At 43.9% G+C, this 58334-nt stretch overlaps 2 protein-coding genes and 1 non-coding gene across 3 annotated transcripts; 2 read left to right on the plus strand and 1 right to left on the minus strand.

The window, feature by feature from the left end:
• The first annotated feature begins 17852 nt into the window (after window positions 1-17852).
• On the plus strand, window positions 17853-20530 carry GPR27 (G protein-coupled receptor 27). Its single transcript, XM_005309098.5, has one exon. It carries the CDS (start codon window positions 18534-18536, stop codon window positions 19665-19667), a length of 1134 nt encoding a protein of 377 aa, XP_005309155.1. The 5' UTR covers window positions 17853-18533; the 3' UTR covers window positions 19668-20530.
• Window positions 20531-43020: 22490 nt separating this feature from the next.
• On the plus strand, window positions 43021-43210 carry LOC112058768 (U2 spliceosomal RNA). Its single transcript, XR_002887934.1, has one exon. It is a non-coding gene; the product is annotated as a U2 spliceosomal RNA (small nuclear RNA).
• Window positions 43211-44021: 811 nt separating this feature from the next.
• Window positions 44022-58074, minus strand: PROK2 (prokineticin 2). The gene is made up of 3 exons (XM_008179500.4): window positions 57871-58074; window positions 52004-52129; window positions 44022-46203 (listed from the first exon to the last, which is right to left on the minus strand). Exons 1-3 carry the CDS (start codon window positions 57931-57933, stop codon window positions 46078-46080), a joined length of 315 nt encoding a protein of 104 aa, XP_008177722.1. The 5' UTR covers window positions 57934-58074; the 3' UTR covers window positions 44022-46077.
• Between the last annotated feature and the right edge of the window lie 260 nt (window positions 58075-58334).

Genomic DNA, 58334 nt, shown 5'->3' on the forward strand with positions numbered 1-58334 from the left:
AACAGGATGTACATTACCAGGGAAACAAAAAGTTAATGATTATACTGTGCAGATGGAAACTGCTAACTGCTTTGTCAAATCAAATAAGATCTGGAAAACTAGTTGCATCATCTCTTTTATTTAATTTACTCTTCAAATAGAAGGCAGAAGATAATGACCATTTGGAATAGTTTGGATTCCTGTATCCATTGATATGCCTGCTATGGACCCTATTTTTATTTTGGCGGTGAACATCAAAAATTGTAATCTTGAAAAAAGAACACAATATGGGGCTTTATCCAGCCAATATAACCCATGTGGTTTTTTTTACTCAGAAGGAGTAGGGGATGAGGAAGGGGCCAATGTCTCTTGACCTAGAAGGACCATGCCTAGGCCCTATGACTGCAGTAGTTCAGTCTCCATGCCTATTAAGTTATTGGTATGCCTTTGCCGAGATTCCCAACGAACGTGTCCATCAGTGCCAATAGATGTGGTGATTTTCTCATATGCACAGCTGTTGCCCTAGGAACGAGGCTGAGCCCACCAACTCATTTCACAAAATCCAGCAGATTACTAGCTGTTAGTAGCTTTTGTTCACCATCAGCCTAGACCAGACTGAAATCAGTGGCCTCATCAAGGTGAAATGTTCCATATTCCATTAGCACTGAGCTATCCAGCCTGCAAGCCCTCTTTCTCAATTTTAAAAGAAATTGCTGGGATCATGAACTCTGTAAGTAACAGTACACAAAAAGACTCCAGAAATAGAGAGAACCAAATCACACAGATTCAGGGCTTGTCTACACGGGGAAGCCAATTACAAAATAAGCTAGTATTGAATTTAAAGCACAATAGCTATTCTGCTACAACTTTCCTTCTGGACACTCTTATTTTGCACTAATGCTGTTTTGTGGTTTAGCTTAATCCCCTTCCAAAATGGATTAAGCCAGGGGTTCTCAAACTGTGGGTCTCCAGGGCTGGTGTTAGACTTGCTGGGGTCTGGGGCCGAAGCCCGAGGGCTAAAGCCCTGGGTGGCAGGGCTCAGGCTTTGGCTTTAGTCCTGGGCAGCGGGGCTCAGTTTACAGGCCCCCTGCCTGGGGGTGAAGCCTTGGGCTTGGGCCCCCCACCTGGGGTGGCGGGGCTCGAGTGGGCTCATGCCTCAGTCCCCCACCCTCCTGGGGTCAGGTAGTAATTTTAGTTGTCAGAAGGGGGTCGCGGTGCAATGAAGTTTGAGAACCGCTGGATTAAGCTAAATCAGAAAAAGACCCTCTTAGTGTCCAGAATAAGAGCATTTACCTGGGGAGTTCATGCAGATTGGCTATTTCCCCATGCAGACAAGCCTTCAGCCATTTTTCCAAGTGAGACGTGTACAATCTAAATTCACCCCTAGTTTATACAGTGCAAACAAGGGCTGCCAGTGACAGAAAGTCTACCGTGGGGAACAGAGGATACAACGAATGCTGGAAATCCATAGAAGAGGGTAAATCTGGCTGGGGAGGGGGAGTGCAGCCGGATGATGCACTGGATTAGTGCATTCTTTATCTACGGGGCTTGTATGGAGCCTCTGATAGAAGCTAAAGCTACCTTCCCAGGTGGATCAAACAAACAGCTATGAAAACACTACCTGTCCCCTACAACCCTAGGATGAATCCTCTGTGCATCACAAGCACCTCCTTGCACTAGCAGGTTTGAAGTCCGACCAATGAGGAAAAATCTAGGGAAATAATCATTGAAACGTAAAGATTTTTACAGGATTTTCATTTAAAATACTGTTTTAATGTTTGTCATGTAGTTAAAAGATTTCTTTTTAAAGAGATGCACACTGATAAAAGCCACCCTTTGCCATCTCCTCTTACAAAGTAAATACTGGTATGTACTGGAAACTTCTGCTTTCTATATCTATAAAGTCAGTAAAGAATTTGATAACCCTTAAGCCATGATCAAATTGAGGAGATATACGAGTATGCCATAACCTCAGTTCTCGTAACTGACAAAAACAGTTGGGAGTGGGACACATACTATCACATTTTGTGGGTGATGGATTTGGACCTGCTCTGTAATTATTTATGAATATTGTATGTTGCCCTGGTTCTTGGGGTATTTTTTGTCTGACTATATTATGTTAACAACAAAAGTCTGTCTGAAAAAAACAGGAAGGAAAGAAAATGGCTCAACAAACACTTAGGAGTCATGAAGGGACAACGCCAGAGTTACTACCTTTGCTTAATTTTGCTTCATCTCCAACCTACAAAACTGATTTGGACCGGGGCAGGAAAAGTCCTCTGAACACAGAAGGACAAAAGAATTCTGCCAGTTTAAAAGGAGTAAACTTCTCCCGAGAGAGGTGTAAATTGTTTGGGGGACCCGGACTGAGGCACTGGGGACCTGCTGGGGCATCTGAAAAAGTTAGAACTGCCTAGGTCACCATCAGGTGATAGTAAAGCACAGACATGTGTAGACTGTTTTAAAAACCTTGTTTCTTTAATGCTTTGTTCTCCCTGCTAAAATAACTAATACTTTGGTTTTAAGAAAGCTGCTTTGATCACTGTACATCACTGGTCACAGACTCCCAAAGGGGGAAAAAGATCACAGATGTTGAACAAGTTAGACCTGCTGGATAAGCACAGCTGATACACAGGCTACTGTAGCCAAGGGTGAGACTAAGAGTGAGAGAACTGCAAAATTCCATCCTGAATAGGTAAAGGCCAAGGCCTGGCACCACTCAAAGAGACCCGGGAGGCAACAGGCGCAGCTACCTCTGTAACTGTAGCAGTGTGCTTCTAGCAACACGTTCCTGCATCTAATTTGAGTTCTTGCACCTCTCTGCCATAGCAGAGCCTCAACCAATTTCATGTTGGGGGCAGGTTATTACAGATGCACAATGCTGGAGTAGGCTCTTTGGAAGCATCAGGAAGAAGAATACTGCCTAGAAAATTGGAGTGGAGGTGATTTACATTTAGGGTCAACACTTACAATCTCCAAAAGTGTTACTGACTTCAGTGGGAGTTTCACAAATGCAAGGTTCTTATTTGCAAAAAGAGACACCCATCGCAGGAAGCATTAAATATAAACCCCTACTTTAATCTTAACGTAGGGTTGTTTAGAATGGGGGCACTCTGTCTTTAAACATGAGATTGTTTGGTGGAATCCTTTTCCCTCCCATTTGGGACTGCTCATATCCCCTCCAGTCCCATTTGTTGTTGTATAAGATCGATGTGGCAATGACCACAATTGCATATGTGAAAAGGTGATAATGAGACCAAATTTGATGAATTTTTAGCTTTTTTTTTTTTAAAAGTGCAATTTAGCAACTGGAAGCAAGGAAGAGAACTAGCACAACATGATAGTCCGCTCTCTTCACTGGAAAGTGCATCGCTGACCACCAGTAAGGTCCACTGACCACAGGTTTGATACTACAGTAAGACTTCTGAGACAAAAAAATCCAGCAATCAGAATGGCAAAGCAAGCAGCCTGGAATGACTGATGTACAGTCAATTGGGAAAGACCTGTTGTGATAGACAAATGTACCCAAATTGTGAGCTCACCTGTAAGAAGTATATGAATGTTCATAAGATTTTACAATAACCTACAAGAAAAAAGTTGATGGAAAGCAGGTCAAGTTGTTTTCAGTAATGAATGTTATAAACAGGCGTAAGAGAACCAGACAGAGACTAAATTAATTCAACCAAAAAAGGCCACATTCTTGTAATTCAAGACTATCTTGAAATCATGCTTGGTAAAAACAAGATGTGGAACCAGAAATTAATGAATCAATACTGGTGTGTCAGATTTCACTCTAGCTAATTGCTAGAACGATTACTGTAATACTACCCTATGTATTACTGTGCATTCATTTATTTTCCCCAGCACATATCTAGTAATATTAGCATTTAATTTAACTAAAGACATATTAATTTTACATAACGTATTTAAGGACATGAATATTATCAATGATCTAAGGACATTTATTCTACACCATGACTATAGACACGGTACCAAGTTATTTCTTATACTATCCAGTGGATAACTAGGCATCAGTTGGTTTTACTTGCAATATACTAGTTCTCTTTTTCTCTGTTTATTCTCAGGCCTGCATAACGGATACCTGCCAACTAATGGAGACTGAACCCTTGTTAATTTTTTTTTTAAAGTCACCTCCATTCTAAACCAACTGGGGGTCTCCTATCATCAGTGACCTGAGCCAAAGCCCACCGAAAATATCCACTGACTCCAATGAGACTTGGATCAGGCTCCAAGTTCAATGGATCCACTTGCTGGCACTGCTTACAATTCAGTTGCTGATTGTGGTATTCTTGAGGCTCACAGAATGGGCCAGCAGCCATGAAAACTAATGTCTACTGGATATAAACCTTATGTTACAGTCACTACTGAATCATTGACTGCGACAGTGCTGTGGGTTGAGGCATTGTGAGAAATAAAAGACTTGCTGATGGTAGGTGGAAAGAGTGACAAGCAAACCGTTCAAAAGCCAAAGCAGAGTTTAGAATAAACTAAAAGCATCCTTTATAACCCATTATATTTACTTCTAAAAGGTTAAAGGAAATGTTTTTAAATGCCTAAAAATATGTATAATGTTGAACTGCACTGTTTTTGGCAAGAGATCCCCCATCTAGGAAAGATTTCATATCAGCCAAGCTGTTAAGCAGAGGTTGTCATGGAAACAGAATGTATTCAAGTGATATGGGCAGTGATATACTCTATTTAATGTGTTCTTCATTTGCTGCAAATTGGGAACATGTCAGAGCTAAAATCCATTATGTAACTTTATTTTGTTAAAAACAAATGGGCTTCCCTTTAATTTTGTTACAAAGTATGGACCCAGTCCTGCACAGTTTTCCACTGGCATATCCAACCAGAGGTGCTCCGAGCTACAGTTGTGGTGCAACCGTAGCTATGGCATTTCCTGACTTTTGAGTACCTAGCCAGGCATCCTAAATATAGTATTTAGTTTGGAATTTACTACTTTTTTCCTTAGGAGAAACTAAGGATGCTCAGAGCTGGGCTCCCTCTTGCAAAATGTGTGAGGTGCCTAGTACTCATCTCTAACCTTTACATCCGCTAGAGCCCTTGGTATATTACAAAGCAAACAGCAACCTTCTCAGAACCCACTGCCTCTTCAGTACATTTTTTTATAGTGAGAAAGGAATTATACATATTTAGAACACAGAAAAGGGACTGAATTGGTTTTGTTCAAATTAAAAAAAAAAATAACCACCTTTGGGAAGGACAGCAAGCTTGGAAAATTTCCATCTGGAAAAAAATGTGACCCAAACTGATCTTGCAATGGAAACCATTATGGAGTTTTTACTACAGCAGTTGCTGCTGCTTCTATTATAATTGCAAAGAAAATTGCATGTACAGTTACACTATGAAAGCCATTAGCATGCAACACATGGATTATAGAAGATAATGCATTGGAAAGTGTTCGGGGGAAATGTCTTAAGTGATGACACAAGGGAGCAGGAAATTCTGGTTGCCTGGTACAAGTTGATCTTCAGGTAAAAGATCAAAAAATTGAAACTTTGCTCAGCACTTCAGTATTGAAGGTGTTATATAAATGAATACAATGTAAAATGGACAGTAGAATGGTTATGGTATTTCACAATCTCCTGCTCTTGTGGTTATGAAAACTGGCTGAAAGTTTCTTTTCTTCTGGGGCAGAGGAGCCGGTCTTTCTTTTTGGACTTTCCCTGTAGTTTAGCTCATGAGGCAAGGCCTAAGGTGAAAGATGTGGAAGCTTACATTGGCTGAAACAGGCACTGCAGCCAAAGAAGAGGTTAGAAGAGTAGCTATAGGGCAAACATCTTGGGTTCTAAACAGACTAGCTCTTCCAAGCCAGCATCCTAATTTGAGTTTCTGATACCTTCTTTCTATCTACCATAGTATATTATCTATTGCATGACTCACAACTGGTAGAAGAATATGCATTGATATAAATCTATCCTGTATCCTTTTGAAGACAAATATCTTAATGATAAATAATGACCATTCTTTCCTGTTCTATTTCACCTTTGATTCAAGGATCTCAAAGTAATTTACAATTCATTAAGCCTCAGTTCCTATGGACCAGAGTGGAGGTTAGTACTAAGGGCATAGATAGCAAGAGGCTTCAGAACTATCTTGGGAATCTGCAACTGGGCAAAGGGAAGGTTGAGGATATAACAGGGGGGAAATACCTTCCCCTCCATACTCCAATGGAAAAGGTTATGGAAAAAATGTGGGCCTGATCCAAAGCCCACCGAAGTTAACGTAAAGACTCCCATTGACTTCAGTGGGCATTAGATCAGCTCCTTAATCCTCCCATGACCAGTTCTACTGGCTTTGGCGCAACACAGCTTCAACACAGCACAGAATCTTTGCCTCAGAGTTAGAGCTTGGTATAGAACCCAGATGTTCAGACTCTACTGTCACTGCTAGACCATCAATGCTCACTTATAGAACATTTCTGCTCCCACGGTCATAAGGCATTGGATCAGGCCCTGAGACACTGAAAGGAACAAATACTAAGCAGGGTAGGAATTTCACATGCAGAAATGTAAAGAAAAAATTTGATCAGAATAGTGCCTTAAAACCAGGATTGGATGTATAAAGAAAAAGACCCTCTAAGCATCTTTCCTTTGCCTCATGTCACCAAGAAATATCTGTAATATCCTTCACTTATCATATGCATTTTCCCAAATAGGTGTTCTTTATTTCGTTACTAGTGTCCTCCATTGGAGCAAAGATTTGACTTTTTTTTGATAAATGCTATTGGCACTGCAACTAACAGCTGCTTTATGCTGACACCAGTTCAGATGGAAATCTTTTCATGTTGTATATATTATGGCTCATAGCTGGAGGGAACAATATGCAGGAGAGAGATCCTACACAACGGGCAAAACATTTCAACTTGTGTGCTAGAATGGATTTGATCTGGGAACTGCAAAGTTTGGGAGCAGCATACGTTATTTAAATAGTGAGGAATTAAACAAGATTCCACAATAAAGGGAAGAATATGAAAAAGGAAAAGAAAAGATATGGTGGAGTAGAATCTATGCTCATCTTTTGCAGATTATGAGTTAGAATCGGTTTTATGATTCAGCCAACAATCTTCTATACCAAAGTCAGAAACTTCCATCCCCTAGGCTACACCAGTACTTTAAGAAAGCAAAGCCATGGACCTCTATGTAAGTTAGCCCCCAGAGGCAGACTAGCTTCATGGATGTAACTGAAACATGCAGATTAAAAAAAAAATTATAAATTTAAAAAATAAAAGCTACAGAGTTCAAACAAAGTGTGTTCCTTAGTTCAGATCAAGATTCTACCTTATGAAACATAGACTTTGGTGCAAACATTTCTTCTTCACATAAAAAAGTAAGGATAAATCAAATGGGTCAAATTTTGCTCAGTTATGTCAATATAAATTGGGGTTAACTTCATTGAAATCATACTGTAAATGAGATAAAAATCAGGCCCATAGCCTCCTATTAAATATTAAAGCTCCTATTAACATATTGTTTGTATATTATGTTAGAATGAATCTATTAAAACAAAAAAGAATACGAATGTTTGTTAGTATCCTGGCAACGCACCAGATTCCATGAAAATTTGGATTTTAATAGCAATCCTGTTTCACCAATATAGTAATGCTTTATTTCCAGCTTGTTTGAAATAATTTTTTGATTCTCAATACCATCAACAGCCAGATAACACTTACTGTATTTATTTAAGTGTCCTCTATTGTATTATAGATATGGATTTGGCACATCAACCAAGATAAAATGGAGCATTGCATGCTAGGACTCAGTCTTGATGGAGTTCAATCCTGCTCCCACTGAAGTCAATATCAAACGCCCATTTTCTTCGAAGGGAGCAGTATCAGACCTTGGGTGCCTTATTGAACTTGGTGAGCCAAATTTTGCTCACAGCACTCAATTCACCCCAGTCTCGATGTCTCTTTCCACCATGTAAGCCCTTAATGTGAAGCTTAAATGGGTGTTGAATGGCCTGGAAGGTTTTAACGGGCATGCACCATCACTTGAGGGATGGATTTTACTTACTGTGCATAACTGATCCTCCCCTTTTTAAATCTAACTACAACATTTAAAAGGGCAAACAAAAAATCATAAATCTATTAAAGTCCTTTCCCACAGCACTCACAAGAGAAGTCCCATTTTCTCACATGAGTGAGGACTGCAGGATTAATACATAAGACAACTATTAAAAGTAATATTCTGGAAGATTAAAGTACCCTGTTTTTTACAGCACTGAACAAGCTGCCTCTCCTTATTTCCCAGGTGTTTGCAAATTTTATGCTGGCTGTTTTAAAGAGCTCCCTCCCACCCCTTATTCTGACACAGTTCTGGCCTCTGGGTCATCCTGAAGTGGAGCTTTTGTTCCAAACACTCCTGTCAAACTGAACCTAGTTAGATAGAATGTGAGAATCAAGAATAAAAATAAAAAGCCCCAATACACAAGGGGTTAAAACATGGGTAAAATAACAAAGAAAACAGTCCATTATGTCTGACAACCCGAATGGGCATCTGGGAGTTCTGGGGCATTTTGACGTTTAAACTCCACTCAAATTTTGGTTACAGAATTCACTTGTCTCCATTACATGTCACAGCCTTCCTGTCAGTTTCTAGCTGACATTTCAAGTTCTACTTACTTCAGTAAGTGAGTAAGACCTTTTACCAGAGAGCTAGAGAGCGAGCTATTAAAATAATAGATTCCCTTTCATTAGACTGTCTTAAAAGCTAAAATAATAATATAGCATGATAAAAATGTTTTAAAAGCCTTAGTTAGTAGCCCACAAAAGCTCAGTACAGACCTATGAATACTCATAAAAATTAGATACCCTTTTTCTGCACTATTTCAATAGCATACATTTCTTTTTTCAAATGAGATAATGTTGGAGAAGTACTTTAAATATAAAAAATGCTGGATAGCTTACTTAACCCCCCCCCCCCCCCCACCACACACACACATGAAAGCAATGAGGGCGAGATTCTAACCCTAGGCACAGTCCTGAGCAAACTGCACCATCCCAGACGTAGTCTCTGGAGACACTGTAGCAAAAAAAGACATACACCTCTTGAGTCCCAGTTCTTTCCTTAATTCCTCTTTTCTCCAGGGGGTCATAGCCTATAGCAGCACATCCTAGCACACTGGCTTAGGTCTTGTCTAAACACAGAAGTTGCACCAATTTAACTTTGGTCAGTTTAATTAAACTGGTGTGACTGTTATATATGCACTCTCTAGTATTGGTATAAATCTTATATGAGTTTAGCTTGTGCCTGAAAATGTACCCATTTCTCACCCTCCCGTTCCATTTGCTCCAGGCACCTTGACTCAAGATCTGGGTAGCCTGTCCAATGATGTAAAGGATGTACTGGAGGGGCAGGGCAGTGTCTTGCTTTCTTTTACTCAGGCACATAGGCCACATGAGACTTTCTAAACCCAGCTTGTTCACAGCTATCATTCATAAATCATCTGAAGCCTAATATACAAAGTATGGTATAACAGTCATATCAGATTTCAGGTATTATTATTTGTTCAAGTTAAATGATCTTATAACTTGAGAGCAAATGAGAGAAGTGTAACAATTTTGAATAAGTACAAATAAATCATCTCTCTCAACCCTTTGATGGTTTAAAATAAAAATATTAAAAAGTTTTAATGTGAAGAGATTCCCAAAATGCTTTCTGAATTCTGGAATTAATAGGAATATGGAAATTAATGCCTGCAAGAAGACTGATGTCTGAGAGCATTTCTTCTTTATGACAACAGGCTTTTCAGTAGAAAGTGTTAAGCTTTTATCTAAACAATTATGTTGGGAAACTCTGACCTGAGCACTTTCTGTATTACTGGAAAAATAAAATTTATCAGTACAACAAAAGCACCGTATAAATATATTTAAGTAATTATTATAAGGTGGAATAATACCCAAGCAACGGGAGTGGTTAAAGATTTTTATTTGTGATATGTCCCATCATAACCTAGTGACAACGTAGGACTCCATTATTATTGCTGTCATGCCAAATAATTCAATTAGGAGATCAAATCTACAGGTATTCCCATGGAGAGCAAGTGACTTAAAAACTTAAAAGGCACATGGGGTGTGTTCCAAATTCTCTTCTCAGTTATACTGGTGCAGCTCCATTGAAGTCAGAACTGGGCTCACTTATTTTTAGCTAAAATAAGGCAAAATGCAGAACAAAAATAAAGGAGCGTTGACTAGCCAATTAGAAATGTTTTTATTTCTAAAATCCTGCACCCACAAAGAGTAGCAATTACTTCGAGGAGTAACCCCATTGATTTCAATAAGACTATTCGTAGTAGTAGGTATTAAGCTTAGCAAGAAGTGGGTGGAGGATTGGGTCCTTAATATATTGCTGAAGACTCATTCCCTCTGAAAAAAAGACTTTGTTGAGATTTCCCTTTTTTAAGCTAAATCTCCCGTGAGTGGAAGTTTGTGGTTGATTCTATCTGGTGGCAGATGAAGGAAACGTTGGAGTAATTAGTGTTTCCTATTTTGGTAAAACATGATTCTATGTTTTAATTATGGAAATTTAGGTCAGGAATACCTAGCGATCCCAATCAGGATCATATTCTATGCTGTACAAATAGAATAAGAAGCAGCACCTCTTACATTTTTAACAAATAATTATTACTACAGTATCCAGTGTAGAAGTCAAGCTATATATTCAGTATGGCAAAAACAACTTCCATTCTAACCTGGTTTCATACCACATGCTCATAACGTTCCAAAAGATTCCCTTTTCTCTGGAACCTTCCATGCTTTGTCCCTGCTGAGAAGTGAATTTGTTTTTGTGGAAAGCTTGAACAAAACCATGTAAACCATAAAAAAAAAAAAAAAAAAAAAAAAAAAAACATTAAAAAGCCCTTTCCACATGATAAAATTATTGTGACAACTTGCTTTTAACAGCAATATCTCAAAGAATATGGTAACACATTTGCTTTCTGTTTCTATTTCAAGAAATGGGTGTTTTACCATTTACTTCAATGTTAACAGGTTCAGCCCATTGTCGCTAAATGGACCTTTCTGCAGAGAGAACATGTTGTGCTAAGTCTGAATACTGAAAAGGTTTGACAATAAAGTTATGAATGTGGAAGAGGATGTGACGCACAAAACTATATGCTAAAAGATAAATTCCCCCTCAGACTTCCAACAGGAGGGTCCTGAACTCAATGGTCCAAAAGCGTCCTGCTACACCCAGGGCAGAATTTGTGGAGCTCACAAAGGAGGTCTACTCCTCCTTCATACCATGCAACCCAGCTCCACAGAAGCTTATGGCACCCCACCTCAAGGGCCTGGTTTGGGGAGGGACAGGAGTAGAACTAGAAGTAGATCACCAATTCCCTATATGCATTGTTGTCACAGGGGGACAAGAATTCCTTCCATTCTTCTCAGCCCCCTATTTCACAGCCTGTATATTCATCTCTGTGCTCAGATGATATCCAGTCCTTAAAGAAGGACGCAGCATATGCAGATAATTAATAGCACATTATTTAGTCACAAGAATTTATAACCTTACCCGCTGAAGCACGGGATTTTGAAGTTGAGAGGCATAATAGCTTCAGAGCAAGAGACCGGTGGAGCTTTTAAGTGCAGCAAGCTACTTATCTCTGGACTAAGGAGTTTAAGCACCTTTGTAGCCTCATTAGCTCCAGAATAAGGAGCTGAGACTTGAGGTGCACAGGCAGAATAGCCCTGCTTCAAAGTAGTTACATTGCTATTGACAAAGCCTATGCAGTTGGCATGTTGAGGGAGCCAAAGAGTTGTAGTTCAAGAAACTGAAGAGATTCAGCTATTTCCTTTTGTTGGACATTATAAGCAGAAAGTATCTTTACACTGCTCCAATACAGGCACCACCTGCTGGGAGGTTCAGGTAGGCCTTAGTAACCCACTCTACTAGTATAAAAACACCTTGCTAAACCCCAGGCTCAGAGCCTTCTCCTCTGACTAGAAGGGATGTTGCCTATCTCCCTTATACTCAGGGTGAGTTAATGAGCTGCACCTGCCATAATGATCAGGGCTCAATAGCTTTTCCTTGCAGGCTTCCAACACCTGTTTAATGGGGCAGGTGCCAGATCAGCATCAAAATCTAGACACTCTTTCAGTCAGATACAGGGCCTGAGTCCCCACTGCCTTCCATAGTGATTCGTCAGGGACACATGTGCAAGGAGGGTGTAAAATGCTACCAAATCAAACAAGTTGTGGCCCAAAGAGAGGGTAACTTGGCAAAGTGGACTGAGGCAGGAAGAAAACTTACATGCACATAGAGATTTTCATACGATTACTTTTTGCAACTTTCTCAAAATGCCTCTGGCAGAGTCTGGAAGTGCCGCTGAAAGCTTATATAGAAAGATTTGATGGTGTTGGTCTTTCCTGCCTTGCTACTGTTGTGTCCTCTGTCACAGAGGAACTGATCTACAAAAGCTCGGTTTCTAAAGAACAGCGTGTTATCAACAGCACAGAATGTCAACCTTAGAAAAGACAGCAATAGAACTGAATTCCAAATGCCTATTCTTCCCTCCTCCTTTTCTTCCCTCGCCATTAAGCGAGCTCTTAAAAGCTAACATCTGTTGTAGGGAACGTGAGTGCTAAAGAACTTTTAGCAAGTGGCATGCATGGAGGCAATCACAGTCATGGTACCTGGGTCTGTCGGGTTATTTCCAGTCAAAATAATCTTCTGTTCAATTATGGGGAAGAATAGAGAAGCCAAGCCTGACTCACAATCACATGGGGGAAAATGCGAGTAGCTTCTTCTAGTTCAAAACATCCAGCTTGCTGTGGAGGAGGATTACTGTCAGGGCAGAGCTCTGCTCTCTTTTTCTATTCAACAGCTACAGGAACTTGGTAGTTAGAGATGGAATAGACCCATTAAGTCAGAGACCATTTTCCTGACAGGATAGAATCCACTCCCCCCAGTATGGAAATGTCAGGTATTAAGCTATCAGGGATAACCCCTTCAAAAATTGGATCGCTCATCTCGAATACCTCTGGGCCAGACCTGCATAGTGGCTTGGTGGAAGGGTATTGTGCTGGATTCATTAATACTCAGCCATTCTCCATGATCTCAGAGACACTGGGGGAGAACATTCTGGTCGGGTCTAACTTGCATGTTTTGCACTAGGGTGGCAATACTTCTATGAACAGCGACAAGCCAAAAATGCTTAAATCTAGTTTTACGGGCTGCAAAGCTTTCCTACGCTAAACTATTCCACTGTCATAGCAGTCCTGAATATGCCACCTCTGTGATGTGGCAGCTGGAACTCCTGAAAGTGGAGTTAGGGACCGATGTTGGGAGAGGCTTGTTTGGCTTTAAATCGCCATTTTATTCTATACTCGTTAGCTTATTTGGGAGCCAATGCACTGTGTGATATAGGCTACAGCAGGGAAGCATGGTTGCTGTGCAACCCACTTAAGTCAGGTAATACTATCAAGGTTTACAATTCCTTACACCATTGTCGTGGTAATGTCCCACTATTCATTTAATGGTGTGTCACTTTCTCTTTTACAGTTGTCACACAGTATTATTCCTTGGGAGATCTCCCCAAAAACATCCACAAAGCTACCTCATTATCCTCCTTCAAAATCCCTCCTTAAAACTCTCCTTTGCCATCATACCACCAAAAAAAATGGACACCGGTTAGGCTGCCTTTGCGCTGATACCACCGCCTATCATGCTGACCAACACTGTCTCGTTGTTTCCTTATACTCCCCCATCTATCTATATTCATCTATTGTCTATTCTCATATTTGGATTGTAAATTCCTTGGGGGCAGCGACTATCTTTTTGTTTTGTGTTTGTACAGCACCTAGCACTAGGGGCCCTGGTCCATGAACATGACTCCTATAATCTGAATCCTGCCCACCGCGTCAGATGGGTTTAGATTATGGAAAAAGCTCCACCATCCCCGTCTAGCCTGGGCTGCTCTTTGCACGTAGTAAGTCCCAGACATTTTCCTCTCAGAGTAGTATTTGATGGAGTTTATTCTTTCAGTGAGCCCCATGTGTGTGTTACTCCAGTTGCCCAATTATTTGCATTTCGGTAGTGTCAGAGAGCACTGGAATAACTTCCCCAGTAAAGTTATCCAGGATTTCTAGGTGCTACTGTAATACAAACTATTATTCTCTCTGAACTAATCCAGACAAAAAGATGGAAATATTTGGGACATGCATTAAGGATCAAGCCAGATCATCTGCTGTCCTGGGAGGACACAGCTGTGGGCTGCCCGTTGCTCAGGATGAGACAAAAATTCACAGGGCCAGATTCTGTGCCAGCTGAGGCACAGCACAGAAAGCAAAACCCAGAAGCGGAGACACAGGTAGCTTTTAAGCCCTGATGGCTTCTGTAATTCACATCAGCCCCCAACAGATGGCTACAGGTGGTGCTACAGCCCAGAATCCCCATACTGCTCTATGCTACAGGCATGCTCTCTCCAATCCACAATCCACTCCCAACACCAGGGTAATATATGGATTTTTATGCCATGGAATTCTCCCCCAGCCCTCTGTGGCCCCTTTGCAGCCCCTATACACTGCTGGAGTGGGGTGTAGCAGTGAGGGCCAGAATCTCCCCCTCCATTTTGCCCAAATCGAAATTCCCACCCAATTCCTTCCCTGCCCACCACCTGCTTCATTCCAGTAAGACTGAGCACTATGAGGATTCTGGACTGCAGCGCCACCCACAGGCATGGTTTGGAAGCTGGGTAAATGACTGCAGGCATTAGGGCCGCTCTAACTCCACTTCAGCCCCTGCAGCCACCAGGCAGTGCTAAAGATGGCTTAAAAGCCACCTTTGTCTCCTCCTTCCCTGGAGGTGCGGTACAGAATCTGGGCTTGAGAATTTACCTCTCACCCTGTGTAGGGGCAGCATCATTCCTCTGAGAACCATAATTCCTTTCCTGCCTCCCCCTTGCTCTGGGGGGGAGAGAGGCTAGCAGGTGTGCGGTACCCGCATACTCTTTGACCCTGAACCCAAGATTCAAGTAGCCTGCACAGACATCACAGGTTCTAACTCCCTCTTACTCCCCTGCCTAGACCTGTAGTTGCACCTGGCAAAATGTTTTGTTTATCTCCTGGCAGCCTACATTTTGTTGTGCTAGAGTCCATTAGCTTAGTCCTTTGTTGTACTGTGGGCAATTAGGATATCAAGTGCCTTAGCTCCCTCCTGGAAGGCACTGCTGCTGCTAACCTTGGAGCCAAGGAATGCAGGACCATTCAGGCTGTGTAGGGGGGACTGCCTTGAAAACTGCGCAGAACACTAAACGACCCATAGGCATAGTAAAACTTCTGTGCAAATGAGAAACTTAACAGCTGAAATCAGCTTGGCTATATCGGTAGTAAGCAAAAAGCAGACTTAAGTATCTGCATTTTGCTATCAGGGTCTCTCTGCTTGCCTAATGATAGCAATATATAAAAATACAAACCAGAACAAAAATCTATGTGACGAATTAGCGTAAATTGCCCTGGCCAGTTCTTTGGGTGAGTCTGATCTCAGTTACACCAATGGTGGGATTTCAATGGAGTTAATCCAAACGCACAGTGGTGTAACAGAGATCAGAATCTGATCCTTTGGCACTAAACCCAACAGTAAAATTTTGAAATTAGGCACAAAGTTCTATTCAAATAGATTCTGTCTAGCCTAGTATTTTAATTTTCTTGGGCTGGTATGAATGACTAAACTATTTTCTATGGAATCCACTTTGACAGCCTGAAGAAGAAATAATACTGAATGGATTCCTATAATTTGTTTACACTTTCAGGAAGTCTTTGACAAAGGCCCTCACAAGAGGCTATTGAGAAAACTACATCATGTTGTAATTATTTATATTACAGTTGCACCTACAGGCCCCAACCGCGAACAGGGCTTCACTGTGATAGATGCTGTCCAAACACAAAATGAGAGAGAGTCCTGAAGTTTATACTAAGTAGGCAAGACAAAGGGTGGAAGAGGAAACAGAAGCACAGCACCTTGCCCTACACCACACTGGCTCCCCAAGACAACACTAGCCAAACTAGTACCCATATTAAAATAATTGTCACCAACAGTTCAGTTGCACCACTGTACCCAGATCTAAGGTGTGTTCACCACCTTGTCACAAAAATCTTTCTGTGGCTATTCTGAGCTGGTGGATGGTGCCAAGGTTGCTGTAACTTAACTCTGGAGCTGACAATCCCCTAGACATGAAAACAGCAAGCAACTAGGTGTTTCAAAGCCACTTTTGCCCACCATCCCTGTCCCTCAGTTCCTGTGCAGGAACAAAACATTAGCGCCAAATCTTTCAAAGAGCACTTGAGCCATATTTCTGATTTCATTCCCATTACTAGGGAACAGCCTTTATTTTGTTCCTGCATTTACTTGTTTGCCACACAAACCTGCTGTTTTTTTTTCTTTAAACTAGCCAATAAATAATGATGGGCCCCATTCTGCCAGCCTTACTCTTGTAGAGTTGCAGTTACTGTGAATGGTTCCATTGAAGCCAAGGGGCTACCCGTGGAGTAAAGTACTAATCTCTGTAACGCTGGCAAAAGCTAATTCAAGAATATTTTGTATGGATATACTTTCATCTGAAATGGGCACTTTATAAACTATATGTACATTAGGAATCACTTCACCCCTCTCTGACAGCTACCTGTGGGGTGGAACCTGGAGGCTATTAACAGCCCACAGCTGTTAGACCAAGAGGGGAAGCATTTTCTACTCTATTGTATTATTGGGAATGAGGACAGGCAGTGCCTCAGTTGGAATTTGGCCAGGGCAGTGAGATTAGTGTCCCTACACTGATGTTTCATTTCAAACATTATTTATTTTGGGCCAGATTTTGACATTCCTATCCATACTGAATAGTACCGTATTCTTTGCGTGGCCCCAGAGAAATCAATGGTGCTACCTGAGGAGTCAGATACTAATTAACACATGTGGAATCCAGACCTGCTGCGGTTTTGATTTGTATTTGTATACTTTATTTACTGTTGCAAATTATTTCTGTCAGGAAGCCATGAAATCAAAGTTCCTGAAAGTATTAGCCATCATATTAAACAAATGGACCCCACGCTACTTTACATTTCAGGAACTATTCTTTTCCATTGTGTCCCTCATTTAGGGTGACCAGACATCCCAATATTATCGGGACCATCCCGCCATTAGGGGGTTTTGTCTTATATAAGCAACTATTTCCACCACTACCCCGACAAAAAAAGTGTCCCGATTTTTCACACTTGGTCTCCCAACCCTCATTTTGTGTCTTTCTGTCCGCATGTTTGGATTATGGTAGGCAGGCGCTCGTTGGTAACTGATAAGGATCGCTTCCCTTGGGAGGAGAGGTAAAATCCACGCTGATGGGGACAGCCTCTGAATTTAAGAGTGAGTGAGTGGGTGGGGGGGAAAATGTCTCCCCCCTTTTCTCCCCAGAGATGTTACATGACAGCTGGTCCCCGCTGAAGGCAAAGGAGCTCCAGGGAGGGATAAAAAACAAAACAAAACAACCAACTTATCCTCTGGCAGGGAGAGGCACAGAAATGTCCACGCAGCCACAAGTACTCCTGTTCTTCTTTTTGCGGATACAGACTAACACGGCTGCTACTCTGAAACACGCAGCAGGGTGAAGCCCACCAACCCTTCACTCCCCACGCACACTCAGGGCACGACTCAGCTGCCCCAGTGGATGAGCGCCACTAAAGAGACTTGGCCCATTTCATCCCCTCGCCGGTTAACACCTTGCCCCACGCGTGGGTTCCCCCCGCTGTCCTGAGGGCGGGGGCCGGGGGGTGGCAGACAAGGACAGGGCGAAGCCGCGGACAGCTCCGCCCCCCGGCTTGCCTGGCTCCGGCACCTCTGCGCAGGCTCAGCCTGCCCCTAAACTTGGCTCCGGAGAAGCATCTCGCCGGAAGTTGAGCCCGAGCCAGCCCCCAAAGGTAGCGGCTGCTCTCCTCCTCCTCCAGCCTCGGTGCCTCCGGCGCTCCCCGCGCAGCGGCTGCAGCCTGCCCGGCCTGGCTGCCCCGGGAAAGGCGGTGGGAGGCGGGCGCGGCAGGTAAAGCCCCGTGGGAAGGAAGGAAGGAAGGAGGGAGACAAAAGGCTTGGGAGCGGGGCCATGCTGCACGATGCCGGCGCCGAGGCGCCCCCTCCCCCGGCAGCCTCCCTCCCCCGGCGGCGCTAGGAGACCTTTCAAGTTGCATGTCCCCCGATGAGGATCCCGCCCCGCTGCAGGAGGGACGGCGGGCGGAGGAGGAGAGGAAGGGGGGCAGCATGCCGGCATGGGGGCGCAGCCCCCGCGCTCCGCATCCGCCCAGCCCAGCCCTGAGCCTGGCCTGTGCGTGAAGCAGCGGAGCGGCACCGATCGCGGAGAGGGAGCCGGCGGGGAGCGGGGATGGGGCCGGAGCGCGCCGCGGCGGCTGGCAGGGATGGATGCCGCGGCCGCCGCCTGTGTCCTGGGGGGCGCCGTGGGAGGTGAGCGCTGAGACCGGAGCCGCCCGCCGCGTGTGAGTGGAGCCAGGCGGAGGAGAGGCGCCCCCCGTTACCCGCTCCATGGCGAACGCCAGCGAGCTCAGCCCGCACCTGCCCAGCCCCGGCGGCCTGCTCAGCGCCTCCGGCCTCAAGCTCGCCACGCTGGGCTTGATCCTGTGCGTCAGCCTGGCCGGCAACGTGCTCTTCGCCTGGCTGATCCTGAAGGACCGGCACTTGCACCGCGCGCCCTACTACCTGCTGCTGGACCTGTGCCTGGCCGACGCGCTGCGCTCGCTGGCCTGCTTCCCCTTCGTCATGCTGTCGGTGCGCAGCGGGGCGGCCGCCTGGCCCCACGGGCCGCTCAGCTGCAAGGTGCTGGCCTTCCTGGCCGTCCTCTTCTGCTTCCACGCCGCCTTCCTGCTCTTCTGCGTGGGGGTGACCCGCTACATGGCCATCGCCCACCACCGCTTCTACGCCAAGCGCATGACGGGCTGGACCTGCCTGGCCATGGTGTGCATGGTCTGGACCCTGGCCATGGCCATGGCCTTCCCGCCCGTCTTCGACGTGGGCACCTACAAGTTCATCCGGGAGGAGGAGCAGTGCATCTTCGAGCACCGCTACGTCAAGGCCAACGACACGCTGGGCTTCATGCTCATGCTGGCCGCTGTCATCGCCGCCACCCACCTGGTGTACGTCAAGCTCCTCTTCTTCATCCACGGCCACCGCAAGATGAAGCCGGCCCAGCTCGTCCCGGCCATCAGCCAGAACTGGACCTTCCACGGGCCGGGAGCCACCGGCCAAGCTGCTGCCAACTGGACGGCTGGCTTTGGCAGGGGCCCCACTCCTCCCACGCTGGTGGGCATCAGGCAGGCCACCCACAGCCAGATCAAGAGGCTGCTGGTGCTGGAGGAGTTCAAGATGGAGAAGAGGATCTGCAAGATGTTCTACATGATCACCCTGCTCTTCCTGCTGCTCTGGTCCCCCTACATTGTGGCCTGTTACCTGCGGGTCTTCATCAAGGCCAGCACCATCCCGCAGGTCTACCTGACTGCTTCGGTCTGGATGACATTTGCCCAGGCAGGAGTCAACCCCATCCTGTGCTTCATCTTCAACAAGGAGCTCAGGGTCTGCTTCAGAGCCCACTTCCCCTGCTGCCAAAGCATACAGAGCACCCAGGGCACCATCCTTTGTGATCTCAAGAGCTTTGGCATGTAGGGTCGCTTATCTTTTAATGAAAAAAAATGGATCCTTTTCCATATTTCTGCATATGCACTCAAGGGAGTGCTGGTTCTGAGGAAATTCAAATCACCACCCTGCCCCCAAACTTTCAGCTCTAAGAAGCTATTTTGTTTATTTTTCTATACTCTGCATACACTAATCTTCAAAACATAAGAGATTGCTGCCTATGGGCCACTTACATGAACAAAATACCCCCAACTTTAGGCTGTAAGAAGCAGTTTTATTTATTTGTCTTTGTGTGGTTTTTAAAAAACAAAACAGGGCTCCGAGTTTCTGGTCTTGCTTCTAACCTTTGTAGGTGTGATTGCACCTGATCTGGATAAAAGGCCATGGTAGTTTTATCCCCTATTCCTGTCGGTTTTGATAAAGGCTTAACAATTTTATTCAAGATTTGATAAAGGCCAAGACAAAATTTTATACAAAAGTTATTTTTGATGACCTCAAAAGGTGTTGTTTTATTATTTGTTTTGAAGTCAAGAAGAGGAAGTTCCTAAAGTGTTCAGAAGCAGTGTTCAGTTTCTATGGGGAGCTGTTGGGTTGACAGTCTCAAGTGATTTTAAGTATTGAAAGCAGTGATGTAATTTTTGCCTGAAATGCAAACACAGTGTAGAACTAATTTTAATTTTCTTGTTGCACTACTCATTTGGTAATACTTCAGAATTCTTTGTGAAATGTGATTTTAAAATGAATCTCAACTTTAAAAATGATCAATTATACCAGTTTTTAAACTAGATTGAATTAATATTTTACTGACTTTGTAGGAAGTTATCTACAAAACTGGGTCACATACTTGTACGTTTTGACTGTTTTCTTTAATAAAATACTGAAACTTTATGAAATTGTTTTAGAATGGCAGAATAGTGCTTTCTGACAATTTGTGTGCATTCAAAATTGCATGTCTCTTATGTCTGAGTATAATTCACACTTTAGGATATCATGGAGAAGCAGAGAGTTCTCATTTGCTGTTCAAACTCATTTTAGGTACTTATACCAATAAAAGTGACTAAAGTATTTTTAAAGAGACTTAAGTTCATGATGGGTGACCGGTTTAAATAGCACAATTATTTTTCTGTCTGCTAAAACTAATTGTCATGTAAAAAAATTGCTTTTCTATTAATGATGGGAAAATTCTGGATAATTATGTATCACTAATTTTAGTAGGCAAAGGAGTTTAACCCAGTTGCGTGGTTTAACATTGTGCTCATCTGTAGGCTCCACTTATCAGGAAGGTTATTTTGAATTATTAATAGGCGAGCCATTTTTATATTTTATTATTGTGGCTTATGCTGTAAAAAGACTTACCTAAAGGTATTAACTGAGTTGCTGGGAGTGGGATCCTGAACCAATCTATCCTATCCATGCCAGGAATTAGCTTCTTCAGAGGTATGTAGTAAAAAAACCCATTTGTTTGGCAAGGAAGCTCTCTCTCTGACATAAAATTTAGCAAACAGTAATATTTTCACTGTTTTATAACAAGTCACATACATGACAGAAATAAGGGACTTAATTTCTATGAAGAAATTTCAGTGATTGCTACAAGAGTATTTCCATAAACCCTAGCCCAAAATTATTATACATCTACTAGATGAGATATCTGTCCTGAGTGTAAAATTACTGCACAGATGTATTTGCTACATCTTAACCTTAATGGAAGAGACTACAAGTTGTTGTTGTTAGGTGAGACAGTTAAATTAGAGGGCTGAGAAGATTTGGATAATGAATGGTGAAACCAAATTTTTGCTGTAACTGAGTCTAGAAAACTTGAGACAAAATTTCCTGAAGTATGTAGTGCAGGCTTTGCGATTTGAGCTTTTGCTTCAGTAGTAACATACAGAAAGCAGATGAAAAGGTTCAAAAACAGGAACATGAATTTAAATCATCAGTGGCTGGATTTTGCCAAAGTTTGAAAAAGGAGCCTGATAGTGACTTAAATAGTTCAAAGCTTTGAACTACAAAGTGAAACTTAATCGACAGTTACAGAATTGCAAGTGCAAATATGGTTTTTTTAAGGGGAGGGGGAGAACATAAAAATTGTATGTTACAATTCCTACTCAGTTAAGGCTAATCCACAGACATCATTGGTAATTGCCTTTTGGGTATAACTAGTTCTTTTCAGTTTTATTCAAGTTTTACAGAGAAACACTGCCTTTGAAAATTAAAAAAGGTCTTGTAGAGATACAAGAATGTGACAACCGGGGATACCTTTTAAGGACACATTAACAGTCTGAAAATGCGCATCCACGTCCTCTTCCCTTTCCTTACCAACAGAAATAAGAAACCCAGTATTTTTTCTTCTCTAAGCTTGATTTAAAAAGCTTTCTTGGTGAGTGCAGGGCGGCGGGGAGAGGATGAAGAAACCACTAAACATAGCTTCTAAACTCTTGGGGGGAAGATAACTGCATCTTAAACACTATATTTTTTATAAAGCAGCGATGTAAAAGTGTTCTTGCCACCGCGAGAGCCAGATTTCACATCTTGTAAGACTAGAGGCATGAACAGAAATCTATAGTCAACACTGGTGGAAATGAAAAACCACCTCCAGGAGAATGGTGGTTCTATTAATATTTAGGAACTCAGACAGCAGCATCAGATCATTCTGCTGTAAAGGACAATGTCGCTGTGTGACATTCTCACTAAAACCAGAGAAGTTTCCACCTCAATACCTGAAATCCCATGTAGGGATGGTGAGCCTGATCCTGCATCCTTTGAAGATGGTGGTGGTTTTGCTGCTCACTTCAATGACAGTGAAATCTGGCTCTGATATACTAAAAGGCTTAGATAAAACAAAAGAATGTCAACAAATAGGTAAGGCTGTATATTACTCCCTATTCTTGTAGGCAATTCCCAGTGCTATCTAAGGGAATTCTGAAATGGACAGAGGGCAGAGTATGGAAATGCTTAATATATTTCATTCTTCACCCACCTACACAAAGAAAAAAGACCGGAGTGACTCCTCTGACTTTAATGGAGCTATTTTGGACTTACATCAGTGTTCCATAACAGAATATAAATTAGGCCCAGAAAATACAAAATTAAGCACCAAAGACTGATGCAAATGAAGAAAGCTGTATTGCTTACAGTACATGTATACCAACCAAACCCACTTCACAAGTTATATACAATTGGCAGAATCAATCCCTGCCCCAAGAATACGCAAAGCAATTTATCAGGAAGTAGAACAGCAAAAGAAACGTAGAAACAGTAAGATGAAGTCTGTTTTTCCATAGATGGTTATGAGGGTGAGAAAGTTACTAAAAACAAATGCACAAACCATCATATTCAGTAATAATTGTAATGAACCCCTTCAAAGTACTTTACAATGTTAGCTAATTAGTTTTCACATCGGCCGTAGGAAGTTTTATCCCCATCCTACATATGGGGTAACTGAGGGAGAGGTTAAGTGGTTTGACCAAGGTCACAGAAGGAGTAAGTGGCAGCGAAAGGACAATAATCTCAGATAGTATGCAAGAGTGGTAATCGGGCTAACAATTGGACACCGTCCCTCTGAACAACTGGATGAGAGAAACATACATAAGGCAGCGTGGGTTAGTTGATATGGCACTGGACTGGGACTCAGGACCCTGGGTTTTATTTCTGATTCTGTCACTGGCCTGCTGGGTGACTTTGGGCAAAAACCTCTGTACCTCAGTTTCCCCATCTATAAAATGGGGATAATTATGTTTACCCCCTTAAAGGTGCTTTGAGGTCTGTGTGTGAAAGACAGTAAATAAGAACTAGATATTTGTATTACCTAGACTCTTCCACCAAAAGAGGTGTTCAGTTTCTTGGTGCTAGTACACCTCTACCTCGATACAACGCTGTCCTCGGGAGCCAAAAAAATCTTACCGATTTATAGGTGAAACCGCGTTATATTGAACTTGCTTTGATCCACCAGAGTGCGCCCCCCCCCGCCCCCCGGAGCACTGCTTTGCCACGTTATATCCGAATTCGTGTTATATCGGGTCACGTTATATCGAGGTAGCGGTGTACTGTTTTCACAACAGACATTTCAGAAGGGCCTGCAAGGTAATTGATGGGGCTGTGTTGACATACTCTGGCTTTCAAACTTAATGTCCTTAAGTAGGATTTGTATTTAGCGTTCCTTACTTGATTCATATATACTGTACACAGTATATTAAAATAGCATTCCTTTTCCAGGGAGCATTATTGTTCAGTGTCACAGACAATACCAGCATCAGCTCATGGTAGCATCTTATTAGCCCAGCTCATATACTGTAGTACACCTCATTTTGCATAAATTATGGCAGGTTCGTTAAAGTTAGCTCCTGCATTACACTGAAAATATTTGTTTATATTGGCAACAAATCCCTAACTTTGAAGTATTTCATGCATTCTTTTCAGATACTCCCGGTGACATCCTCTCTGATGAAATCAATAAAAGTTTTGCCAATGACTTCAAGAGGGCCAGGATTTCACCCTCTACATGCAAGCAAATAATTGAAATCTAAACAAAAACTGGGTATAAGCATCTCAGCTCTGCAAGACAAAGTGCTGTCATGCCCTCAAAGGCCTGCAGTATTACTGTGCTGAGGGGGTCTGATGCTGTCAGAAAATGGCTATACCAATGAGAAAAATGTTCTCTAGTAAAAAAAGGGGGGGAAGTTTTGCCCCAGCCATCATGCAGGAGAATAGAGGTCCCCATCCTTGCATGGCCATGTAAGGGCTGCCAGGTTTGCAAAGCTGGAGGACGAGCAGGGGCTGTACAATCAGCACTCCCCTCAGGGCAGGGACTAGGAGGAGCAGAGGCTCTGTTTCCCCCCACCCAGCAAGCAGAGCTGGCCATGCACAAAGGGAGAGAAAGCTGCATCCCAGAAAGAGGGGAATAACTAAAAGAGGGCAGGAATTAGGACTGAGTCAGTGCTTTCCTCAGGCTTTGCCTGGGTGCAATGCAGCTACATGAGACAAAGGGTTGAACCTACAGGCTGCTCTGACTTATGCTGGAAGATTGGCCCAGCATACTCCTCTAAAATCAGAGGCGTGCAAAGATGAGCTTTACACCACGCCCGTACAAGTCCCTCTCACACATCCTAACACTATGCATGCAGCTCATGGTCTGGCCCCCTGTACTTACATTTAAAATCCTTCCACGCCTGGGGCCCCATCCCACAGCCAAAGAATTCCCACTGGAGCTTCTCACTACAGAAGTAGCCTCACAGCTTTGACAGTGGACTATTTTTGCCTCAGAGAGCATAAATCTAAAATATCTCAGGATACTATATTTGTTTAGATTTCAGCTCAGCTGGTAACAGTTATAATCCCACCTTAAAAACCCCTTAAAGTTGACAGCTCTGTTGCAAAACAAAAATATATTATCAATGTGACTGGGGCTCTAATTTCTAATCCCGCCCCGCAACCAAGCATAGACAAAAATAGACTATTGTGATGCATAATCTGAGCCAGAAAGCTGTGATGCTGGCACTGTTCAGAATGTCAAAGAATATAATGAGGCCCAGGAAAAATGAAACCTGTCTTAGCCACCACTCAAGGGAGTGACAAAAATTGGTTGCTCAACAAAAGTGGTCTCTTAATAAAGATGGAATAGAATTGTACCCAGTGGGGGAAAGAGGTAATTTTGGGTGGTCTCTTAAGACAGGCGGTTGCCTAATAAAGGTGATTACTGTACATTTAATAAAGATTACTAGATATGCAGCCAATCAAGCTAATTAAGTTTGAAAACAGCAGCCTCTAAGTTGCCACAGTGCAACACAGATCACAAAAGCTTGGTTTCCTTATGTCATAGTGCACTTTTGTACCTTTACAAAGATTTTCCTTCATGAAGACTGGAGTCAGTGTATTTCTTTTATGAAGTCCCTCAGGCTAACTTTTTCAGAAGTAATTACTGATTTTTGGGGACCCACCTTGGGCCTGTTTTTTTTTTTTAAAGAGATAAGTATCTAAGACTCCAATTAAAGTCAGGCTCAGAAAAAAATCAGTCCCAAGGTGTCTAAGGTTGGTCACCCCCAAAATTGGAGCATCCATAATTAAAGAATGGTTTTAAATATCTGTCTTGACTTGCTTGGTTCAAAGCCATAGGGGGAATTATTATTTGAGACCATGTATTAAAACTCAGGAGTTCCTGGCTCCCACTCATGCTCAAACCACTCTTCTCTCACTACTACTGCACTAAAGGGCTGAAATTTTCAAAAGTACCTAAGTCCCATTTTCAAAAGTGACCTAAGTAACTTCTGAAAATGGGACTTGGCTAAAAATTTCAAAAGCACCGAAGACCTGCTCCTGTAGTCTTTGCTAACCTAGAATTGCCACAGACTTGGGGCCCAATTCCATAGCCCTCATATATTGAGTGATTCAGTAATCCTTACTCATACAACAGTCCAAGCTAAGGATTGCAGAATTGGACTCTAAAAGTCTGATTTTCAAAGGGTCTGAGCAGATTTCTGGGTGCTAAGCACTTCTGAACATCAGGCCCTATGTGACCTTGTACAAGTCAATTAACCGTCCCATGCCTCAGTTTCCCTATCTGTAATGATCTTTACCCATCTTTCTAAAACACAGAGAGCTACTGATGACAAGTACTAATTATTATGGGTGAACAGTCAGTCACTAGGCAGGGTTTCGTCAACTAACTATGAAAGTAAAGCTAAACAGTTTTTAATGTGCATTTCTCTGCATCTTTATTTGTATGTAATGACCTTAGTACTTGTAGCTCCTTTGATTTTGTGGGTCAGGCACATTTATACTGTGAAATTTTACTGGAGAGCTCTTGCAGGCATCACTGCTCCCTTTGGTTCACACTTTTCACCTGTGTTGTGTCCAGGTTGATAACACACAGCAGTTAGCGTGGGAAACTTTTAAAATCATCTTGTAAGGATATGAGGAAGTTATGAAGTCCCAGCTGATCTTAGGCAGTCAGTATAGTACACTGCAAGGAAGTGGAAATCTGGAGCCAGAAACCTGCACAAGGAATGACGAATAAAAGAAAATCCTTTTCTGAAACTTCTGGCTTGCGTTATTGGTTTTGTAATTAAAATAAACATGTTATAGGTTAAAAAAGTGAGGATTAACCACTGGAACAAGCTACCAAGGGAAGAGGTGGAGTCTCCATCTCTTGAAGTCTTCATAATCAAGACTGGATGCCTTTCTGGAAGATAACTTGTGTTTGACTAGAGCCTGTTAGACTCAGGACAGGAGTAACCTGATGCAGTTGTGTGGCCTCAGTTAGACAAGAGGTCAGACCAGATGATCGAGTGTTCCCTTCTGGCCTTAAAATCTATGTAAATAGTCACACGGCCAGATCCTCAGCATAGTCATTGGCGCTACACTGATCTGACCTAGATGAGGATGAGGCCCATTGTTTTCATTTCCCATAGTCATACAGTGAGGAAGGACCGATGATGAGGGCCTCTCCCATCAAGTTTGACAGATGAGCTACAGTCACTTATTGTGAGTCCTGAGATGGGGCCAAAGACCAATTTTGGAGCTGCAGCCCTGTCTGCAAGTGCCAGAGGCGAAGACAATTGTAGATGAATGTGAGCTGCTTCCAGTTTTATGCCTCACTCGTTTCTCCTTGATTGTGGCAATCTACAAGCTCTCAAAGGCCATCGGTCTCAGGTGGTGGACCTGCTGCCATTGGGTCTTGTCAGGGGCTCAAATCTCCCAGGTGTTAAGATCAGCATTGCAAAATTGGAGCTTAGTCTCGGGAGTGTCTGTGGAGCGTTTTCTTGGTCTGCCCCTAAAACAAGTTCCAGTCTCTAATTCTCCGTCTGCAATAAATACAGGCAAAAAGAGAGCAAAACCCCTTTTTCCTCTTGAACCCGCTGTCCTTGGCTTCCAGGCATTTCTTTAAAGCCAACCAACCTGAGGAGAGGGAACAGGTTCTTACTATGTTACTGTAATTAGCCTGTTTAAGGTTAACAATGTCATCTGCCCTGACTAGCTGAATCATTAACAAGGCTCTGCTGCTTTGCCTCTGTTCAGCCCAGCTAGGTCCACCACCTGCTGTTTTGGTATTCTGCTTCCAAGGCTGCACAAGACAACTCTCCTCTCTCCCCAAAAGCATAAACAGACCTCCTATCGCAGGTGACAGAGGCCTATGAACATTCCCGTCTATATCTAATAACATAGCCTAAAAGGGTAGACCAGGTGTAGAAGGCAAGGCTGGATACTGCTGGCCCACGAGAGCTCCCCATGGAGATTTAGATGGAAATTCAACAGGGGCCTTGTAATTTTCTGTAGTGATCTGACAAATGCTGGGAAGCCTTTCAGGAGTTGCTCAGTCCCCATTTTTTACAGTGGCCCATAGAGGCTGGAACTCGGGGTGCTGCTGCACCCCCTGGCTTGAAGTGGTTTCCCACATATACAAGGTTCAATGGCTTTCAGCACCCCCACTATACAAATGGTTCCAGCACCCTTGCAGTGGTCAGTGCCATCCACTCAGAGACACAGCAGAAGAGAATGCGCAGTGGCTTACTTTAAAAGAAGTGTGTTTTGGTGTTCTGATCTCTCACCCCAACAGGGAGAGAGTAAATTCCCCAACATGTAAGACAACCATGGGGGGGGAAAAAAAACCAAAACCTTGTTTTTTTGTTTATAATTTATTGCCATATTTCAGAATTAGGAAACAACACTCTAGGGACTGATCCTCGGCTGGTGTACATTGGTTAAAGTCAGTGGAGTTAGGCCACTTTACAGCCACTGATGATCTGGCCCATTGTCTTTGGTTAGGTCAATAGTGAGATGGGCTCCCCAGCCTGAAACCGTGAGAAAAACAGAGAAAAATAATAAAAGGGACATCACCAAACATTAGTTCTCAAGGCTCTGATAGCAAAAAGGAGAGGGTGCCTTGAGAGCTAAGCTTTTAGAACACTTTCTCATATAGTAGAAGTATGACTGCTTGCTTCTTAGTCATTTTAACAAAAAATATTGTAAAAGAAAGGGGAAAAATACGAAGGCAAAGATTTGAGGATTGAAGGCACGGTGCTTTTTGACAGTGAGAGAAAGTGGAACGATTTAGTGGCGTATTACCTCACTCCATCGGACTATTCAATCTGTTCCCATCTGTCACCCTCGCGCTCGGAGGAGGAGGGTGGAAGGGAAGCTGTTGAGCAGTTTGATAGAGTGAAGTAGATCAAGTGGGTTTCCCCCTCCCTGCATTAGGCCTGACATACTAGTGCTGAGCAATATTGCTGTACGCCTCCAGTGTATTACATCAGACTGGAAAGGACAGAAGTAACAGCCATCCCTCTCTATACAGTGCTAGTGAACCTGCCCCTGGAGCACGGTGTTCGGTTCTTTGCACCCTATTACCAAAATGACATCGCCCAAATGGAATGAGTTCAGAGAAGAGTAGTCAAAAGGATCAGGGTCTGGACGCACTGATTGATGAGAGCTTGATATGTACAGCTGAGCTAAACCATGACTAAGGGGAGAGACTGTGGGCGTAAGTGCCAAGAGCTATATCTAGGAGCAGTGGTATGAAATTAAGAAAGAAAAAATGTAGGCTGAATAGCATGAAAAAAAAAAATCTTCCTGACAGCAATATCTATTAAGCTGCAAAACAGTCGTTTCTCAAGGGAAGCTCCGGATGCTCAATCACTTGTTACATGGAGGGGGGGAGGGATAGCTCAGTGGTTTGAGCATTGGCCTGCTAAACCCAGGGTTGTGAGTTCAATCCTTGAGGGGGCCACTTAGGGATCTGGGGCAAAATCAGTACTTGGTCCTGCTAGTGAAGGCAGGGGGCTGGACTCGATGACCTTTCAAGGTCCCTTCCAGTTCTAGGAGATGGGATATCTCCATTAAAAAAAAAAAAAAAAAAATTTAAAAGTCAGCATGGACATAACTCTGAAGGAAATGGTCCCATTGTGACCAAGAGCGGGACTGGATGATCTAACAAGTTGTTTCCCTCTCCAATCTCGACAGCACACATTGGAACATTCTCTCCCGCCCTTGGGCTGCTTTCTCTGGTCAGCCTGTAAGCTCTTCAAGGCAAGGACTGTCTCTTTACATAACACAAAGGAGCCCTGGGCTGGGCTGGAATCCCGAGGGGCTAACGTAATACACACAGTGAAAATGAGCTTGATCCACCGCCCCCTGAAGTTACAGCAGTTTTGTCATTGACTTCAGTGGGCTTCGGATCAAGCTCTGTGGGTGAAATCCAGGCTCCACTGAAGCCCAGGAGAGTTTGGCCATTGACTTTAATAAGCCCAGGATTTCACCCTAAAAGCTTCATCCATGGGACAGAAGTAGTAAGAAAAAAAAAATTACTGATGGAGAAATTACTAGGAAAAATAAGAGAGAGAGAATGCATGTAAGCAGTCACCAAAGGTTCCACCCCTGAGTTTGCCTTCCTGGTAGACTGTGCTAAAGACCCCAGACACTCTGTCTCATGCCTTTGTTCGAAGATCTCTCAACCCAGGAGTAAATGGAATGTGGGTCTGATTCTACAACCATTAAAGTCAATGGCAGTTTTGTTTGGTTGTAAGCTCTTGGCAGCAGGAACCATGTCTTTGTTCTGTAAAGGGTCCCGACATACTTTTGCATGCTCTGTGTAAAAGCAACACAGTTAGTGCTCTGGAATGTTTCAAAAAGCATTCCAGAGCATTAACTGTGGTGCGGAGGGATAGCTCAGTGGTTTGAGTATTGGCCTGCTAAACCCAGGGTTGTGAGTTCAATCCTTGAGGGGGCCACTTAGGGATCTGGGGCAAAATCAGTACTTGGTCCTGCTATGAAGGCAGGGGGCTGGACTCAATGACCTTTCAAGGTCCATTCCAGCTCTAGGAGATAGGATATCTCCATTGTAAAAGTAAAAAAAAAAGCTCAGTCTTGCGCTTGTTTAGTTGGAACCAAGGCATTTTCACTGTGTTTCTGAACTGTGCTACGTCCTTGGGATCTGCAAAGCTGCATTACAATTAAAACAGGGTTTAATCCCATCCACGTGGGCTGGTCTTGTGGTCGAGGCACTGGCCTAGAACTCAGGAGGCCTGGGTGCAATTCCAGTTCTTCGCAAACTTCCTGTATGACCATGGGCAAGTTGTCTCTGTGCCTCAGTTCCCCATCTGTGAAATGGGAATAAGACTGCCTTTCTCCCACTTTGTCTTGTTTGGTGGAACTGTAATCTTTTTGGGGCAGAGACTTCTTTTACTGTGTATTTGTCCAGTGCCTAGCTACAACGAGCCCCAATCTTGCTTGGGTACTCTAGGCATTACTGAAATACAAATAGTAATAACTGGATTCCCAAGCATGTTCGTTTTTGTCATGTTGATGGTACCTTGCCTCCCTTTTCCACAGCCTCTGCCAAGTTTTCCTGATACCTATTAGGGAATTTTTCCCCTACCCCATGTCTCCTTCAGCTATTTGAAGGCAATATTGTGAAGCACTTAGAAGACTTAAAACAGGCCTGGCTTTTCTTCCCTGTAGTTATAGGAATAGATAATAACCCTTTAATTTGTGAGTCTTGTAGTGGTGCTCTCCACAATCTTGGTGTCAGAAGCCATCAGACCCCAACCAGAGCAGCAGTGCGTATATATAGCTAGGGCTGGCACGTTGTGTATTTTCAGTAGATGTGGTTATTTGGATCATAGAGTATCAGGGTTGAAAGGGACCTCAGGAGGTCATCTAGTCCAACCCCCTGCTCAAAGCAGGGCCAATCCCCAGACAGATTTGTACTCTAGTTCCCTAAATGGCCCCCTCAAGGATTGAACTCACAACCCTGGGTTTAACAGGCCTATGCTCAAACCCATCCAACAGTGCCCCTCTATTTCCTTCATATTTGTTGCATAAAGATCACGAGACACAACATTTCCTATGTGTATTCATTCTGCAGCTTCCAAGACAACGCACCATTGCCTTTCTACCACCAGGGCCATAGCTTGAATATTGCAAACTGCAGAACAATCAATAGAGATGTGCAGCAGTTTGCAGGACCTACTCCACCAGGGCTGCTATCTTGGATCCCCTTCTCTGAGGAAAGGATCACTCATGTCTGTGTTTGGGAGAGTTAAGCGCTTCTTTTTGCATTTAAAATTCCTCCTCTTCAGCCAACTCCCCAATAGTCCTGCAGCTCCCTCCCTGCTAGAGTAAGAACTGCAGTCTATTCTCATTACATTGTGACAGAATTTATCCACAGATAGATCTCTGATTGAGGAGTCTGGAGTCCAGAACCCCCCCCCCCTCCAAAAATAAACTCAGCCCTCCCGCCCCATTAGAGCGGTATGCTCCCAGAACAAAACAAGGAGTTGCTATGTAAGCCAATGTTGTGCAGGGTTGTATCCCTTTTACAAGGCTATATCTAGGTCTGCACCCTGCACAACATTTAATAGATACATTTGTGCACTTTACAATTCAAACCACATGCAAGCCTGGGGCCAGTTTCTCTAGGATGTTATGGCTCCATTCTGGTGATGCAAAGCAGCTGATGCATACCAGTGAATTGGGCATATATACGACCGCTTGCACATTATTGGCCTAATTCTGCATTCTGCAAGCACCCACAACTACCATTGAGAAAGAACAGAGGAGTCACGCTGCCCTAGATGTGCATTAAAATCTTCCAGATTCCTGGGTCCACGTTACTGGTGGATGATGATGACAGTGCTACTCACTGAATTTGGTAACTGGTTACAAAAAACCCTTTTTTTGTCTTTAAAGAGTCCTGCCACTCCTTGTGATTCTTCTAACGCCTGCTGGAAAACACATTACGCGTTGTCAAGATCAAACTCCTGAGACATCTTGTTTAAATCAAGGGATTCTGAACACCTTCTGTTTCTTTTGAACAGCCATCTGTGCAGCAATAATAAGATGTGACGCTAAAGAGGCTTTAGTTTGAGGTCAGACTTGCAGGTATTGTACTTTAGTTTGAGGTCAGACTTGCAGGTATTGTACATCATTAAGGTGCATTATGTTGACATGGCAAATTAGTAAAGAGCCTCTTATAAGGTATTATAATGGGGTCGCACCCACCTCACACGAGCGCCTCCTGGCTGAGTGTGTGTCTGCACCTCTCTCAGTCTGTAGCGACCCCTGTCGGTGGTTTCTCAGGTGGCTTCGGTGACTCAGGCCAAGTCACACACAAGTCTGTATGTGAAACACAACTCACGCAGACCCCTTCAGGGGTATGAGTCCAACAGGGCCTTTCAGGTGTCCTCAACACGGACTTCAACTGTAGCCTTCCCCAGACTTGGTCCATAATTACTCCTGCTGTCTTTACACAGTCCCAGCCCAGCTATGGGGCCGTGCCCCGAGGGCTTCCTCCCTGAAGCTGATATTTTCACCCTCTCTGTGCCTTTCACTGACCCCAGCTTTCCAGCTGAGTTATTAATTTCAAGTCCGCTTTCAAGGGTGTATCAGAGTCCAATAAAGTCCAGTACCATTAACCCTCTTCAGGGGTTTTCAGTCTCCTTTCTGAGTGCTAGGCCACTGCCCTGTGCCCTCCTTTCTGAGTCCCAGCCCAGGTCTGACCTGGTGGTGCCTAGGGCAGCTCTCACTAGAAATGCCAAGGTCAGGGCAGACTGCAAAAAGGAGAGCAGATACTCCCAAGACTGGTGGGTAACACTGAAGTTAAACTCCCCAGCCAGTCAAAAACTGTGCTCCTGATCCCCACACCAGTTATCAAGAAGCAAAATAATAATAATAATAATAATAATAAAAAAAAATCACACAATCCCCTTTATTGCATTCCAGTTTTCTGTCTCCCAATCAGCACCTAGATCCAGTACAGTGAGAAGGTATTTGAAACTCTGCTCACTATACAAACTGTTCTTCTGATCCCAAAGGGTCAGCCACGTTACCAGGTTAATATGAGTTTGGATCTTACCCAAAATACCACACTGCCAGCCAATCCTTTAGTGTCTAAAACTAAATGTTTATTATAAAGAAGAAAGAACAAGAAGAGAGTTGTTAAATGGTAAAGCAGTCACATACATACAGAGACTTCGAAGTCCATATATCAGGTTCTTAGAAGTATTGGTGAGTTTGATGGCTTGAAAGTCCCTCTGGAGCACATCATGGGTCATTCAGTCCTTTGTTCAGAGCTTCCTTTGTAGGAAGGATACTCCAGAGGTAAGAAGCAGGATTGAAGACAAAAAATGGAGAACATGCAGCTGTCTTTTATAGTCTTTTGCCATGTGTCTGGTACGTCCTTTGTTCCAAACACAAACTCATAGTACATGGCATTGAAAGGCCTTAAAGTTCTCTCCATAGGCATGCCCCTGCATGCCTTGCTGAGTCATAAGTAAGGCTTAGATTCAGTCATGGGTATGTTTGGTAAAAGTCATGGACAGGTCACGGGCAATAAATAAAAATTCACAGCCCATGACCTGTCCATGACTTTTACCAAAAATACCCCCACCAAATCTCTACTTCTGGGGCCCCACTGCTCTGGGGGGGGGGGGGGGAGGCCTGCTGAGGGGCCCTGCTCCAGTGCTGGGAGTTGACTGTTCCCCAGCTGCTTGTCCCGTGGACTGCTCTCTGGGACGGCCTCCAGGTGCCCCATGACCACTGCTGCTCAGGCGGTCCTCAGGGCACCCCAGGACTGCTGCTCGGGTGCTCCCCAGAGCCAGCCATACTGGCCGCTGTTCCTACAGGCCCTGGAACCAGCTGCCTGGGGCAACCCGAGCAGCAGCAGGTGTGGCTGGCCCCAGGGACCACTGCTCAGATGCTCCCCGGGGCTACCTCCAGGACCGTTGCTTGGGTGGTCTATGGGATCAGCCGCACCGGCCGCTGCTCAGGTGGTCCCTGGAGCCAGCTGGTCCCTGGCTTCCCGAGCAGTGGCTGGTGCGGCTGGCGCTGGGGACCACTGGAACAGCTGGCCCTGGGTCGCTCCAGCAGCAGCCGGCTGAGGGGCACTCAAGCAGCTGGCCCCGGGGTCAGCTGCTCGGGTGGCCCTAACATCAGTTGCACCAGCCGCTGCTGAAGTCACGGAGGGCACAGAAAGTCACAGAATCCGTGACTTCTGCAACCTCTGTGAAAGAATCGCAGCCTTAGTCATAAGGTGTCGTCCCTGGTCTTTCAATGGGTTTATTGTACAGCCGATGTCCCTTGATGGGCCATCAAGCAGGCCTAGTGCTGGTGCCAATCTGTCTAGGGGTGTCACTCAAACACAGCACAAGTACAGATATACCCTACATATCTATAAGTCATAATACAAAGGGGATACAACCATATAAACAAAATTATTAGACCTGGCAAATTATAACATTTTTGCAGACACCTCACATGGCATATCTGGCAGAACTTATGGCAATTTTACAATATTGGTATTCATAATATCCTAACGTGTCCCCCAGATTCCAGACGGCCTCACACCAGGGACCCTATGAATAGCAGTCACGTGCTGCTCTGTCCCATTTAACTCTTCACTACTGCTGCTACAGTTCCCCTGGGCCACTTCCCCACAGCCTCTGCACCCTCACCAATACTTCACCCTTACCTCAGGGCATTCCATTTAAGTCCCAGCAGCCAGCCAGAGGCTCCTTCTTGCTCCCCCTGTCCCTGCCAGCAACTCGTCTGTGGTTCTATAGTTTGTTAGCCAGCCAGGAACACCATTTCATACAGCTCCAGGCAGCAATTGATTCCTCCTGTGTCCTGCAGCCCCTTTTATATGGCCCTGCGTAGCCCTGATTGGCTGCTCCCTCTCTGATTGGCTGCTTCCCTCACAGCCTCTCTAAGCTGCTTGGGGGCAATGCCTCTATTCCTTTCTGGAACAGGGTGTGGAAGAACCCTGAGGCCTCTAGCAGGGGGCCTCTGGGCCTGATACACCCTGTCACAGGTATATTCTGAGATCATCCAATATGTTTGAAACATAGCTGATCATGGGAAATCCTATACTTCTGGCCAGGCATTTGTAGTACCATGAAGTTAGTTAATTTAATGGTAACATGTCTCTTGCTGATCCATGGTGGTAGCAGCAATAAAGACCAGGTTCACAATATTTAGGGATCCTTCTTAGAAAAGAACACAAGCAATTTGGCTTGAGCCTCACCCTCAGTCCTACATTTATTTCCGCTCTGGGAAAAAGAAATAAAAGAAACCCCTCCCTAGTCACCCTTAACAGGCAGTGCTTCCCTACTTGCAAGTACTCAAGACTATTTTGGAACAGAGAACTTTTAGTGAAAGGGAGCCCAAACAATAGACTATGGGAAGCTCAATATATCGATGTCTTCAAATAACGATTAAGAAACCCACAGTAACTTGCAAGGAGTTTATTCAGCTCTTCCCCCTGCTCTCACCATGTACTCCACTCATGGTGTAAGTCAGTCTTAGGACAGCCAAGGTCATTCAGAGGTGACTCTCCTCTGCTGGTCCTGTTTTATCCTATAACAGTTGCCTTGCTCAGCTCTGGGGTTCAGTTCTCCCCATGTCTGAGTGCTTGAGGGCCCCATGAAGATAGCTGAACTCAGCTGGCCTGCCTGTGGGGTCTGTTTCTCTGTCAGTCCAGTGACTCTCCTGTCTTTGCAGCTGGTGCTGGTCTGACTAGTCCTCAGGAAGTGGCTTCTCCATTGTCATGCATCCAGAGTCCACGCTATCACCACTGCTGCCAATCTATATAACCTCTTTGAAGAATTAGCTCTGCTTTTCAGGCCTGCTCTGCTGCTACTGTAAAAGTGGTCACACACATCCTTTCTTCAAGCAGCTAATTCTTCATTAAGACCATCACCAGACCTCTAGATCGATTCCACACCACAACGAATGAAAGCCTCGCTTTATTTTTCCTTGTGGCCAAGCTCCACTACCCAACTGTGCAAGATTGGGATTTTAGGTAGGGTGATGCCTCACCTATGGACTATTTAGCACAATTCTTATGTCCTTTTGTTCTACAATAAGGATAGTTGTTTAGCATTACCATAGCACGCAAAACTTAATAAAGTTTTAGCCAAAATGACAAAAAGTTTAATGGAAAAGTGGTGGGTAACAAAATGCGAACGAAGTTGGTCTAAATTGGTTTCTTCCCATCTTGTCAACAGAGGGCTCCATACCTTAAGTCCTCTCTCTATGGGGCCTACATTTATATAGCTCTTAGTCCAGTAAATGCGAAGGATTGCTAAACAGAAAATGTGTTGTTGGGCCTCTTTCCCCAGTAAGTATAAGGTACAAAGGAATTAAGAGTAATGTCCCCTACTGCAGTATTATGCTTCCAAAACAAGATCCTGTAATAAATATGGTAAATTCCATAATTTTGAGGAAGGTTACTAATATTCTATAATATAATCTTAATGTCAAAATAATCTAAACATTAGCAGACTGATTCAGTGAAATGAATAAATAAAAACATTTCAACGCTATTGCAATAATAACTGGAAAACGTATTTTCAGGGAACATGAAACCCTCTAGGGAGTGGCAGCTACAACTGGAATGTTTTCCTGATCTGGCCCTCCAAACATTCACTCTTTCCTCCAGCAGATGCCTCCTTTAAGCTCACTTCTCCCAGGAGACCCATCACCTTTGTCTCCCCAGTGAGAAGGAGAGTAAATAAAACTAAGCAAAAATGGAACTGCATGAGGACATCACACTCACTTCCTTGATTGCATTGCATCCCTTGTCTGACGGGCATTTCCAAAGTGCTCAGCAATGGCCTAACTGTGATCCCACTGCCGTCAACGGGAACAATCTCACCCTAAAGTCAGAATTTTCAGAGGGATCCAGCAGCCACAAGTGGGCTCCGATTTCCCAAACTGCTCAGCACAGTGGGTGCATGTTGGGTGCTGGACGCTTTGGGCTCCAACAGTGGCTGCTGAGTGTAACACTGACAGGACAGAACACCACACCCAGGAGGTGTGTGGGCCACGTGAGCACTTCCAAATCTGCCCGCCCCCCCACGGCAGGGAGCCTGTCTCCCTGTGTGTTTGCAAAGCACCTAGCCCACTTTGGATGCTGTATAAATTAATAAGCTTTGACACTTCAGAGTCATTTTGTATTGATCAGACAGTTGCATAGCCACAGCGAAGGAGAATTTACATTTGAGGGTGGAGAAGCTGAATAGCATGACCGGCGTTTTCTTAGGTACCTCTGAATGTGCTATAATAGGGTTTAAAATTAATGAATTATGGTGAGAAGCGGACACCAAGACTCACAACTCCCTGGAAAGTTAACAGATGGAGTGACAAAGGCCCAGAGCCCCAAAAATATTTAGGGGCCTAACTCCCACTGAAATCAATGGGAGTTAGGCCCCTACATATCTTTAACGACCTGGGCAAACCTCCATAGGCCAAACTCATCTCACAGCTCCGTGGCTGTGAAGGACACATAGCCATGGAAATGGTCATTTCCACGATACAGGGAGGTAGATGGATGGGCAGGAGCAAACCTGCAGCATGGAGACCAGCTACACAGGGCTCTTTGCATGACCGTTCGCAGGAGGTCAGTGGGAGGCTGGCAAAGAATCAGCTACTGCCCCAATTCCCTGGTTCTGCCCCCCATGGCAGGTGCATACTGGGGCTTCAAATGGCTCCCACGCTCATTAGACTCAACTGCAATTGCTTCAGAGCCAGAGACGGATAATTCCTTTCCCCTGGCCATCGTGCAGAGCTAGCCAGTGCACAGCCCACAACTCAGGATGGTCCCTGGCTCTGTCGCCCCATACCCACAGTGGCTCCCAGGTGCACATATTCACCACAGAAGCAGCACTACAATGCACCTGCATTCTAGTTGGCAACAGCCCTCTGTGTAGTTCACCCCCCCCCCCCACTTATTCCTAGCTCTGTAGCTATCATGATCCTAACAAATTCCTGCAGCTAGGAAGATGCCATGCATGGGCTTGTGAACAGATGCCATTGCAGAAACGGGGTGGACGAAATAAATATGGGTTCATACCTTTCTGATGCTGCTCTGGGAAATCTCTCTGCGCTCCTGTTGCTGAAGCCTGTGGAGTGGGTTCCTCGTGGTCCTAATGCTCCCCTGTCTTACACCTGTGCAGATTGAGGTGCAAAGTGGATGTAAAACTCTACCCAATCAGAATTCTCTAGTCATGTACCCAGTGGGAGTGTTTCACACCCACTTTCCCTAGATGTAGATGGCTAAAGCAGGTGCAAGAGAGTAGAGATGCAAACTCACTGGGCCAGATCCTTGTTCTCTAGCCCCTCAACATGCTTTCCTCTGCGCCAGCAGCACACTGCCTGGGGAATTACACTGGCTATATGCAAAAAGAACAGGAGTACTTGTGGCACCGTAGAGACTAACAAATTTATTAGAGCATAAGCTTTCGTGGGCTACAGCCCACTTCTTTGGATGCATATGCTATATGCTAATCTCTCCTGGTTAGCATAGGATGTGTATGTCAGGGGCATAACTGATGGAAAGGGGGAATAGCTGGAGAGCTGCTGTGGTCTGCTGATCCGCTTGTGCCACAATGACTCTTGGGGGGTGGGGTGGGGTGAGCGTTGCACCTGGGTTCAACTTAGAGAAGCCACAAGGTTGCTCTGAATTGTTCCAGGGGTCACACTGGCTGCAGGATCAGGAGAGCTGCACCCAGATAGCACTTGACTGGGACATTCAAAGGGACCAAAAAGGAGTTAGGTGCCCAACTCCTCCTGACTTTCAATGGGCACCTAAACTCATTTAGGCCCCTTTGAAGATCCCAGCCTTTCCCCTGCGGGGCCAGATGCAGCACCAGTGCATCTGAGAACCTGGAACACGTAGAGGTGGGGGAAGGCAGCATAGGGCTGAGACAGCTTCCCCTTTGCTTTCCTTGGGCTGGGCTCAGATTTGCTGGCAAGTCCCTGTGTGCAGCATGTGCCAGAATTTGGCTGAGGAGATGAGGTGGACGTGACAGGACTAGGATAATACAGGTGGGAAAAGTTGAAGGTTGTTGCTTGAATAAGGTCCATATGGCAGCTGTAATGGCAACTGAGAGGGGAAGTGGAAGCTGCAGCAGTTATAAGTTACATATATAAATAGATGCTGTAGAGAACTGGGATGTCAGTAACAAGAATATATAAAGCTCAGAACAAAGTGCAAGCTAAGAGGTGAGGGTTGTGACCCACTACATGTGCCTGGTCAGAGAAGTAAGGGAGTGAAAGGTGCCTCCTTATATCCTACTCCCTAATATGGGCTATATCCCAGCACATGGGGGAGAGGAGGGAGGTTCCATATTCCACTCCCCTTCCCCTGATGTACCAGCTCAGTGGCAGGGGAACTAATCTGCTCAAGGCATGGGGCTGTGTGGGGGGGAAGCAGGGAACAGACTGTGACTCTCTAAGCCATGATCTGGTTTACTCCTGGAGCTGTGCAAGATGCCATAGATTTGCCAGTAGGTTTTGCCCAAAGAGAGAGGAATTGGCATTCTAGCCCCACTGTTTTTTATCAGAGAGAGAGACATGGAATAGGAACACTATTCACAGCTGGAACCTGACAAAGTAGGAAGTAAATTTTCCTAAAGGTAAATTCAGCAGAAGTCCTTCAAATCCTACCTAGCCGTTATAGAGCATGTTCCAGCAGTAGGTCTCATAATGCCACAACGGAGGGTAGTAGCATCACCCCCATTTTACAGATGGGTAAACTGAGGTACAGAGATTAAACAATTTGCATACACTCACCTAGCAGGTCAGTGACAGAACTGGGAGTAGAACCTAGGTCTCCAGAAGCCCAGTCTAGTGGGCTGTCCACCACAGACCATCTCCTCCTGCTTAGATAAAGGCAATCAAATCCAGGTCTTGTATACGCTATGATTCCACTGCCTTGGCATTCACCTCTTAACTTGCCCAAGAAGGCCCTTCTAAGCCCATCACTGATATTACAATGAAATTCAAACCATAAGACAGTAAGATCTGGTCGTTTTCAAGCTTTCAGTTAAGCTACAAAAGCCAACCACTAGAGTCCAAAATAAATAGACCACATGTTTTTTTCCAAAAGTCAAGATTAGTTACCACTGACAAAGCAGGTTTGGGGTTTTTCCTCCTTCCCCTGTTAATGAACAAATCCAAATCATAAACAAAGGCACAGTAACACACAAAGACATACTGTCAGAAGAACTAATTATCTATCACAGGGGAAGATAGGGGCCTTGCTTGCAGACACAGCCCTGAGAAGCAGATAGTCCTGGCCTAGAATTTTTACCCAATGTTATGTCAAGACAAATAGTGTAGCATAAAAGTCTGAAGCAACGCCTTAATGGCAGGGCTAGCTACCCACTATCCCATTGCCCCTGCTGACTAAATTTTGATATGGCCCTCAGGTAAAAAAACCAGCTAGGGAATGCATGACTGTGAACATTCTGAAATACTTCTTTTGGACCTAGCTAACCTGTTATTGCTGGTGTCAAAGGAAGCAAAATTGAAGTGTGTCATGGTTTTCGGGCGAGGGGGTGTTCCACTGCAGACAGAACTTTTCAGCTGTAGTTGCTGCATGAAATATTCACTGGGACAGGTAAAGGATGTTGACTAAGGCAGAGTTTAGGAAAGAATTTGAGTGGAATAAGCCATATCTTTATCTACAACAGTCATGTTAAGTGCTTATTCCTGCCAAACCAACCTTCATTTAACATGTGTGAATTAACAAGGCTCAAGTGGCTAAAATCAGGGTTATGGTAATAACACAAAGTGAATATTCCATGGCATGGGAACGTAGGAATTACTATACCCCACTGGTGATTCATTTAGTCTAGTTTCCTGTGGCTGACAATGAGCAGAACAAGATGCATCACAGAAAGGTGCAAGAAACTCTGTTATGGATAATTATGGAATTAGACACATCTTCCCAACCCCCCCATAATTAGTAAGTGATTGGGTCTGAAACGTGAGAGTTTAGAGCTCCTATACATTGCTACAACTTTATCTAATATAATTATGGATGGTCTCATTACCCGGCTAAATCTCTAATCCCATTAAAAGTTAATTGGCATGAGTTAACTACAGGGGTTGTTCTGCTTCTGTGTGATAAAATCTACTAGGATTTCTATCTGATGGACAGATCTCTAGTAGTCTTTGCGCAGAATTGTCCACTTGCTCACACTGATACATAATGGGAGTATTGGCTTCAGGTGAGTTACTCCTTATTTATGTGAGTGTGCGATGAGATGCAGGCCCTGTGTCCTCTTGTATGTTGTCACAGCTCTGCGCACTGTATAACTGCTCAGTAAGAAATAATAGTCCAAGACTGCTTGGATATGTGCATAGACGACAGTATATTTTTGGGGTGCCATGGACCTATTCTCTTCTCATGAGCATAAACTAGGGGTAATCCACTGAGGTGACAGCATGCTATGGAAGTCAATGGAATTACACCTGTGTAAAACTAGCATAAGGGAATGGAGACGCACGCCCCAGATTTCTAAAGCCTACTGTCATCTGCAGCCTTGGGCTCAGTTCCTTGACCGTATGTGTATTGCCAATAGCTTTACTGAGTTCAGTGGAGCTACTCTGACATCAGCAGGACTTGGCCCCTGGTTTCAAAGGCTGACTGGCCTAGAGTTAGCCTTTCCACTGGCAGAATCAGGCCCACGAAGAGAAAAACAAAAACTAATCCGTCTATTGGATTTAAACGCTTGTGCCTTTAAGGCTGTTGGACTCTCACCAAATTATTCAAACCTGAAAGATTTACAACGATCCCTCCTGCAACGGCAGAGCAAATTAAGACCCTCGGAGACTTCAGGTTTGATTCTCCTCTGTGTTGTATAGTTATTTACACCTGCGCCACGTGGATGCAAAATGGTTATAGAACAGTCCTGTTCCGATTGGGCAGCATCTTAACAAATGCAAAGTAGGTGCAAGGTGGCTATACAAAATGCAAGACAATGAAGGATAAGGTCCTTCATTGTTTTATATGCCAGTGAGGTCTGACTTGGGAATAATAGTTGATGCCATCAACTATGACATCCTTAACCAAGGCCATGAGTGCGCCCCTTCTGAATTCTCCCTTCTGCTGTCACGCTTTTGGGGGATACAACTGTGGGAAGACAGACTTTTACTTGAGCTACGCTTGGGACATTGCACTTCCTAGAGTGGAGCTTTGATTTTCTGAATGAGCATGTTATGACAATTATTTAATTAGGAGAGTCCTTGCTCTTGGATCATCCCTTTACAACTGGGAGTAGCTGATTCTTTTGGAAGTATGAGTAAGGGATTTTATCGTGGTGGAACATGGTAAGGGACTCTTCCACCTTCTGGCTGCACCCAGTAATCCACAGATCTGTTTCTTGGCTTTGTGGTAAAGGAAGTGTAAGCACTTGCTGATGTATCAAATGTTGCCATCATTCCATGCTTTGCTGGCTCTACACCTAGTTCCTCTCAACTGGCATAGATTTGAATATGCTGATTATGCACTATATGTAGCTTATGACTTTAAAAACAAACTGTGTATTTGTGGATCATCTAAGCACTCTACCCAGATGTACAGACACTCTTTTCTCAACCTATGTATTATATAATTTTAACATTAGCTTAATAATAAAAATTTTAAATCTGTTCTTATCAGTTTAATATCGGCTATGTCCTTTATTTGAGGACTGTATATTAAATTGATTTTTGAAACAGGGGGCTGGAATAAGAGCTTGCTCTGTCCACAGCATGCATTGACCTGGTATTGCAGTGCCTCTGGGAATGGTGCATCTCCTTTTGGGGAGAATATTCTGGTTAGAAAAGCAGAAAGAGTTTCACTGTGAAGATGCTGATTTTGTATGGTTTCTTTAAAACGGGAAAGTAACTCAAATACTTTCCTGGTGGACTGTTTTTTCTCTAAATAGACAACCTATTCTAAATTCTCAATTACTGAGGGACTATCTTCACGCATTGATATATTTTGCTTTCCGCCACCAACTCTCTGTATAACTTTTTTCATGAGTAATGTACCTGAATGCATGGATGCTAAACATCTAAACTGTATTCTTAAATTCATTCACCTAAATTTGGGTTATTGCTGATTATGCACTATATGTATCTTATGACTTTAAAAACAAACTTTGTATTTGTGGATAATCTAAGCACTATTCCCAGATGTACAGACACACTTTTCTCAATCTATGTATTATATAATTTTTTAACATTAGCTTTAATAAAAATTTTAAATCTGTTTGTTTTTATATATAAAAAAAAGTATAAATGTCTCCTTAACCCTTTGTACCAGGGTCAGTAAGAAGTGATTGCCAGTCAGCAAAGGGTATACTAAGTACCATTAACCCATTTTTAAAGGTAGTTTTACCTCTTACACTCATGGTTTATGTGAAATGCTGCCTATGTCTACGTTCTGTCATTTGATTAGCTCCATAGCTACCAAATCAATTATTTGTTTCCCATGTTTATTGTAGGCTGATGCTTCTGGATCTCCTCCTTAAATCTGGAAAATCACTCACCTCCAAAGTTGTAGCGTAGCATCATTTAGGTGCATCACATTAAATCAGGTATCAACTGTACATTAAAATATGAAAGCTGAGTCAAAAATCATTTATCGAAGAACAACAAAACAGTGGTGTGTTTTCAATGCACAGATCCTCGAGCACATGCCCTTGCTAAATAACATACACATTACAGCAGGACTGAATTGAAGGCAGAAGCCCTGTCTTGACTTGCATTAGGAGATAGAATTGTCTCTGAAGTGCTACAGCAAGACTGATGAGGAAATAAATAGGATGGCTGTACTTCCGGGGCGACTAAAAAGTTGCAGACACCTTGATGGTCTGAAGTGATGCGTGGTGATCACACAACCAGAACCACCATAATCTACTCCAACGCAGACAGGGACTGTTTCTCTGGTCTACTAAGGCCATTTTACGCAAATGAGGCAGGTGGAGCGTTCTGTTTTGCAGGGGTGGAAATCCTGTACCAGCTGCCCCAACCCCACTGCAAGGGGAACAGGAAGGCGGCATGAAGTAGAGCTCTCAGCTACACCCAATATTTCACTGGGAGCTTCCAAAGGGGGATGACAACTAACTTGTACTGGTGTCAGACAGCTTTGAATCGGGGAAATGCAACCTGCTATCAGGGCTCCCCCTTCTCCATTCCATCCAAGCTCCACCCAGAAGAAATGGTGGAGCATCAAGACCACAATGTTCCTCTCCTGGGGGTCTATGACAGTGCATGGAAAGGTATTTGTTGAAGAGGCCAAGGTATTTCCCATCCCCTCTAACTTTAACACACTTTGCTTTAATACAGCAGAACACAACTTGTCTCAGAACAGCAGAGCAGCAGAAAAGGAATTGATTGTTGGAAGATGAATGGCTCCCTTTTTCTCCTTCTGGGTCTGTATACACAACTGGTGGCAGACAAGTGTGAGAAACTCACACAAACTATAGGAATTCTTACCATAGTCATTGACAAGTTGCATGGTGTTTCATAAAAATCACACTCTACATATATCTGACAAGTTTAAGAAGACCCTTGGGGGCACGTACCTAGCAAATGCCTTGATGTTAGCGTCAAGAAAATTCCCCGTTATTCAGGTCACATCAGCTAAGAATCTGCTGGAAACTTGCGTTAGGGAGCTCTTAGTGTATGAACCATGGAGTTTCCTTAGAAATATATAAAAGTGTGTACTCTTTTATGGACCTACTTTTAGGGAACTTTGCTAATTTTGTCTGTGATATACGTAATAGCAGTTTACATGGAATAAAAATTGAAGACCAAAGTGACAAAAATAATGCTATAATATTAAAATAAATCAAATGATATACTGCCATTATTCTGATACAGAATTTTTACACAGCAATATTAATACATGTACATGATAAGAAGTCAGGCAGCCCATTAGAATAGATTTTAGGGTTTCTTTTTAAATATAAACTACATTTTAATACATCATTTCAGATGAGCAGCACGTTTTACGCCAGATTAAGTAACAAGTCGTTCTTCTCTTTGAACACTAAAACAACATAGAATTCTTTGAACACTTTTTACACTTAGATGCTTTGGTTTAATGTGACAGTTTTAAAAAATGTAAAAGCTACACCTATTGGTTAAACTGTTAATGTAGTGATGCACCTAACCTACAAATACTATAATAATTACAATAAAGGTACCAAATTTAATCTAAATACACTTATTTTGGCAGTCATCTTATGCTTTGCGCTATACTTCTGTACAACCCCCCCCCCCACACACACACATCACATTTTTAATCAACTTATTCAAGTATAAAAATATTGGCCAAGAGTTACCAAGCGACGAGTGATTTTGGAAGCTTCCATTTCTGGGCCCTGTCGTTGGGACATTTTAAAGGGGCATGATTTCCAGAAAGTGCTATGAAATTGCCAATCACTCCCCTTTAAGATATCTCAGTTTGGGCATCCAAAAATGGAGGCATCTGATATCAGTAGTCCCTTTTGAAAGTCTTGGCCATAACACCACAGTATCGCAATGTTTGTTTTCAACGTTTACGAGGCAAGAACGTATGTTAAAGAATTTCCTCTGGCAAATAACTTGTTCATCACAATAACAAGGAAAAATGTAAATACATGAAGTGCCTGTTTATGGTTAAGAACTGTTCCTGCTAAAAAAAGACATCTTCGTTTCTGAACTCTGGTAAACATTTGAATCTGCTAGGAGATATCCGTAGGCAAGCCAAGTTAGGCAGACATGGGCAGGTGTGATGCATTCTTCTCCCAAGAAACGGGACCTGGAAGCAAGTATTGAAAAGGTCAGAAGTGACGAGAGGCAGCAGCGTCAGCAGCAGGTAGCAATAGTACCCATTGGTATGCTGAGATGGAGGCAGTGACACGATGTCATCTTTTCCTCCAATTTTATAAATAGGTCTATTGTAAAAATGCATTAACCGTAGTCATCAGGTCCCTGTTTTTCCATCTGTACTTCACACTGGTGTCTGCATGCAGTGATCTAGATGGACTCCTGCCTTCATGACTCTTTGCTCTGTACTGCCATTACAAAGCAGCCACAAAGCAGCATAACTGGCCATAAGAAGATCACCCAACTGGAGAAGAATTACCTGATGGCATACAGCTCACATAATGGCTTCTATGTGTCACCCCTGCTTCTGCCCCCACTATTCCCTGTGCCCAGCAATTCCTGGCTTCTGTAATGGCTTGCTGGCCTTAACAGTGCTCTAAATTATGTCCAGAGAACAGATAGATCAGGATTGGAGGAGCTCAATGGAAAACTTAAAAGCCACCTTTGTGCACAATTTCAAGTTGTGCTGTGCTTTTCTTGGTGTGTATATCTATATTAAACTGACAAAAACCCAGCATTAAAAAAAAAATGTTGCTTGTGCCATCTTAACTCACTTCCCTTGTGCATATGCATTATGATACAGTGTTTGGTTACATGATAACATACTCTTTTTCCACAGGATCCCTGCCTTATTCAGATCTAGCAAGTATCTACTCAGCATGTATGAAATACGATTTTGCTAAGGCTCGCAATTTGGCCAAATTTGGGCATATTTTCATGGGGACAGCAAAAGGTACATCCCTGAGACAAAGGCCCTGCTCATAAGCCTGGGGCAGTGGCGGCTCCAGGCACCAGCGCTCCAAGCGCGTGCCTGGGGCGGCAAGCCGTGGGGGACGCCCTGCCGGTCCCTGCAAGGGCGACAGTCAGGCAGCATGCCTGCGGGAGGTCCGCCGGTCCCGTGGATTCGGCGGCGGGTACGCCCCTGGTCTGGGGACACTCAGCTTTCCAAGAAAAGATCACTAGATTTTTATTATTTTTTTTTTTTTAAACAAAACACATTTCCCCCCAGACTTATTCTTGGAAACAGCTGAAACATTTTGGCTGAAGCCTTCCAAAAAGCTCAGCTCGAGGCAGACACCTGGCCTGGGAAATTTCAGCCCAAGTACTTGAAGTTTGACAAAGCTACAAGCAATTGAAAACAGGGTCTTACAAAGGGAAGTGTCAGGCAATGTTAATCATAGGCAGTGCTACTAGCCAGGCCTAGAATACAGATCTGTAGATTTAGAACGTAGGAACATCTTTTCCTTCCAGTTCTATTATTTCACAAAATTAAATGAAAGTAATTGGACTCTTTTCTGCCATAAAGCTCAAATATGTCCGTTGCATAAATTACAATCTAATATTCCTATTCTAGAAGTGCTCAGAGGGCTGGCCAGATACATATGAAGACATTGGGGGAGGATTCTCCTCTTACTTACACCAGTTTTATCTTAGTGTAACTCCTAACTTATTTATATCAGCGGGAAAGGAGATTCAGACCCAGCGCCTGTGACCCAAAGAACCTGCAGCCTAAGAAATCCTGTTATGTGTCTCTTATGTGTTACAGAAAAAGCCTTGTCTTGGAATTGTTCTCTGCTATGACCTAGAGGTGTGTGTGAAAAAGAATGGGATTAATTTAAATGTAGAGTGAGTGAAACTCTCCAAAACGATGATACAAACGTATTCCTCGGTCTAAAAACTGAGCAACTCTCAAAACAGGTACTTACCACGTGATACTCTCATACTATCCAGAACCTAACCGTGGGCCCAATTCCACAAGTGCAATCTCCAGTGAAGTCAAAGGGAGTTTCATTTCCACATAGGACAGATTCAAACCCAAGGAAACCACCACTTGTATCCTCGCATGCTTGTCACTAAAACGGCACATTGCACTTGGCAGTGGCCAATAAGGACAGAGGCAAGGGGAATGTGGCCAAGTAGCTAAAAAATTTATTAAAAAGTTGAAAAAATACATACAAAGCAGCTTAAAGGCACCTGTCTTGGCAGCAGTCAGTGACTGCGGGGAGGGCAATGTTCACCCTGAACTCTAGTGGTCTCCCCCAGTTTGACACTCAAACCCAAGCAATTTAAATGTCCTGAGGGGACCACACAATTTCAAGGCCTAACCAAGCAATGTCTGTCAAGGAACCCCCAGTGTGGGGAAATCCCCAGCTGGCAAAGGACCAGCATACATGGCTCCCATGCTTTCCCCGATGCCGACTGAGGAGAGGGGGAGGGTGAGTGGAGTGCAGTGCTCTCAGACTATGCCCAGTTGGCATATGGTCTCTGGGGAGCTTTTGCCAGTCAGCACAAGTTAGAGCAGGCCCTGTTCTAACCAGAGCTGGGGCAGAGCATCAGGGAGCCGTGTCATCTGCTTCCCTTTCCCCCCTTTATTAGGCTGCCTTGTGTCAGGGGCTGCAGCCACCCTTTGCTAGGCACTTCTCTAGGCTAGGCAGAGCCAGTTTTTCCCCACAGCTCAGTAAGGAAGCAGGCAATGGATCAGCAACTCTCTCCTCCTTCCACCTGCAACATAGCAGGCAGCCAGCAGGGGAACTGCTTACCAGCTGCAGTCGGGAAGGAAGAGCAGCTGCTCAGAGCACAACTGGCTCACACCAGAGCTGCTGCTGACGCTGTAGGAGGAGTGGGATGCAGTTGGGAAGGCAGCGTCCACCGCTGCCTCCTCCAAGCCATGGGGCTTGATTCAAACACTTCAATTTAGGAAAAATTACAAGGGGCAGCTCAGGGAGCACGTTTTTTATCCACAATCACGACATTTTCCACCTCATACAATTGACCTTAAGGGCCACAATTTAGTGTTAAGGGCCACAGATTGCACGGCATTGCCCTAGATAGACAGTGACTGATGCACTACAGAGAGAGATTTGACAGGACACAGGATGTACATATCTGGGTTGAGCCTTAGTGAAACAACGGTTGCTGTACAATAGGTATAGAAATAATAGTTTACTCATTTTATACATGGAAAAGTATGTTGGGGTGTGTGGGGAGATTAGTGTTTAATTTGGGAGGAAGGACTGATTAAGGCAATAGCCTAATACAGGGGTCGGCAAACCTTTCAGAAGTGGTGTGTCGAGCCTTCATTTATTCACTCGAATTTAAGGTTTCGTGTGCCGGTAATACATTTTAACGTTTTTAGAAGGTCTCTTTTTGTAAGTCTATAATATAGAACTAAACTATTGTTGTATGTAAAGTAAATAAGGTGTTTAAAATGTTTAAGAAGCTTCATTTAAAATTAAATTAAAATGCAGAGCGAAAGAAGCTCTGATGGCCTGGGCCCTGCGAGTGAAGGATCCCGCTCCAGGGGCCCCAAAAAACTCTTGTGGGGGCCCCTGCGAGGCCCGGGGCAAATTGCCCCACTTGCCCCCCCCCTGGGCGGCCCTGCAGGTCTGCACTAAAAAGTTACATCAACCCAGCTACATCACTCAGGGGTGTGAAAAATCCACATCCCTGAGTGATATAGTTAATCCCCCGTATAGACAGCACTAGGACAATAGAAGAATTCTTCCATCAATGACATTACCACTTCTTTGGAGGTGGATGCACTACAGCCATGGGAGAACCCCTCCCATCGCTGTAGTGAGTGTCTACACTTAAGCGTGGACGTAGCCTAAGGAGCAGTTTTCTGCAGTAAGTGAAATGCTTTTAGTGGTCTCAGAACAGTTGTTCACAGTCAGGAGTCCACCACACAAACTCAGCATGTGTTATTTAACACAGGTGAGAGTTTCCACCCAAGTGAGCACAAGGCTAATCTTTCATGAAGACTAAATTGCCTCGCAATGTAGGTTAGTCTTTGCAGAGCGCATTTAAATTCAATGGCAAAACAGTGTGGGAAAGTATAAACTGAAGGGGTGTGGTTTGTACCTGACCTGCAGACAAATGAAATGTTTCAATATTCAACAGTACTGGTCTCTCAATCCTCACACACAAAATATTTAAAGGAGAGGAAAGAGACCTTGAGGAACACCTCCCCCTCTTTATCTTTGAAAATATTTAATTTCACAGAGTACAGTAAGTCAGCTTTGCTTTCTATCTGTCAAGTACAGTAGCCTGGTCAAGAGCATAAGTTTAAAATTAACCTTGTAAAAGTTGTAAACTTCAGTGACTAACTAAACCAGATCTGGATATTCCTCTTTATTAACTGTACCACTGTGTACACTCAGCTAAAGAATATAGTGGACATTATAAATTATTGTAATAATAATAATAAACTCATTGAACAACTAGGTCCTGATTCTCATTTACAGTGAAGATTATGTACATCCCTCTGTTAATGTAAAGGGGTCTTAAAATGGGAGTAAATGACATTACTTAGTGCAATCTGGTTCCTAATACCTTACTGGAAGATTTAAGGCTATCTTGGTACGTCTATACTTACCTCTGGGTCCGGAGGTAAGCAATCGATCTTCTGGGATCGACTTATCGCGTCTTGTCTAGACGTGATAAATTGACCCCCGAAGCGCTTGCCATCGATGCCAGTACTCCTGCTCCACGAGAGGAGTACGCGGAGTCGACGGGGGAGCCTGCCTGCCGCGTGTGGACCCGGGGTAAGTTTCAACTAAGATACTTCGACTTCAGCTATGTTACTCACATAGCTGAAGTTGCGTATCTTAGTTCGAAGTGGGGGGTTAGTGTGGACCAGCCCCGAGACCTGTATTTCCTTTCAGAAAATGAATTGCAGACACAAAGTTGTGCCTACAATCAGCTAGTCAGAGATACAACTAATTTGTACTGCACTCACAGATCTGAAATTAAGATCTTCCACACATGGCTACTTTTAGGTCACATATTTTCTTTGGCATGACCTTCAAGACCACCAAGTTTTAAAATTATCATCTCAAACCTGTTGGCAAAACCCCTTTCAAAATGAATATATGGTTCTGATTTCATTCTATGTCAATTTCTCTCCCACCAACTTCAACTAAAGGACTAAACCCTAACAAAGTTTAGCTCAATGTATATAGTTGTAAGTAGTATTTTGGGTTACGTGGATGCTGTTGACTATGCTTGGAAAAGACTTGGATCGTGCGCTTAGATTTGCAAGTAAGGTTAAGCATTGTGACAAGATATTCCAATGTGGCTTGTACTGTATAAAAATATTGGTCAGAGCTAGATGTTCAGTCATATGTTTTTGAGCATCAGTTTAGTAAAGGTAGCCTTAAATGAGAGTTCTCAAATGCAGTTTTTACTTTTTTGGAAACCAATATCATTTTAAATGGCTTTTTGTGGCATCAGTAGATCTTTAAGAGCAAGAGCACAACTGGCATTGATGTGGAATATCAGGGAATGCGCTCCAATGAATATACCAGGTGCCTACTGGGGTTGTTATTATTTGTGTGACTACTGTAGTTCTTACTCACTAGAGTAGTTCCACTGAAGCGACTGGCACTTACTTGTATTATCAAGGACTACTTGCATGAGGAAGTGCATCAAGAGTTGGGCCCTGGAACTGTGAAATACTGTTTCTATCAAATAATACAAAAGAAAAACGTACGGTACTTTTGACCTTGGGTTTTCTTCAGAATATGACAGTAATATATTTCTTTACGTATGTTCCTTCAATGCTGTTTCCATAAAGGAGCAAACTGCTGGGTATTGTAACTGACACTACAGATCCCTGCGTTTTTACCATGTATAATTTTTTTATGCAATTTGACTTACAACAAAATATATTCACATTTATTTCTGCCTTGTCAGTTTCAGTATCATAAGAACCGCCATTAGTACATACTAACTTTATTACTCAAAGGATGACATTCTTCTCCCAAGTCGCTCATTGGCGTGCACATTCGGAGGCTGCGAATCCAGAGACTAACAGCGCAGCACATGCCACCCCCACACTGTAGATCCCTGTCGCAAGCCTGAAGTTTAATAAACAGATAAATAGTATTAGGCAAACAAAAGCACTCCAAAAATAGCACAGTCCACTGCTTTTTGCTACGCTTTTATGTGGGAACCTTACAATACATTGAAAAGATTGCAAGCTACAATGGCTCATTTAACATTTATAACAACAGAATCTAGACCTGTATGTTTAAACAAGCCATGACTACGTAGGGGGGTCTGGATCAGGGCTGAAAGGTCAACTCTGCCACCAGCTACCCCCATGTATATGTGAGGGGTAAAACTGGAATTAGTCTACAACCCCCATTCAGGAAAGCTTCCCAAAATGCTGTGCTGAATAGTGATGGACTTAAACGTATGCTGATGTTCTTTCTAATTCATGGCCTGAGGTATTTGACTAAGTGTAAACGGAGTAAAGTGTGCCAAATAGATAAGTGGCCCTGTCTTGAAGAGAAGCTAATGCTGAGAAATTCATAAATGAATTTAAAGATTTTTGAATCACTTTTCCTTCTAGATTCTAATGCTAATATTTTATGGTTGAGTGCTTTTGCAAATGTAAGACTGTATTATACTTTTATCACAAAAGTCCTCTTGGAACTAGATAAAATAAAAGCTTAATCAGGGATGTTATGATTATTATCTAGACCATATTCTGCATCTAAATTAAAAGGGGTTTTTAGTATCTAAGAGAGTAGCTTGGCATAAACAGTCCACACCCAGATAGGTGTTGATGTGGAGGGGCTGTCCATTGTAAATTTCAACCATTGGTTTAAGGCATACTTGTATAAACTCAAAATGAACTAGGAATTGGTTTGTACATTTTGAAAACCAAAAATTTAAGAGCAAGTGAAACGCTGGGGTTCAGAAGTGAATTACTATACATGTTTATTCCTGTTAAAATACATTAAAAAAAAAACAAAAAAGGTTATAATGATTTTAATTATACCATTATAGGGCCAAATTCCATTATACTTGCTCAAGGGAGGAGTATCACTGAAGTAATGGGCCTCATCACATAACTAAGGTAAACTGAATCTGACCTCTTTTTCCCCTCTCCTCCTCCCCCCGCAGTATCTGACAGCAGGACTGACAGGCAAAAAAGGGTTCTGATCAATTGTCTCAAACAGGCAAACTGAGAACAGGATGCATAAGGAATCTTAATTGATCTGAGGGAGACATTACCGTCTATTGAAACAAACTCTCATTTTAGAAAAAAGTGCTTAAGTATCTTATATTGGGATTTACATGATAAATGCCATTCTATGTACTCCCCCAGGTAAATATTATGCCATTTCAAACAGCAGAACTCACATCAAAATACATATTTACTGAACAGATAGTAACTTAGAAAAAGCTCTTGGGGCTAGGGACGAGAAATGAAATAGCATATGTAGCACTCACATTAAAATATATATTTAATAAATTCAGCAGCTGTTACAAACCAACCTAAAGACATACTTACCCAAAAGACTAGTCCAACTCTAAAACTGCTGTTGGAACCTCTGAGGTAGATAATGTCTGTTTTCTAACCTTCCATAAACAACAAAATAAATCTACTGGTCAAATTCTGCACTAGTGACACTGGGATAAAGCCACAATAACGCCACTGATTCAAAATAAGTTCTTTTGGCTTTACAGCAGAGTTTAGAAGTGGTGCAACCACATGCAAAAAGTTTGAGGACAGAGTAGTCTGAGAACGCATTGGGTTTACAACTCCACTGAGGTGCACATAAACAAGACAATTTTAAAAAGGGGAGGGGCTTCCTCTTCGTTCTCCTGTTGTCCTGTGTCTGGAATTTGGTCCTTGTTTTTTGTATAAAAAATTAAATTATTAAGTCTGTCATTTGAGGCAGGGGGAGGAGGGGAAGGTGCTCACCCTACCACTGCACAGAATCATGTTTTAACTAGCTTGGCATGTCTGGGTGCTTATCAGACCCATCTTGTGCTGGTGCATTTTGAATTAATCAAACACATGCAAGTTTACAGCATTTATTGCCTTGGTCTTGTGAACGTTGTACAGCTGGCAGTGCTTTCCCGGAAGGCAGGAAAACTCATGCTGTGGTGATCTAAAATCGGCTTCTGAACATGAACAACAGGCTGTACATATGACTACCATGCTACTCTTTATGGGTCATATTCTGGCACCCATGCACACCCCAGGGAGTCCCATTCATTTCAGTGGGACTACTGGCAGAGTGAGGTGCTACTCAGTGTCAGTAAGGGTGGCAGAACCTAGCCCTGAAACACCACTGAATACATTCTAAATAATAATGACACTTAAGACATTGTGTTAGTCAATATTCCTTTTCAACCTGATCTTCAGCTATTTACTCTGTCACCCATTGAAGGTTTTCCCTCTAATAATTAAATTACCTTGTCCCAAATCCTAAAAAGGAATGGCCCCGCCATTCACTTTTTAGCTCCCCACTTTCTCTTATCTCCAACCTTTAACTTATACCAATATTCCCCATATTTGGGGCATAACGCTGTGGTTACTTAATGACAGTCCTACTCCTCAGTCCACGTTCAACTAAATTCTTGTGGAAAACCCTGGTAACTTTCTGTACGCTTTATTTGTGATTTAGTGTCTGAACCAAAGTCCATTTAAGTTAAAGGAAAGAACCTCCCTGACTTCAATAGGCTTTGGATCAAGCCCTTAAATCAGACATGCCAAACCCGTGAAAAAAAAACACCACCACAGAAATTGGGCTTGTTTTTGGCTTAATTAGCGTGAGAGTTGCTTGTTGGCTAGTTTTTGGCTTGTAGCTTCTTCTTTTTTTTTTGATCAGCTCCTGGCAAGCCGGGGGCAAAGGGGGGAAGAGAGTCAGGGGTGCACAGCGGGCCCACCACAGTCCCAGACGGCACGCCAGGGGGATCTAGTCACATAGAAAGTTGGGGTTCTTAGGGATTGCCTTGTTTTGAAATGGGATTAGCTTGAGTATGTCTTATTGTGAAAGTCAGGGTGCTTATTTACCGCAGGAAAGTTGGCACTTGTGCCTTAAATCTGCACAAGGAGTAGTATTCACAATGCTCATGCATGCTGAGTGAACACTAAAAAGAAAACCTAACAAAGCATTCACCCAGTGTATGAGTATTTCACATAACCAAAAGTACAGGGTAAAGGGATGAGTAAAAATGCACTTTGGTTTCAAGCAAATAGCATTTTATAATTCACACTTTTCTGTTCTCATCCATTTAGTCCCTGCCTACTATTCTGTTCTTCACTATTAGCTTTTTTACTGGGGTTTTTAATGTTTTAAAGGTGTAGCTAAGACTTTATTGGCAAATATTTAGACTGGACCTACAGTGTATCCGGAAATATTCTTAATGTAAAGAGATTTTCAAATTCTCAAATATTTCAAAACTTCTTCACCGTTTCTCATGTGCAAGTAAACAAGTTCTGAACCAGTCTTCCCGTTGATTAGACCAGAACCTTGGAAAACAATGAAATATCTGTTGCCATGAATACAATTTCTAAATGGTTACATTATGTACTGAAAATAGACTTTAAGATGTCCAAAGAATGTAAATGCTTAACTATTAACCTAAAGCAAACATTGAAAAAGAACAGTTTTTACTTTAAAATAATCTAACAATTTTTATTTAAACAATATTAGAAAAATTGTATTTTTCACCCCAAAAGTATATTCTAATAAAAAATAGCAATTTACAATTCGCTATCAACTCATGGTCAGTTCAGGGAAGAAAAAATAAAAAGAGCGAGAGAGACAGCAAAGCGTGTTTTCGGAACCTTTTAAAGCAGGTGCATTTCAACGGATGAATCCAATAGAATAATCTCAAAATGAATTTAAAGGACATTAAGCCTGTACAAACATTAGACATTTTTAACATTAATATTTAAACTGGGCAATCGGAGACAAGTTATAGGGGGTAGATGAATGGACAGTAGAGTTTTTAAAACTCTAAATACATTAACACACAATAAACCCTCTCTTAAATAACCATTCAAGGGATGAATAATATTGGCTTCTTAACAGAGATAGTCTTCTAATAATGCTAATTCTCTTAAGTATGATTGAGGATAGGTTTGGGAGATTGGTCCTGCTTTGAGCAGGGGGTTGGACTAGATGACTTCCTGAGGTCCCTTCCAACCCTGATATTCTATGATTCTATGAGATCTTTTAGGGACAATAGGATGTTAAATGATCAAGTTTCACTGCATATTAAATGTTTAAACTGGAAAGTACTGTGGCTAATTCTTTCAAGGGACATGCAGTCTACAAATCTCAGATATAACTTCCAGGGGAAAACTGACAGCTGTCAATCCATCTGCTGGAAATAAGCTAAAGAGCTGAAAGGAGGTGGATTTCCTTGTGAGAAAAGTGAAATCTTGTGGTAAGTTATGCAAGAAGAAAAGCAAAATCAAATGGGGGCATTAACTGTTACTGGGAATTGGCTCTGGCCCCTGCTTTTCATTTTAAGTAGTTACCAATAAAATGTCAGTTGCAACTACTGTGAACTGTCCCCCCCAGGGCCAATCCGTCTGGGCTAAAACTATCATCTCCATCCTGCAGATCTTCAGAGATCTGCGTGAGGCAGGACCGCCGGGTGGGACCCTGGGCCTGGACACAGCTTGGGGGTGAAGCTCAAACCAAGGGCAGGGATGTTCACCATTCAGAAAAGTCATTTCATCTCCCTTAGCAAAGCTCTTCCTGCCCTACAATAACTCCCCACCTGGTGCAGACCAGGCGTGGGCACCTTTGCACTGAGAAAGGCCGGTGAGTGTGCAATAACACCCGGCCAGGTGGGGGCAGAAAGGAACTTCACGGGGAACAGAATAAGGGCTCTGCTTGCTCCCGATGCAGCAGCTGCTGGCAGAACACAGTGTGGGCAGGTTTGGCACCCAGCACCCACACGGTGTAACTGGAGAGACCCCATTACCTCATAGCCCCCCAGCACATGGGACCATTCACCCCCAGAGAAACCCCCCAACACCAGGGACCACTGATCCTCAACCATCCCCAGAGACCCCCCAGGACTTGGGACTGTTCCCCACCCCCATAGAAACCCCCAATGATCCCCACAGGGATCCTCAGTACCTGGGACCACTAACATCCACAGAGACACCCCCAGCACTTGGGACTGTTCATCCCATAGGAACCCCAAACCACCCTGCAGAGACCTCCAATACCTGGGACCACTGGCACCCCCCCAAAACCCCACTAGGACCACTCACACCCAGGACACCCCCAGCACCTGGGACCATGAACCTCTCACCCTCCAGATACTCCCAGCACCTGGGACCACTAGCCCCCAACAACAGGGACCACTGATCCCCAACCATCTCCAGAGACCCCCAGGACCTGGGATCATGAACCTCTCACCCCCAGACACTCCCAGCACCTAGGACCACTCACCCCCATAGAAACCCCCCAAACACCAGGGACCACTGATGCCCAACCATCTCCAGAGACCCCCAGGACTTGGGACCGTTCCCCGCCATAGGAACCTCAAACCACCCTTCAGAGACCTCCAGTACCTGGGACCACTGGAAACCCCCCCCCAGAAACCCCCAGCCCCTGGGACCATGAACCTCCCACCCCCCAGAGACCCCCAGCACCTGGGACCACTCACCCCCTTGCCCCCCGTCCCAGGAGCCGGCTCAGTCCTGCCCCGCTCCCAGCTGAGCGCGCCTCCCCGGGAGCGCCGGGCTGCGGAGGGTCGCTCCCCCGCGGGGCCGCCGGAGCCGGGCTCTGGGCGGGCTCCCGTGTCCCCCCGGACGCCCCGCGGCTCTCACCCCGGTGATGACCGCGGCGTCCCCCGCGGAGAGCAGCAGCAGCAGGAGGGGGGCGCAGCGCATGGTGCCCGGTGCCTGGCCGCGCTGGGGCTGCGCCGGGAGCAGGGTCCGCCCCGAGGGCAGCGGCGGCGGCAGCGGCAGCTGAAGGAGCAGAGCCGGGAGCTCGGGCCGCTCCCGCCGTTATAAAGCTCGGGGCTGCCATTCAAAGGCAGCGTGAGTCACCCACCCGCCCCGGCAGCGCCGCCGGGAGAGCCGGAGAGGGGGAGAGCCGGGGGGGGGGGTCACTCACCCACTGGGGGCGAGACATAGCCACCCACCCACTCACAGGGGGTAGGGGGAGCGACACACCCACCCACTCACCCACTGGGGGCAGGGGGAGAGACACACCCACCCACTCACCCACTGGGGGCATGGGGAGAGATATAGCCACCCACCCACTCACAGGGGGCAGGGGGAGTGACATA

Source organism: Chrysemys picta, chromosome 7 (assembly GCF_011386835.1).
Source record: "Chrysemys picta bellii isolate R12L10 chromosome 7, ASM1138683v2, whole genome shotgun sequence".
NCBI classification, from domain to species: Eukaryota; Metazoa; Chordata; order Testudines; family Emydidae; genus Chrysemys; species Chrysemys picta.

Excerpts from the sequence above, each read along its gene's own strand:
- GPR27 (XM_005309098.5), top strand. The coding sequence starts at position 18,534 with ATGGCGAACGCCAGCGAGCTCAGCCCGCACCTGCCCAGCCCCGGCGGC.
- PROK2 (XM_008179500.4), bottom strand. The coding sequence starts at position 57,933 with ATGCGCTGCGCCCCCCTCCTGCTGCTGCTGCTCTCCGCGGGGGACGCC. Across the intron at positions 52,130-57,870 it reads ACGCCGCGGTCATCACCGGG|GCTTGCGACAGGGATCTACA; the intron begins GTGAGAGCCGCG and ends ATTAAACTTCAG. Across the intron at positions 46,204-52,003 it reads GTCATCCTTTGAGTAATAAA|GTCCCGTTTCTTGGGAGAAG; the intron begins GTTAGTATGTAC and ends ACTTGCTTCCAG.